General features: G+C 37.4%; 1 protein-coding gene across 1 annotated transcript; it reads left to right on the top strand.

The window, feature by feature from the left end:
* Positions 1-41681: 41681 nt before the first annotated feature.
* On the top strand, positions 41682-67124 carry LOC132181022 (tobamovirus multiplication protein 1). Its single transcript, XM_059594063.1, has 13 exons — positions 41682-42145; positions 45409-45459; positions 47048-47081; positions 48129-48215; positions 48325-48376; positions 51417-51594; positions 51718-51813; positions 52890-52950; positions 61964-62028; positions 62307-62381; positions 62464-62539; positions 65061-65227; positions 66643-67124. Exons 1-13 carry the CDS (start codon positions 42029-42031, stop codon positions 66664-66666), a joined length of 1083 nt encoding a protein of 360 aa, XP_059450046.1. The 5' UTR covers positions 41682-42028; the 3' UTR covers positions 66667-67124.
* The last annotated feature ends 4965 nt before the right edge of the window (positions 67125-72089 follow it).

Genomic DNA, 72089 nt, shown 5'->3' with positions numbered 1-72089 from the left:
GCATTTTGAACACATGATCTGATGAGTGAATCTGTTAGTTTGATTACTTATTGAGGACAGTTGAAAAATCACATGTTTGATCTGATCACACAAGCACATTAGCACATAATCTGTGAGGTATGACATGAGGCCTAATATGTGTGTTTTTGCATTTTGGATGAAATTGGATGACACCATGGCATATACTGTGATGAAAAAAAGAAGAAGAAAAAAGATGTGAAATAAATGATCATTGATGGCTTTTCACTGAGTAACTGGACCTCTTGCCTCAAAGCATTGAGTGTTCACGTCAAAAGGTGAAAAATGTTGATTTGATCAATGTCATGGTTAGTTGGTTTTGTAGCCTTTTTGACTCGAGTTAGTAGGTCCTTAGGAGTGTCTCTACACCTAATGCCCTAAAACCACCTGGTTTGGGAGTCATTGACTTAACACTCGCTACAAGGGTCAATTAGAAAGCTTAAGGGAATCAACATTGCACAACCTGACCAAAGAAAAAAAAAAAAAATGCTATTGTGTCATTCAAATAGGAATTTCAGTGAATTTTGAGATATAGAGACATTATACATTGGAAAGATTTGGAAGCCTCATAATTTTGTGCTAATTCACTTTACACTATTTTCAAACTTGTGATGATTTAGCATGTCCTTTGTAAGTAATTGCACTTTGAGATTCCAATTCATTGTGAAGATGCAGTTCATCTTTTTAAGCTTGCTAATGAATGAAAATCATGATCTTGAAGTAATGCTTTGCTTTTTGAAATATTATGAACTGTGCATGATGTTTGTAGGTAACATTTCTAGAAAATCCTCACGAGACTTCACTCGTCCTCTAGGGAATTACTAGAGGTTTAAAAGGCTTATTGCATATGCTAAATGCAATCGTACATCCCACGAAAGATGGATTTATTTTTTTGTTTTCTGTTTTTCCATTTTGTTTTTAGTTTTGTATTGCTAAGGGACTAGCAATATGTAATTTTGGGGGTGTGTTAAGTGCTAAAATATTAATATTTTGAGTCCTTAAATTGCATGTTTTATTCCTTTGGTTTTAGTTAATTAGGTCATTTAAATTCCTTTTTGTGTTTTCCACACTTTTGTAGGCTTTTGGTAGAAAAGGAAGTAAATCTAGAAGATTTGGGTTCAAAGAGAGAAGATGGGAAAAATGGGAGCCCTTGACACTGCGATCGATCATAGGTTCCCTGCGATCAAGTGCAGTACTAGAGAAGACATAGCACGAAGCAGGCCATGAGTGATCGAGCGCATAACAAAACAGGATCGATCGCAGACCTGCGATTGAGCGCACACGGGCTGTTGCGATTGATCGCACTTGTGCGCAGGAGACATATCAAGTGGCGCCTAGAGTGTTTTTCTTTCCATATTAGAGTTTTCCAGCTCCCAATTCTAATAGGTTTTGAAACCCTACGAAATTCCTAGGTTTACTAGTTTGTCAAGGACTTCTAAATCCTATAAATAGACCCTTAAGCCTCTAGAATAAGGAGGCTTTGTAAGGAGAAGAATCGGAGCTCTTCAAGTTCAAGTCTCGGGTTTATTCTTTTCTTTTCTTTTATGAAGATGTTTAACATCAATTTTATGTGTAGCTAAATTATTTAGTAGGGCTAAATTGAAGGCCTAGTTATGTTTTGTTAATATTCAATATTGGTGCCTTTGTGATGATCTTGTTATGATATCTAACTTGGTTAATACCTAGTTTCATGAATTCCTCATATGTGTGTGCCTGATCAACATGTGCATGTAGTATGGACTAGTTAGTTAAATCAATTTGGATGACCGAGTCCTGGGTTTAACATAAGTAACAAAAGAATTCACACCGCGATTCTTGGGTTAATCAATATGGGGAACCAGGAGTATACACCCATGCCCTAGGCCTCATGTGTTTGTCGATTTCCATAGAACATATGCTTTTCTAAAGAACAACTTAGTATATACCATGCTAAATCCTTTAGGAAAGAAAAGAGTTAGAGTATACACCCATGCCTAACTCGTTGCTTAGGAAAATCTATAGCTTAAGGAGTATACACCCATGCCCTTAGGTTGACAAACATTAGATAGACATAACTTGATCAAAATATTGGCATATTGATATATTAACTTAATATAATTAGTGGTGGATATCAAAGCGCTACCTTTTTATCATTATCAATTCAAATCTAATCTTTGTTTTATTTTACTTTGGGAATTTAATTTAGACAAGATTCTGCAGTCTTCGTGGGAATGACCCCATATTTGCACACTATACTACTATGTTGACCTCGTGCACTTGCGGGTAAAACATCCAATTATTTGCCTATTAATTTAGGTGGGTAATTGTGGAACAACAGAGCTATCTCCAATAGATTGGCCTCAACAATACTAAGAAAAACCACCTCCTCCAAAAAGGTCTGCCTTAGAAGAAGCGCATGCCAGCTTAAAAGAAATAATATCAGCTTCTCTTTGCCAAATGAAGGAAAGAAATCGATCATTTGAAAGGAGGAAGAACTCCCACATGCAATCATTTGAAAGGATGGAGGCTCATCCCAAGCAAATATTAGATATCCTTAAAGAAGAAGAGTGTCAAGGTCAGTTGGTAGCCAATCCTAATGAGCACTACATGGAGGAAGGGTGCACCTACTATCATGAGCAAGCTGTCACATTGAAGTGTGAAGAGGTGGATGAAAATCAAGTGGAAAAGGGAAAGTCGGAGCAAACCGAAGTTCCACAGAAGCCACATTAGGAAAAAGAAGAGAGCACTAAGATTTCTTCAACATTAGCTCTTATTCCTGAAACACCAAGAGGCCAGGAGAGAAGTTTGTTAGGGCTACCACATGAACAAATTGAGGACGTCAAGATAGAAAAGGTCCTTGAGTTTTCTTCCTACTTTATTCTAGTTTATGATTCCCCACCGGATGAGAAACTATTTGAGAAAACTCAAAGTGGTCCTCCCCGATCTATAAACATTTGGAATCACCCTGCAACAGAAAAGATTCATTCCCTTTGGTGCATGAGAAGGAAAGATTGGTGCTTCAAGTTGAAAGTGCCATAGTCTGGCTAAAGACGTTAAACTTAACGCTCATGGGAGGCACCCCACAACATATCCTTTTTATTTCCTTGTTTATTTGTTTTTATTTTATTTATTTTTAGTTCTTTTTTGTTTTCCATTGTTATTTATTTTTTTGTAGGGACAAGTGTGCTTCAATTCAAGTTTGGGGTTATGCTATGAGCCATGCTATTCCAGACAGTTTTGTCCATCTCCCGGATAAGATCTTTCCATGTTATACACATATTAGGGACAATGTGTAATTTAAGTTTGGGGGTATGGAAGACACTTTACAAAATTTGGGTTGATCTTAAAAATTGTGATTTGATTCTCATTGGTGAGTTTACAATTTTGAACACATGATTTGATGATAGGATTTTTCAATTTAGTTACTTGCTTTTGGCAATTGAGAATTCATATGTTTGATCTGATGTTATACAAGCACATTAGCACATAATTTGTGGGGTATGACATGAAAGTCTGATGTTTGTGTTTGTGTTTGTGTTTCTATGTCTTGGGTGAAACTGTATGACTTATTAGATGGATACTTTGGCATATATATATATATATATATGTGTGTGTGTGTGTGTGTGATTAAAAGAAAAAAAAAATCATTGATAAGCTTTTTACTAAGTAACTGGACCTCTTGCCTCAAAGCATTGAGTGTTCACGTCAAAAGGTGAAGAATTTTGATTTGGTTAAAGTCATAGTTAGTTGGTTTCGTAGTCTTTTTGACTCGAGTTAGTAAGTCCTTATGGGTGTTTTACACCTAATGCCCTAAAGCCACTTGGTTTGAGAGTCATTGGCCTAACACTCACTACATGGGTCAATTAGAAAGCTTAAGGGAACCAAACATTACATAGCCTGACCAAAAAGAAAGAAAGAAAGAAAAAAAACAAAAACAAAAAAGTTATGCCATAGATATTCATTCTAATAGGGATTTTAGTTGATTTTGATATATTGAGACAATGTACATTGGAAATAATTGGAAGCTTTATATTTGTGTGCTAGTTCACTTTACACTGTTTCAAACTTGTGATGCCCTAGCTTGTCTTTTATAAGTGATTAGACTTTAAAAATTCTGAATTCATTGTGAAGATGAAGTTTATCCTTTTAAGCTTGCTAATGAATAAAAATCATGATCTTGAGTAATACATTTATTCTGGATAACATGAACTTGTGCATAATGTTTGTGGGTAACATTTTTGGAAAACCCTCATGAGACTTCACTCATCCTCTAAGGAATTCCTAGGGGTTTAAAAGGCTTGTTGCATATACTAAATGCAATCGTACATCCCACGAAAAATAGATTTATCTTTTTGTTTTATGTTTTTCCATTTTGTTTTTAGTTTCATATTGCTAAGGCATTAGCAATATGTAAGTTTAGGGGTGTATTAAGTGCCAAAATATTCATATTTTATCCCTTAAACTTATATGTGTTAATTCCTTAGTATTGTTAGTTTGTGCTATTTTACTTCCTTTTTGTATTTTCTTTATTCTATAGGTTTTTGGAAGAAAAGGAAGCATTTCCAGAAAAGTTCCAAGCTCAAAAGGGAAAATTGGGAAGACCTAGAAGATATGATTAATCTTAACCAATCATAATATGATATGGTTAAGTTTAATCAAATAAAGAAAATGATTAAATCGGAATTTATCAAATAGGAGTCAAAATCGGATTGGATTCAAATTTGGATTCTGCACATGTCTCGGTATTTTGACCATAACTTTTAGGTCAAATATCCGATTGAGGTGATTCAAGTGGCATTCGAAAGATAACTCAAAATTATACAAATAATTTTTAAGTATAATTTTCCTAATTCGAACTTTCGCTATGCCAAAATCACCCCGCAAGATAGGAACGCAATTCTAGAGGAATCCTATTCCGATTTGGACTTAGGTTTTCTTTATCCTAATTGGACTAGGACTTAAACTTCCAAATTTCCTAGGATTACTAGGGCTTCTAGTACTCTCCTAAGCCCTATAAATAGACCTCTAAGCTCACAATTCAATACACAATTTCAAGGAGACAACTTTGGGTAGAGGAATTGGAGGCTACTTCTAGGAGCGGTTTTCGGTTCTTTCTTTCCCTTTTCTTTTTAGTTTTATTTTAACTATGTGTAACTAACTCTTAAGGAAGGCTAGATTGAAGCCCTAATTATGTTTATTTAATATTTCAATATTGGCGTCTTTATGATAATCATATTGTGTTGCTTAATTTGATTAATTCATGTTTTCTTGAATTCCTCATATGTGTATGATTGGCCATTATATGCATGTGGTATGGATTAGTTAATTAAATCAATTTGAATGACTGAGTCCTGGGTTTAATAAGAGTAACAAAAGAATTCGACATTGGGTTCTTGGGTCAATCAACATAGAAAACTGGGAGTATAAACCCATGCCCTAGGTTTCATGTGTTTGTCGATTTCCATAGATTTATGCTTTCTTAAAGAACAACTTAGAATACACCCATGCTAAATCCTTTAAGAAAGAAAAGAGTTAGAGAATACACTCATGCCTAATTCGTTGCTTAGGGAAATCAATAGCTTAAGGAGTAGACACTCATACCCTTAGGTTGGCAAACATTAAGTATTCATAATATGATTGGATCATTGGCATATTGTTATATTATCTAAGTATGATTAGTGGTGGATATCAAAGCCTACCTTTACTTTATCTTTGTATCTTTTTATTTCTTTTTCATAATATCAATTTAGTGACAACTTGATATTTTTAATCAATTATAAAAAAAATCAACAATCCTCGTGGGAATGATCTCGTACTTGCTGCACTATACTATCATTTGATCTTGTGCACTTGAGAGAAAAACATACTAAATATTATCTATTAATTTAGGTAGTATTTGGCACAACAGACAATGTCGATGAGAGGTAGACGTTGGGGCCGGAGTTGATCCAGGACACTCGTGACAAGGTACTCATCCTCAGGGAAAGGATGAGTGCAACTCAAAGTCAGCAGAAGAGTTATGCTATAATCGAAGACGGCCGTTGAAATTCGACGTGGGGGATCGTGTATTCCTCAAGATATCACCCATGAAGGAAGTGATGCAATTTGGAAAGAAGGGGAAACTCAGTCCTTGATTTATTGGACTGTTTGAGATCACCCAGAGGATCGGGAGATTGGCATATAGAGTCGCCTTACCCCTAGATTTGGTTGGAACGCATGACGTTTTCCACGTCTTGATGTTAAATACATCGCTAATCTCGACATGATTGTGGAGTACGAGCCACTAGGAATCCAGGAGGGATTGACCTATGTCGAAGAACTAGTGAAGATCATGGATAAGAAGGAGCAAGTGCTACAAACCAAGACAATTCCTATCGTTAAAATATTGTGGCATAACCATGGGAGTCAAGGAAGCATCCTAGGAGGCAGAGCAAGACATGCAGAGTCGCTATCCGCATTTGTTTGAATGATTGTATATGACTCTTTTCTTCAAAGATTATACGTGGATAGTATGGCTATTTCCGTTTTGGATAATGGAATAGTTGACTAACAAAGAGTTGCTTTTCTCTACAGGATTATGGCACCTATACCAATCGACCCGGACTGCATGTGGAATTATTCCTTCTGTGAGCTGATGGACTTAGGAGTTGAGATTGATGAGGATTGGTATAGCGTTGGCAACATTGAGTATGATGCGATTGATGATTTACAAGGTGATTTTTCGTAGTTGTTTGAGGACGACGTACTGCTAGTTAATGGATGGGAGATAGCTCAAAAACCTACTAAGCACGATACTGATGACTCTACGGATGAAATGTAACATTCTACTCCTCTTTTAAGTGCTTATCTTCTGGTATTGTGTCTAAAAATTTTGAGGACGAAATTTTTTTACGAAGGAGAGGATGTAGTGACTCAAATAATTAACTAAGCTTAGGTAGCTTAGTTAGGGGGATACTTTGGGCTTTGGGACACTAAGGACACTAGAAGGGTAATTTGGACTTTTGGACTAGACGTACGCTTCTGTTTATAGTGTGAACGTACGTGGGGGGACCACCATACGTACGCTCTGCAAATACTACACGGACGTATGTGGGACAACACGGACTTACGCTACTTTTTGGAATACCCTTTGGATAATAACTAGACGTACGAGACAGCCTTTGGACCGCTGTGGAAATAGTACTAGACGTACGCTAGGGTGGGTGAACGTCCGCTGCTTTTCTGGAAAGTTAGTAGAGCCCCTCAACTATAAATACCCCCTACCCCTTTAGTTTTTCACACCTCTCTCTCGCCCCCAGGCTACCAGAACCCTTTTGTGAGTGTTTTGTGAGATTGCGAGCGTTTGGTGCTAACGGAAGGGAAGTTCTTGAAGTTTCGCTTCAAGGAGGTAACGCTCTTAAGCCTAGCTCATTTTTACGTCGTTATGCTGCTTAAACATTGTCTTAGTTGTTGTTTGAGTTGTTAGTTCAGCTTTAGCTTTAGTTATGCTTTAAATCTTGTTAGAATGGCGTTGTCTTGACTTAGCATGATTTCGTTTGCTTAGAGATGTTTTTTTGAGTTAGGAGACCTTAGGAAGCCCTTTGATAGCCTTAGAATTTCTTTTTTGGAGAATAGAAGGACGAGTGGACAAAATGAGGTTCTCCTTGAAAACCTCGAAGCGGACGTACAGTCTCGTGATTGGACGTATGGTCCAAGATATCACAGAGGACATACGGTCCCAATCCCAAACGTGTGGTCCAGAGTGTGATAGGGAATTGTATTTTATTGAGCCGACCGATAGCTCCTATTTTCTTGTTTTAGAGTCGTTTTGGTAGAAATAGGACTAATAAAAAGTTTTTCACAGATTTGGAGAACCGGATCATTTGGAATACTCAGAGACGTTATACGACCCAGGTGAGTTTTAACTCACATAATGCTCATTGTTATTTTTCATGCACTGCATGACTACTTTGTGTACCAAAAACATGCATATTTGCAACTCTTACATTTATACTTGCTGCACATGAACTCTAGCATTTTGAGAAAAATGTTGTGCTGAATCTGTTAAGAAAGTGAGACTTATAAAAGCATGCATGCAAAATACAGACAAGATAATTTACATTGTGTGACATGCTACACCGGTATGTGTGGTATAATGGCCATGGGCTTACTATACATGTTAGCTTTATGGTCAAATGTATGAGTGTTATGTGGGCTTTGGATCCAATGGTTTCGTGACCTGATGCAGCCATTCCCAAATAGCTAGGTTACTATAAGACGGACATCATTACTGGTGGGGGCCACCCGATGTTAGACTCGGTCGTACAGCTAGTGTTATGTATGGTAGCGTACAATGGCTGGGGCATCGGCATTGTATTGCAGGTCCCTCGGGACAGCACCAACCCTAATGGGAAGGGGTAATATCTCGGGTAGACCATACTGTTGAACTATGACTGTCACTCTATATCATATATCTATACCACATTCTTGATAAAACTGTCATATGAAACTATTTCTTGCCTTATGGAAATGGAGTTCATTACTAAACTGGCATGGGCATTATTTGCGTTAATATTCACTAAGTCTTAGACTTACCCCCTTTTTTATTTATGTTTTCCCCCATCATTACGAATATCTGCGCGGTTTAGCTACCCTAGAAGAGGATGTCGTCGGAGCCAACTTGGGTGATAGCTTAGGACTTGATTCGGGTCATTTTTTAGGACATGAACCGGGTTTAGTTGAAGTCTCTGTGGAAGGATGGAGGAACTGCCCGTGATGATATGATCGAGATTTTAATCTTGTTAGCCTTATTTAAACTATCTAGGCTTTGATCTGTTGATCTTTTGTTGGAACAATGTCATGACATTATGTTATGGTTTGTAATCCTATTTTGATGACGGTCTAACGACTGGTACCGTTGATGGTTATCTTTATATTATGAGGATTTATATTTACTCTGGTACATGTTATGTGGATGTTAAATTTACTGCTCTTTATTTCCTATAGTTTTCCAAAGTCTTCTGTGGAGATTTTCTCATTTCGACGAGAAAGGTTAAAATCCCTGAGACTTATCTCGCGAGGGATAGGGCTGGGAGACAAACCATAGGGTCAATTACCAGTTAATTGATTTGCCCATCAGGGTCGTTACAGATAGGGTCGGGCAGTAGGGTTGTCAATTCATGGTGGCAAAGTGACAATGCGTTGTAGTTGATGGGGGGGAAAAAGGTAATTACCCCATAAAAAAATATATATAGCAAACTATGTTCCAACATTACTTTCAAATAATTTCTATAAGAATTTCGCAGTTGCATATGAGATTGAAAAAGATACTAATAAATAAATAGCAAATTATGTTCTTATACACTAGGTTGAGCTCGGTCGACCAAACATCAATTAAGCATCGACCAGATACTCTCGGGTACCCTTTATAAGGCATTTGGTAGATCACACTTCTCATTTGGTCAAACGAGGGGGTTGTGTAGTGTTTTCTACGCCTGAAAACAGCTAAAGACCACCCATTTTAATTAAACCATTATCTACACTACTCAATTCCAAAGATAGCCACCACATTGCTGACACATGGCTTTGTCAATCGAGGCTTAATCTCGTTCGATCAAGATGTCACATGATAACAATAAGACTCAAGATATTTTCAAACCTTCAAACTAGATAGTTGATTTTTATGTGCAAAATACTTAGAAAGCGTAACTCAGTTGACCAAGCATCGACTGAGACATCTACCGAGCACCCAAAAATAACTTTTCAAGTTTGGATTTACTGGTAGCTTTGACCTAGTAAATATTAGAATTCATAAATCTTCATGACATATTAATTTGTATAACTTTGAATAATCTTTCCAACTCCACCTAGATTGCCTTCATCTGATAGTTGAATCATGAGATATGGACATTTAATAGTGACTGGTCTGTGTTGTGCAAATTTATTTAACTCGCAAGTGCACAAATCGATTGTAGTTTAATGGATTGCAGGTGCGAGGTCGATCCCACAGAAAATTGTATTCTTGAACGAGCAATTTAAATCTAAACTAATTAAATCCTAACCTAGTTCCAAAAAGGTTTTGAATTTTGAATTTTTTGAAATTAAAAGACAAACATAAACTAATTAAAATAAACTAAGAGATAAAAGACTAAGGTTTGGGAATTCACACTCATCGAATCATAACAACATACTTCCATGTCTATCAATATTAATCTGAAGTTCTCACAATTAAAATCTTAGATATGTTTTACTATGCTTCATCAATTAATCAAAATCATTCCATGTATCCATTCATTGCACAAATCACAAAAGGAATCCAATATCAATTAAATCATCAGATGTATCCATAAATCACAAAAGATATCCACTTTTAATTGAAACACCAAATGTATCCAAAGAACAAATCACAAGGGATATCCTATTATTTAGGCAAATAAAATCAAGCAATCAATTATATGAAATTATCTTAAATCATCAAGTGTATCCTTGAATCACAACAAGATATCCGAGAATTATGCCACATATGGAAAAGAAGTAAAACAATTGAAATATTAAACCCAATAAAATTAGATAAATAAAGACTTACATGAAAGTATTGATGTTCTTTATCGGTGATGGTTTATCCCCAACTTTAGTTGGGAATTTAACTCCGCATAAAAATAAAACCCAAATCTAAAGAAAACCTAAACTAAAAAGAGAAAAACTGTAGAATTTTGCTCTCTAGAATTCTATATCTTTTCTTGAATGCAAAGAAGTCTATTTATAGGCTTAGGGAAGTCCTAGAAGCCCTATTAAACCTAGATAATTCAGAGGTCTATCTCCCAGTCAAAATAGAAGTCTGAAATCGGAATAGGATTCGTCCAAATTTGTCACCTTTTATTTCGGGGTGATTTTGGCATAGTAACCCTCCGAATTAGGAAAATCCTATTTCGAAATTAACTGTAGTGTTTTGAGTTAGCTTTCCAATGCCGCTTGAATCACTTCAATTCAATATTTGAGCGGAAAGTTATGGTCAAAATACTGAGACATGTGCAGAATCTGAATTTAAATCCAATCCGAAATCTTATCCCATCTGAAATTTAATCCAATTTGATCTTTAATCCGATTTAACCTTTTTCTTAGATTTGGTTAAACTTAACCACATCATCTAGGCCTTATCAAAGTATGCTTTCTTCCAAACTTTGCATTTTTTCCTTTAAAGTTGTAGTTTTTCTTCAACGACCTATAAAACACTAAAAACACAAAACATTAAATAACGACACAACTAAAGGATTAACTAATGTTAATAAAGGGGTTCAAATATGGAATATTTGGCACTTATCAGTCTGCTCATAAACCAACTTGCTTCATTAATTAAAGCTTATGATCCTCCCATACCACGCTCATTTATATCAAGGTATACCCTTCCATTCGTTACTTCCGATACTTGATTATTAAATTATCATTTCTATTTTTCTTCCTTTTTCTTTTTTCTTATGTGAGGTGATACATATTAGTATGGGTTGGAAATAGATCTCTTGTAAGACCTCGAAAAAAATTAACTGGTAATTGATTCTAGATCACTTTACAACCATTCCCATCTGAACGAAATGGAAACAAATGGACATTGAATTCTCTCAACAAAGTGTATGCTTTAGAAGAGTTACTTAAACAACAGACAAGATAGACATTAATCATATCACAATTGATAATCAATACAGCTAAACAAAAATATCAATCTATAACATATATATCATCAAGTATCTCGGTCAAACACTGGTCATCAAAACAAAATAGATAAATATTACAAAACCCAAGTCAAAGTGTCACTTAATCATCAAACATCAAGGTCTAGTCTTAAGAAGATAAAAAAAAGGTGAATTACCTTGATCATGTCGTGGTGCATATCACCATTTTCGTCTCACATTCTCTTCAGCCACTCAGGGCATAGCTCCTCAATGTCAATCCTCACTATATCTTCCAAAAGGACATATGGCCCCGAGGGTTTCGTCATCTTGTTGACTATCGATAAAACGACAAATGTTTAACAAGTGAAAAGATACAAGCGTAAGTCCACGACTTAGTGAGCACAATATACTTGTTATTTATGCTGTGAACTCAATTGATAAGTGCCAAATATTTCATATTTGGACCCCTTTATTTACATTAGTTAATCCTTTAGCTATGTCATTATTTAATGTTTTGTGTTAGTTTTGTGTTTTTAGTATTTTGTAGGTCATTGAAGAAAAACTACAGCTTTAAAGGAAAAAATGCAAAGTTTGGAAGAAAGCATACTTTGAGAAGACCTAGATGAGGTGATTAAGTTTAACCAAATCCAAGAAAAGGTTAAATCGGATTAAACATCAGATTGGATAAAATTTCGGATTGGATTCAAATTCAGATTCTGCACATGTCTCTGTATTTTAACCATAACTTTCCGCTCAAATATCTGATTGGAGTGATTCAAGTAGAAATGGAAAGCTAACTCAAAATTATACAATTTGTTGTGAAATAGGATTTTCCTAATTCAGACGGTTACTATGCCAAAATCACCCCGCAATTAAAGGAAACAAATCTGGACGAATCCTATTTAGATTTTAGACTTCTATTTTGACTGTGAGATAGACCTCCGAATTATCTAGGTTTAATAGGGCTTCTAGGACTTCCCTAGGCCTATAAATAAACTTCTTTGCATTCAAGAAAACAAAGAGAATTCCAAAGAGCAAAATTCTACAGTTTTTCTCTTTTAGGTTTAGGTTTTCTTTAGATTTAAGTTTTATTTTTATGTAGAGCTAAATTTCCAACTAAGGTTGGGGATGAAGCCTCACTAATGAAGAACAACAATACTTTCATGTAAGTCTTAATTTATCTGATTTTATTGGGTTTAATATTTCAATTATTTTACTTCTTTTCAATATGTAGAGTGATTCTTGGATATCTTTTGTGATTCAAGGATACATTTGATGATTTAAGATAATTTCACATCATTGATTGCTTGATTTTATTTGCCTAAATAATTGATATCCCTTGTGATTTGTTCTATAGATATATTTGATGTTTCAATTAAGATTGGATATCTTTTGTGATTTACAGATACATCTGATGATTTAATTGATATTGGATTCCTCTTGTGATTTGTGTAATGAATGGATACATGGGATGATTTTGATTAATTGTTTGAAGCAAAGTAAAACATATCTAAGATTTTAATTGTGAGAACTTCAGATTAATATTGATAAACATGGAAGTATGTTGTTATGATTCGGTAAGTGTAAATTCTCAAACCTTAGTATTTTATCTCTTAGTTTATTTTAACTAATTTATGTTTGTCTTTTAATTTTTAAAACCAAAATCAAAACCCTTTGGAACTAGATTAAAATTTAATTAGGTTAGATTTAAATTGCTCTTTCAAAAATACAATTTTCTGTGGGTTCGACTTCGCACTTACAATCGATTAATCTACAATCGATTCATGCACTGGCGAGTTAAATAAATTTGCACAACAAGTTTTTGGCGCCGTTGCCGGGGAATTGTTCAATTTTTTAAACCAATTTATTTCTAAATTAGTTTTATTCTTCTACTAGTTATAATTAGGATTTTATTTTTCTGCAATTTGTTTTGTTTTATTTGCAATTTGTTTTGTTTTATTCGTGTTATTAATAAAATAAAAAAATAAAAAAGATTTTTCTTGTTGTTTTTTGTTTCGTTTTTGCTTGTTTTATAGTTCTGCCGCAGTACCTTCCGCACACACTTGCTAGTGCGATCGATCGTAGCCCTGCTATGATCAAGCGCATCTAGGACCAAGACAGCAAGCTCAAGCACACCTGTGCTCCTTAACTGCCGCATCTTCACTCATGTGCGATCGAGCACACATCAGCGCGATCGAGCGCACTCACAGCAAAGGCAGCAACTGAAGTAGTTCCGTAGATTTAAGCCAAAGATTTATTTTGGTCCTTTTTGTGAGTTTTTCAGTTTTAGTTTTTATTTATTTTTTAATTGTGTTAGTTGTTGTGCAAATTTATTTAACTCGCAAGTGCACAAATCAATTATAGTTAATGGATTGCAAGGTTAATGGATTGCAAGTGCGAGGTCGATCCCACAGGGAATTGTTTTCTTGAAAGCAATTTTAAATCTAAATTAATTAAACCCTAATCTAGTTCCAAATTTTTTTAGAGATTTTTTTGTTTGAATGAAAAAGCAAAAGCATGAGCAATTTAAAGTGATTGAAATCTTATGACGAAGCACTAAGGTTTCGGGATTCGCACTCACAAATTCATAGCAACATAATTTCATGATTTATAATATCCCCCAAAATTCTCACATATAAATCTTAAGTTTGTTTTACTATTGCTTCAAAGAATTAATCAAAAGATCCCATGTATCCATTCATAACCATCACAAAAGAAATCTAATATTCGATCAAATCATTAACTGTATCCGTAAATCACAAGACAATATCCAATCTTTATCAAAACATCAATTGTATTCAGAGAATAAATCACAGGGGAAATCCAATTTTTAACAAAGAAAACCAAGCAATCAATTGTATTGAATAATCTTAAATCATCAAGTGTATCCTTGAATCACAAAAGATATCCAAGAGTTATTCAATCCAATTGATTAGAAGTAAAACAGTAGAGCAATTAAACCATTAAATTGGAAAATATTACATACATGAAACAAAGTTGCTAATTATAAGTGAGGCTTCATCTTCAACCTTAGTTGAAGGTTTAGCCTCTCATGTTATTGAAAGACAAAACAAAATTTATTGAATTCATAATGTAAGATTGAGTACTTACAAATAATAATCACAAAGTTGAGATCCAAAAGCTAGGAAAACCTTAAACTCTCTTCTTTCTCCTCTGCAATCTTGAAATTCGTAGCCTCCCTAACTAATCTGATAATTCCCTATTTATAGACCTAAAACCTAGGGTTTTACAAGTTGAAATCGGATAAAATTCGTCCAAGTTTGTACCCTTTAATTTCGGGACGATTTTCGAATAGTAAACGTCCGAATTAGAAAAATCATATTTCACAATGAATTGTATTATTTTGAGCTATCTTTCCAATGCAGCTTGAATCACCTTAATCGGATATGTGAACCGAAAGTTATGGTCAAAATATTAAGACATATACAGAATCTGAATTTGAATCCGATCCGAAATCTTATCCAATCTCATCTTTTATCCAATTTAATCTAATTTAACCTTTTTCTTGGATTTGGTTAGACTTAACCATATCATCTAGGCCTTCTCAAAGTATGCTTTCTTCCAAACTTTGCATTTTTCCCTTTAAAGCTGTAGTTTTTCTTTAATGACCTACAAAATACTAAAAGCACAAAACTAACACAAAATATTAAATAACAACACAGCTAAATGATTAACTAATGTAAATAAAGGGGTCCAAGTATGCAATATTTGGTACTTATCATTAATCGTTTTTTTATTTATTTAATTTAATTTTTTTTTTTTTAAAAAAAAAGGGTTAATGTATTATGTGGGAAATTTGCATCCTAATAGAGTGAGGGGGACGCATGAATTTTCATTTTAATGATTTTAATGTCTCTCCTTGTTATAGGACACTAGCTCCTACCAACTACTCTAAAACATTTTACCCACATAAACCATGTTCATATTGTTTCAATCCTTATCATGAGGAAAACAATTGTCCAGATCTGTGAGCTGAGCTCAACAACTTATGGTACAAATTAGATCAAATCAGAGCAGCTAGATCTAACTTTTCATTTGAACAAATGAACATCAGTTTCTCCAGTCCGGGGTTTTATTCAAATTTCAATTTCTGTAACCCAGACTAGAGCAACCAATCTGATTTCTCAGGATCAGCTCAGGCTACAGGAAATTATGCTCACCAATCTGAAGAATTGCACCATTCAGAATATCTGCAATTCGATCATCATGCTCAACCTCCTGTTTATCAATCTACCACTCAAGTGCCACAGCTTGCACCACAGTCATCACTGGAAGACATGATGAAAGCATTCATGCAATCGTTGGATAAGAACATACAAGATATGAAAAAGACTACCGTGAGCAATTCCCAAGACATACAAGAGCTAAAAGGTTTCACCAATCAAGTTGTACAGGAGATGAGGAATTCCAACATAGCTATCAACAGAGACATACAAGAACTTAAGCAGGCCATGACCAAGATAGAAGAAGAGCTTCAAAGTCAGCTAATGGCTGAAAGGCACTATGTGATTGATGACGATGATTCCAAAAATTCTTATCATGAGCATTCCCAAGTCACTATCACACTTGAGAGTGAGGAAATTGTGGATAACAAAGAGGAGGAAGAGAAAGAGGAGCAAGTTGAGCACCATGAGAATAGTGAGCCCCCAATGGATCCTAATCTGCCTAGTGACATGGAAGCGAGTACTGAAGCTCCTGCCTGCATCACTGTCCCTTTGAGACACATCAAGAGCCCAAAGCTTCATCGCCTGAATGTCTCAAAGAGCCATCTTATGTCAAGATACTCAAGAACTTGTGCACACAAGCACACAAATCTAGGAATCACTTTCCTAAGAAGATCCTTCAAAGTAAGAAATTCTTCATAAGATGGCGAAACATCCTTCTAGAGGGGTATGAAGTTTTGAAGAAGAAGTGGTGGAAGGGATTGGTTGGACATCCGCATGAAAGGGGGAAGCACTGTAAAGTTTTCTCCTCCAGTTTATTTTTTGCACACTTCACTCCACAAATTCTTTCTTTCCTTTTTCATTGCATTTCTTTTCTTTTCTTTTTTTATTATTTGTTTTTGTTTCTAACAGTAATTAATCTTTTGATGTTTGTTTCTATGAAAACATTGCTGTTAGTTTTGATGACATGCGTTTTGGTGTTTGAGTTTGGAGGATGCCTTGCCCCTTTTTCACACCTTGATGTTTCCGGTAATGTATTTCTATACTACACATTGAGGGCAATATGTAATTCAAGTTTGGGGGCATGGAAAAACACTTTGTCTATTTATTTTTGTTCTTATTTGTTTATTTTTATTTGTCATTTTGTGTTAAAAAAATTTGAAAAATAATAATAATAAAAAAAATTGTGCTATGTTGTCAAGTTTAAGTTAAACTGTAACTGTGATTTGCATTTCATTAGCTTGCTTAAAGGGTTGAACACATCATTATGTCATTAGGAATCTGAGTCCGTTGACTTATTTTTTGATAAAAGAAATTTCACTTGTTCTGAGATAAATTTTTATGAGCACATTAGCATGTTTTCTGTGAGGTATGATGTTTTCTCTTTGAGATTTGTTAGATGACCTATTGATGAATAACCATTGGCTTGCAAGATATAAAAAAAAATTAAAAAAAGAGAAGGAAAAAGAAAAGAAAGATCATGTTGAGTTTTCCGTTGAGTAACCGGACCTCTTGCCTTATTAAGCATTGAGTGTTCGGGTCAAAAGGTGTGAAGTTTAGTGTTGATTTATGCTATGGCTAGTCTGACTTCGTAGCCTTTTTGACTGAAGTTAATAAGCTCTTAGGGATGTTCTACATCTAGTGCCTTAAAGCCACCTAGCTTGGGAGTCATTGGCCTAACAATTGTTACATGGGTCAATTAGAAAGCTTAAGAGAGTTAGACATTGTAAAGCCTATAAAAAATAAATGCATATCTTGCCTTGGTTATTTCATTTGTTAGGGAGTCTTACAAATTTTTTTGGAACTTATCTTGAGTTTAAGCTGAAAGCTTCATGATTGTATGATAATTACACTTTACACTTTTCAGAACATATGAGGTCGAAGTTGTCCATTTGTGAGTGATTTGACTCTCGATTTCCCTTTGGCTGTAATGATGGTTTTTGTCTTTTTAAGTTTGCTCAGGAATAAAAATCATGGTTTACGTGAAACTTCTTTCTTGTTAACAACATAGAGCTTCAATGTTTGTGGTTATCATTTCTGTTAAGCCCTCACGAGATTTAACTCGTCCACTAGTGATGCCTAGCAGTTTAAAATGCTTGTTGCATATGCTAAATACAATCGTCTCTCCCACGAAAGAGGATTTATGTTTTGTTTTATTTTGTTTTGTTTTCATTTTATTTTTCGTTTTATTTTGCTAAGGGACTAGCAAAATGTAAGTTTGGGGGTGTTTGATAAGTGTCAAATATTTCATATTTGGACTCCTTTATTTACATTAGTTAATCCTTTAGCTGTGTCATTATTTAATATTTTGTGTTAGTTTTGTGTTTTTAATATTTTGTAGGTCATTGAAGAAAAACTACAGCTTTAAATGGAAAAATGCAAAGTTTAGAAGAAAGCATACTTTGAGAAGACCTAGATGAGGTGGTTACGTTTAACCAAATCCAAGAAAAGGTTAAATCGGATTAAAGATCAGATTGGATAAAATTTCGGATTAGATTCAAATTCAGATTTTGTACATGTCTCAGTATTTTGACCATAACTTTCCTCTCAAATATTGGATTGGAGTGATTCAAGTGGCATTGGAAAGCTAACTCAAAATACTACAATTTTCTGTTAAATAGGATTTTCCTAATTCAGACGTTTACTATGCCAAAATTTCTCCGCAATTAAATGACACAAATCTGGACGAATCCTATTCCGATTTCAGACTTCTATTTTACTAGGAGATAGACCTCCAAATTATCTATGTTTAATAGGGCCTCTAGGACTTTCCTAGGCCTATAAATAAACTTCTTTGCATTCAAAAAAAAAAAAAAAAGAGAATTACAAAGAGCAAAATTCTACAGTTTTTCTCTTTTTAGTTTAGGTTTTCTTTAGATTTAGGTTTTATTTTTATGTGGAGCTAAATTTCCAACTAAGGTTGGGGATGAAGCCTCACCAATGAAGAACATCAATACTTTCATGTAAATCTTAATTTATCTGATTTTATTGGGTTTAATATTTCAATTGTTTTACTTCTTTTCAATGTGTGGAGTGATTCTTGGATATCTGTTGTAATTGAAGGATACATTTGATGATTTAAGATAGTTTCACATAGTTGATTGCTTGATTTTATTTGCCTAAATAATTGGATATCCCTTGTGATTTGTTTTATGGATACATTTGGTGTTTCAATTAAGATTGGACATCTTTTGTGATTTACAGATACATCTGATGATTTAATTGATATAAGATTCCTCTTGTGATTTGTGCAATGAATGGATACATGGGATGGTTTTGATTGATTGTTTGAAGCAAAGTAAAACATATCCAAGATTTTAATTGTGAGAACTTCAGATTAATATTGATAAACATGGAAATATGTTGTTGTGATTCGGTGGAACTAGATTAGGATTTAATTAGTTTAGATTTAAATTGCTCTTTCAAAAATACAATTCTCTGTCGGTTCAACCTCACACTTGCAATCCATTAAACTACAATCGATTCGTGCACTTGCAAGTTAAATAAATTTGCACAACAGTTATTTGGCAAAAGGGTTATCAAGCCAAAAAAGTATTAGAGTAAGATTCTCAGTTTGACAATAATATCACATATCGATATAATATAGATATAATACATGATAATTAAGAGAAACATGTCATAGTTCAACTCTATATGGTCTATCTAAACCCTTAACCTTTTATTGGTTTGGCTTGGTGCTATCCCAAGGCTATTGTAGTACAATATCAGTGTCCTAGATATTGCCGCATACCGTCTTTGTTGATCCCGAATTTAAACTTTAGGTGATCCACACCACTAATGAAGTTGTAGTTATTACCCCATCCATTCATGGTGCACTGGTCACCTATAAAACCATTGCATTCAAGGCCAATCAATAAAAATAAATCTCTTTGAACATAGGGCCAACCCATATAATAGTAAGCCTATTGCCATTATCCCCCACATTATGGTATACTATGTCATACGATGCAATTATCCATATGTTGTTTCATGCATGCATTTACAAAACTTGTGTATTTCATCATTTCATTATTCATTGCTCATTTTCACAAAATATATTTCACATTTTTTTTTTTAACATATTTCATATGAGTTGTAAGAATGCACGTTTGATACATAGAATAATCATGTTATGAAGAACTTTTAAATAACAAGTATTCGTGTGGTTTTACTCACCTTGGTCATGTAAATCTTCTGAATGAATCTCCCAGTGCTAACCGCCCTCGAAACTTGTGAAATGATCTAATATCAGTCATCAATCTAGATGAAAATACCCTTAATCCCATACCAGGGGCAAAATGATCATTTTTTCAAGCCATCAATCATTTAGGTATCGTGTCAAACACTCATATTTGAATGTTTGACAACCCTTGTGAATGTTCGGCAGTTTAGCATAATCTCTCATTCTAACAAAAGGTCTTGACTTTGCCTACTCTAACACAATCTATAGCTCTATTATCAAACTTGAAACTGTCCTAACCACAAAAAACACATCCATGCACAAAATTGTACGTCCGTAATTATTAACTCACTAACCTGTTACTAATCTTATCATAAAACAACAAGAAACCATGAAGATCTACATTAAACCAATTAACATGTAAGGTAACCACAACAAAATCATTAACTACCACATGCTAAACATGGCCTAATTTATCAATACTCTCATAATATTCAACATATAAACTTAAATTACTAACAAAACATAAACTAATGCTACAACGCTAACAATAGAAGATAAACTCAGGAAAACATGCTTGAAAGGATAATAGGGACATGATTAGAGTTGATATTACCTCAAGAAAGAGCAACCTTAAGATTCTCCTTCATTTTCCTTCTACTATCTCTCTCTCTCTCCTATGGTTTTTGGATTGCAAGAGGGTGGAAATCTCCTAGGGTTTTTGGACTACAAGAGGGCGGAAATGGAGACAAAGGGGCTTAAGGTTCTTATTCTAGGAAAGTTAGAGGGATAAGAAGGGCTAAGGTATCCAACATTTTTTAAAAATCTTCTCCCATACTTCAAAAGTTCTTATTCAATTTTTGATCGTTCTAAGTTGATCATTAGAAGGAAACTTCTAATGTTCCCTGTCAATTGTTCTAATGAAACTTTAAACGTTCACTAGGGCAAAAAATTTCAAGTAAAAGTCGAAAGTTCTACCTCTCAAACTTGGAATCCATTCCAAACTTCGAATGTTCCCTATCACACTAAGATCATGGCTCTAGCTTCTTCAACCATTTGCTTGTTGTACCATTTATTCTCAGTGACTTTTTTCGTCCAGCTGTTTACAATCTGGTCCAATCTCCCCAGCACCTCCACCCATTTCAAAGCTTCCTCCAGAGACTCGTACAATCCACGAGCCTTCATAAACTTTTCTAATTCTTGTGTTTTAATTACATCCAATCTAGAAGGTCTAACAGTTGAAATGGGTTCCCATGGTTCACTAGAGTGGATTCGCTCTCGCTGGTTGGATGCCCATCGGTGAACTGAGATATCGGAGACCGTCAATCGCCGCATTATAACAATTGAGAGAGAGTGTGAAAAATTAAGATTGCAAATACGGTGAACTAAGATAGCAAATACTACCAATTGCTGCACTCTAAGAATTGAGAGAGAATTGAGTAAAGACCCATTTTTATATAGGAAAACGAAGTCGGTTGTTTTTGTTTATTGAAATTATCGGTACAATTTTGTTTCATGCGATGGTTAGGCGTCACAATGCCACTTGAATATCTGCCAGCTGTTGACTCACATCCGGAGGGTGGCCAGGAGCACTGGATCAGGAGGATGAAGCTCCATTCGTTGAGCGTTTCCCAATTGGTGGCTGTCGCTGATACTCGAAGATGCAATCCACTTGCATTAAAGAATCGGGAAATGAAAGGTCCCATGGGTGTAATGGTGTGGTGGCAATCAATGGGTACCTTAGCATGCTCGATCACCATGTAACAAGGGCCCCATAAGACAAATGCATCCCTTTGTTTGCTAAGCTAATGTCCGTCATGATGGTGTAGGCGAGGGATCTGAAGTCAATCGGCACTTTGGTCAGCATGCCTTATAGGCAAAGGGCTCTATCCAAACAATGGATGCAAGGCTATTAATCGAGAAGATCAGGTTGATGATGATCTAGTATATGTACCCTTTATTCTCGGTGACTTCTTTCATCAAATTGTTTACAATCTGGACCAATCTCCCTAGCACCTCCGCCTATTTCAAAGCTTCCTCTAGAGACTCGTACAATCCACAAGCCTTCATAAAATTTTCTAATTCATGGGTTTTAATTACATCCAATCTAGAATGCCTACTAGTCAAAATGGTTGCCATGGTCCACTCGGTGGATTCCCTCTCGCCAATGGATGACCATTAGTGAACTGAGATAGTGAAGACCATCAATTGCCGCACTCTAAGAATTTAGAGAGACTGTGAAAAATTAAGACTACAAATAAGGTGAACTGAGATAGTGAATACTGCCAATCACCGCACTCTAAGAATAGACAGAATGTGTGAAAAATTAAGACTGTGTCAAGAGTGGAGTAGAGACCCTTTTTTTATATAGGAAAACGAAGTCCGTTGGTTTTCTTTTTTGAAATTATTAGTGGAATTTTATTTCATGTAGTCTGCTCTTACTGAAATACAATGGTTAGGTATCCCAATGTGTCCAGAATATCTGCCAGCTATTAACTCACATTTGGAGGGTGGCCTACAGCACTAGATTGGGAGGATGAGGCTTCATTCGTCGAGCGTCTCCCAACTCGTGGCTGCTAGGCTTGTGGTGGATGAGGAGATGCTACTAGTACCCAAAGATGTGATCCACTCGCATTGAAGAATCGGGAAGTGAAAGATCCCTTGGGTGTGATGGTGTGGTGGCTATTAATAGGTACCTTGCTTGCTCGATCACCGTGTAGCAAGGGCCCTGTAAGCAAGGTGCGTTCCCTGGTCTACTAACCTAATGTCCTTTATGATGGTGCAGGCGAGGGATCCGAAGTCAATCAGCACTTTGGTTTGTAGGTCGTATTGGCAAAGGCCCTATCCAAACAATGGACGCAAGGCTGTTAACTGGGAAGATCTAGATGATGATGATCTAGTATATGTACCCTTTATTCTTGGTGACTTTTTTAATCCAACTGTTTACAATCTAGTCTAATTTCCCTAGCACCTCCACCCAATTCAAAGCTTCCTCCGGAGACTCGTACAATCCACTAGCCTTCACAAACTTTTATAATTCTTGCATTTTAATTACATCCAGTCCAGGAGGCCTCGTAGTTGAAATGGGTTCCCATGATCCAGTGGGTGGATTCGCCCTCGCAGGTTGGGTGCCCACTAATGCAATTAGATAGTGAAGACCATCAATCGCCGCACTTTAAGAATTGAGAGAAAGTGAAAAATTAAGACTGCGTTGAGAGTGGAGTGGAGTAGAGACCCTTTTTTATATAGGAAAACAAAGTCAGTTGTTTTTGTGAATTGAAATTATTGGTACAATGTTGTTTTGTGCACTTTGCTACCCCTTAAATGCGGTGGTTAGGCGTCTCAATGCCATCTGAATATCTGCCAACTGCTAACTCTGGAGGGTGGCTAGGAACACTGGATCAAGAGGATGAAGATCCATCCATCAAGCGTCTCTCAACTGATGGCTACTGGGCTTGTGGTGGATGAGGAGCTACTGCTGGTACCCAAAGATCTAATCCACTCGCATTGAAAAATTGGAAAGTGAAAGGTCCGTTGGGTGCAATGGTGTGGCGGCAATCAATGGCTACCTTGGCATGCTCGATCGCCGTGTAACAATGTCCCCGTAAGGTAGGTGTGTCCCCTAGTCTTATGACCTAATTCCTCTATGATGGTGTAGGCGACGGATCTAAAGTCAATCGGCACCCTATTTAGCATGGCATATAGGCAGAGAGCCATGTCTAGACAATGGACAAAAGGCTGAGAACCAAGTAGATCTAGCTGGTGATGATCCAGTATATGTACTCTTTCTTCACGGTGACTTTTTTCATCCAACTCTTTACAATCTGGTCCAATTTTGCCAGCACCTCCAACTATTTCGAAGCTTCCTCCGGAGACTCGAATAATCCACGAGCCTTCATAAACTTTTATAATTCTTGCATTTTAATTACATCCAGTCTAGAAGGCCTAGTTGTTGAAATGGGTTCCCATGGTCCACTGGGTGGATTCACCCTCGCAGTTGGGCGCCTACCGGTGCACTTAGATAGTGAAGACCGTAAATCTCTGCACTCTAAGAATTGAGAGAGAGTGTGAAAAATTAAGACTGCAAATACAGTGAATTGAAATAGCGAATACTGCCACTTGCGCACTCTATGAATTGAAAGAGATTGTGAAAAATTAAATTGCGTCATGAGTGTTGTAGAGACCCTTTTCTATATAGGAAAACAAAGTCGGTTGTTTTTGTTTTTTGAAATTGCCGATACAATTTTGTTTAACGCAATCCGCTACTTGAAATGTAATGGTTAGATGTCCCAATGTCGCTTAAATATTTGCCAGCTACTGACTCACATTCGGGGGGTGGCTAAGAGCACTGGATCGGGAGGATGAAGCTCCATCCATCGAGCGTCTCTCAACTGGTGGCTGCTGGGCTTGTGGTGGATGAGGAGCTGCGGTTGATACCCGAAGATGCGATCCACTCGCATTGAAGAATTGGGAGGTGAAAGGTCCCTTGGGTGCGATGGTGTAATGGCAATGAATGGGTACCTTGGCATGCTTAATCATCGTTTAACAACAGCCCCGTAAGCCAGGTGCGTTCCTTGGTCTGCTAAACTAATGTCCTTCATGATGGTGTAGGCCAGGGATCCGTAGTCAATCGGCACCCTTGTCAGCATGATGTATAGGCAGAGGGCCCTGCCTAGAAAATGGACGCAATGTTGTTAACCGGTAGGAAGTTGCTGATGATTATCCAGTATATGTACCCATTATTCTCGGTGACTTTTTTCATCCAACTGTTTACAATCTGATCCAACTTCCCCAGCATCTCCTGTAGTGACCCAAATAATTAACTAAGCTTAGGTAGCTTAGTTAGAGGGTTAATTTGTGCTTTGGATCACTAGGGATAGCTAGAAGGGCATTTTTGAAATTTTGGACTTTCGGACCAGACATACGCCTGGGAACCACCGAACATACACTCTTGTCTTTAAGTGAGAACGTACGCTGGGGACCACCGTACATATGTTGACAATAGTATGGGATGTATGCATGGGGACCACTAGACGTACTTTGGCAATAATACGCTATACTCTACAAATAGTACACAGACGTACACCCCAATATTATTGGACGTACGCTACTTTTTGGGTTAATCCCTGTATAATACCTGGACGTATGCTATGACCTTTGGACCCCTGGGTAAGTAGTACCGGACGTACGCCCCAATAGTACTAGAGGTTCGCTACTCTTTAAAATAGTTGGTAACGCTCTCTACTTTTTCTCACCTATAAATACCCGACCTACCCTCAACGTTTAAGCTTCATTCTTGCCCCCGGGCTCTCTGAAAATCCTCTGTGTGAGTGTGTTCTTGTGAGTTTTGTGAGTCTTGAAGAATGATAGGTGATTCTTGGAGGTTTTTGGCTTCAATGAGGTAATTTTCTAAGCTTAGCTTGTTCCTTATTCGTTATGTTGTTTAAGTATTTTTCATAGTTAGCTTAGTTGAGAGTTTGGAGCTTCTAGTTATGTTGTTGCCCTTAATCTTAGTTTAAGCATGGGTTAGCATTTAATTCTTGTTGGGCATATATCTTTTTCCATTTAAGCATTTTTTTTTTAGATAGGAGGTCCTAGGAATCCCTTTGGTAGCTTTAGAACCAGTTTGGGAGGATAGAAGGATGGTTGAAGCAAATAAGGGTCTACATGAACCTTATGGGCGGACGTACGGCCACGAGACCGGACGTATGAGCCTTCTGGATGGACGTACGGCCACGGACTCGAACGTACGGTCAGAAGTGTTCCAAGAAACACCACCTTGGCCAGTTGTCCGATAACCTCTGCTTTCATGTTCTAGGTTCGTTTTAGTTGGATTTAAAACTAGTGACAGGTCTTTTCTCAGTATTTGAGGTTATGGAGCCTGAAAGAAATTTTTATGTAGGAGCCTTACGACTCGGGTGAGTACAAACACACATGGGTGCTTGTTGTTACTTTTCCCGCATTGCACGTTTATTTTATGTATATTTATTCATATTTTACAACACTCATGAAATATATTTTAGAACTACTGTGAACTCTCTTTTGCAAAAATGTATGTTGATTAACAAGATAATGATGAGACTTGTAAGACTATGCATGTAAAGGACTGATAAGATTAATTGCGTTGTATGACATGGTACATTAGTACATGCGGGATAACGGCCATAGGCTTACTATACAGGTTAACTTTATGGTCAAATGTGTGTGTGTGTGGGCTTTAGATCCAATGGTTTCATCACTGGACGCAGTCATTCCCTAATGGATGGTCACTACATGACATACATCATTAGTGGTGTGGGCCACCCAAGGTCAGACTCGGTCGTGCCACTAATGTTATGGATGGTAGCATATAATATCCGGGGCACTGGTGTTGTATTAAAAGTTCCTCGGGACAGCGCCAACCCTACTGAGAAGGAGTAATATCTTGGGTAAACTATACAGTTGAACTATTACTGTTACTCAAGATTATAAGCATATATTATATGTATATCACATCCATGATAAACTGTCATCTCATAATATTGCATGTGCTTTATAAATAATTGAGTTCACTATTTAATGACGGGTACATCATGTGCATTTATACTTACTAAGTCGTCAAACTTACACTTGTATTATTTCCCTTTTTTCTCCATATGTACAATTATGCAGTTATAGATAGTTTAGCAAAGATGGATACCGTGAAGCATCCAATTTGTGTGGAGGATTCAACCCGAGAGATGCTTGAGGACTTTTTGCAAACTAGGCAGGTGCTCATGGTAATTAGTACTTTTGGGTGATGATGTAGACTTAAAAGTTTGATGTATGCTTGCATATTAAGTATAGCATGAATCCCTTGTAAAGATGACTTGTGTAGTGTGCTTTTAGCTACTTTGATGTTCCTTAGTAGATGCTTTGGTTGTAATGATTATGTTTACACAACTTTAATACTTTCCACTGCTTAGTATCCTCTCTTTTTTAGGAGCAGGGGTGCCTAAGTCTTGTCCCACGAGGGATAAGGCTATGAGATGAACTGTGGAGTTAATTGATGTGCAAATTATCTACCTAAATTAATAGGTAAATAATTGTATGTTTTACCTACAAGTGCACGAGGTCAACATAGTAATATATGGTGCAAGTACAGGATCATTCCCACAAGGATTGCTGAATTTATGTTAAAAAATAAATTCTTTAAGTAAAACAAAGATTGATTGGTTAAGTGATGATAATAAAGGGTAGGGCTTTGATATCCACCACTAATTTTATTTAGCTAATACAACAATATGCCAATGCTTTGATCATGTTATGCATATCTAATGTTTGTCAACCTAAGGGCAAGACGTATACTCCTAAGGCTATAGATTTCCCTAAGCAACGAGTTAGGCATGGCGTATACTCTAACTCTTTTCTTTTCTAAGGGATTTAACATGGTGTATACTAAGTTGTTCCTTAGGAAAGCATATGTTCTATGGAAATTGACAAACACACGAGGCCTAGGGCATGGCATATACTCCCGGTTCCCTATGTTGATTAACCCAAGAATCGCGGTGTAGATTCTTTTGTTACTTATGTTAAACCTAGGACTCAGCTATCCTAATTGATTTAACTAACTAGTCCATACCACATGCATATGTTGATTTGGCACATACATATGAGGAATTGATGTGCAAATTATCTACCAAAATTAATAGATAAATAATTGTACGTTTTAACTCGCAAGTGCACAAGATCAAAACAATAGTATAGTAGGCAAATACGAGATCATTCCCACGAGGATTGGTAAATTATGTTTAAAAGTAAATTCCTATTTAATTAAAAGATAAAATTCAATTGTCACGATTGAATTCAATAAAATAAAAGATAAACAAAAACTAAAAAGGATTAGGGTTTTGATATCCACCACTAATTATATTAAGCTAATATATCAATATGCCAATGCTTTGATCAAGTTATGTCTATCTAATGTTTGTCAATCTAAGGGCATGGTGTATACTCCTTAAGCTATAGATTTTCCTAAGCAACAAGTTAGGCATGGTGTATACTCTAACTCTTTTCTTCCCTAAAGGATTTAGCATGGTATATACTAAGTTGTTCTTCAGAAAAGCATATGTTCTATGGAAATCGACAAACACACGAGGCCTAGGGCATGGTGTATACTCCCGGTTCCCAATGTTGATTAACCCAAGAATCCGGCGTGGATATCTCTTGTTACTTATGTTAAACCCAGGACTCGGTCATCCAAATTGATTTAACTAACTAGTCCATACCACATGCATATGTTGATCAGGCACACACATATGAGGAATTCATGCAAGCAGGTATTAATCAAGTTAAATAGTACAACAAAATCATCACAAGGCGCCAATATTGAAATATTAATTTAACTTAACTAGGGCTTCAATCTAGCCCTACTAAGTAAACTAGCTACACATAGAGTTGATGTTAAAACTCTTCATAAAATAAAATAAAAGAAAGGAAAGAATAAACCCGAGACTTAACTTGAGAGCTCCTATTCTTCTCCCTTCTCCAAGCCTGTCTATTCTAAAGGCTTAGGAGTCTATTTATAGGCTTTAGAAGTCCTTGGAAAAGTAGTGTTACCCTAGGGATTTCGTAGGGTTTCAATCCTATTACAATTTGGAGTTTGAAAAACCCTAATATGGAAATAAGGACATTATAGCCGCCACTTGGGATGCCTTCTGCGCACGGGTGCGCTCGATTGCAGCCTGTGTGCGCTCGATCACAGGTCTGCGATCGATCCTTCTTTTGGCCTGGCTCATGCAGTATCTTTTATGGTATTGCGCTCGATCGCAGGTACCCTGCGATTGATCGCAGTACCAAGGAGCTCCAATTTTTTCATCTTCTCTTTTTGAGCCTAAATCACCCAGTTTTATTTCACTTTCTTCCAAAAGCCTCTAAAAACATCAAAAACACAAAAAACGAATTAAAATGGCCTAATTAACTACAACCAAAGGATTAAAACATGTAAGATAAGGGCTGAAAATATGAATATTTTACCACTTATCAGGAATTAATGCAAGTATGCATTAATCAAGTTAAATTGCACAACAAGATCATCACAAGGGCGCCAATATTAAAATATTAACTAAACATAATTAGGGCTTCAATCTAGCCCTACTAATTAAATTAGCTACTCATAAAATTGATGTTAAACATCTTCATAAAGAAAAGAAAAGAAAAGAAAAGAATAAACCCGAGACTTGAACTTCAAGAGCTCCTCTTCTTCTCCTTACAAAGTCTATCTATTCTAGAGGCTTAAGGGTCTATTTATAGGTTTTAGAAGTCCTTGACAAAGTAGTAAACCTAGGGATTTCGTAGGGTTTTGAAACCTATTAGAATTGGGAGTTGGAAAATCCTAATATGGAAAGAGGGACATTCTGGCCGCCACTTGATGTGTCTCCTACGCACGGGTGCGATCGATCGCAACCCGTGTGCGCTCGATCGTAGGTCTGCGATCGATCCTTCTTTTGTCCTACACTCGATCGCTCCTGGCCTCATTTGTGCTTGATCTTCTTGGGTACTGCGCTCGATCGCAGGTACCCTGTGATCGATCGCAGTGTCAGGGAGCTCCAATTTTCTCCATCTTCTCTCTTTGAGCCCAAATCATCTAAATTTACTTCATTTTCTTCCAAAAGCCTGCAAAAGCATGAAAAACACAAAAAGAAATTAAAATAGCCTAATTAACTAAAACCAAAGGATTAAAACATGCAAGTTAAGGGCTGAAAATATGAATATTTTAGTGCTTATCATTAATTACCAGTTAATTAATTTTCAGAGCTTTACACTTGCACTCGGTTCAAAGCTTTCTCCGAAGACTTGTACAATCCACAAGCCTTCATAAACTTTTATAATTCTTGCATTTTAATTACATCCAGTCCAAAAGGCCTAGCACTTGAAATGGGTTCCCAGGGTCCACAGGGTTCATTCGCCCTCACCGGTTGGATGCCCATCGGTGAACTAAGATTGCGAAGACCGTCAATTGCCGCACTCTAATAATTGAGAGAGAGTGTGAAAAATTTAGACTGCGTCGTGAGTGGATTAGAGACCATTTTTTATATAGGAAAACATCTATTGTTTTTGTTTTTTGAAATTATAGGTAAAATTTTGTTTCAAGCAGTCCGCTCCTCCTGAAATTCGGTGGTTGGGTGTCCTAATGCAGCCTGAATATCTGCCAGCTGTTGACTCACAACTGGAGGGTGGCGAGGAGTACTGGATCGGAAGGATGAAGATCCATCCGTTGAGCATCTCCTAGCTGGTGGCTGCCGGGCTTGTGGTGGATGAAGAGCTGCTCCTAGTACCCAAAGATGAGATCATCTCATTGAAGAAACGGTAAGTGAAAGGTCCCTTGGTTGCGATGGTGTGGTGGTAATCAATGGGTACCTTGGCATGCTTGATCACCATGTAACAAGGGCCCCACAAGGCAGGTGCGTCCCCTGGTCTACTGACCTAATGTCCTTCGTGATTGTGTAGGTGAGGGATTCGAAGTCAATCGGCACCCTGATTAGCACGTCATATAGGCAGAGGGCTGTTGTGCCAAATACCACCTAAATTAATAGACAATATTTGGTACATTTTACTCGCAAGTACACAAGATCAAAATGATAATATAGTAGGCAAATACGAGATCATTCCCACGAGGATTGGTAAATTATGCTTAGAAGTAATTTCCTATTTAATTAACGGGTTTAAAACAATTATCACAGATTGAATTAAACTAAAGAAATAAAATAAAAGAAATACTAAAACTAAAAAAGATTAGGGTTTTGAAATCGACCACTAACCATACTCAAATAAGGTTAACAATATGCCAATATTCCAATTATCTTTAGATATCCAATGTTTGTCAACCTAAGGGCATGGTATCTACTCCTTAAGTTATTAATTTCCCTAAACAACGAACTAGGCATTATATCTACTCTAGTTCTTTTCTTCCCCTCAGGGCTTAGCATGGTATCTACTAAGTTGTTCTCTAAGGAAGCATAGATCTATGGAAATCGACAACCACACAAGGCCTAGGGCATGGTATCTACTCTCTGTTCCCCATGTTGATTAGCCTAAGAACCTGATAGGGTTCTTTTGTCACTTTATTAAGCCCAGGACTCGGCCATCCAAATTGACTTAAATAACATAAATCCTAACATATGCATATGATAATGAGGCACACATATATGAAGAATTCAAGTAAATAGAAATTAATCAAGTTCAACATCCAAAAGATAATTGTAGCAGAAGTGCCAATATTGTAATCTTACAGAGACATGATTAGGGCTTCAAACTAGCCCTAATTAAATTACTAACTACATAACGAATATAAATGGGAAGAGAAGAAAAACCTAAACTCCTCTTGATTTAGCCTTCAGTTCTTCTGCAAAGCTTGTGTTTATTTCTCCACACTTTTTTCCTAGAAGCTTAGAGGTATATTTATAGGCTTAGGAAAACATAGAAGCCCTAGAAAACATAATAAAAATGAAGGTTTATTTCCTAGTACAAGTAGGACTTTGAAAACCAAGTTTGGGTTGAAAAAGGAGTATTGGCCGCATCTGATTTTTCTCCAGTGCACGAGTGTGCTCGATCCTAGGTGCGATGCCCTCGAGCTCAAGCCTGCGCTCAATCCTTGCCCATGTGCGCTCGAGCGCTGATGCGCACAAGCCTTCTTCTTGTGCATGCACGCTGCTGCGCTCGCTCCTTGTTCTCTGGTGCTCAAGCTCTCGAGCCTAGGTGTATGTGTGCTTGAGCTCATATCTGCGTTCGAGCCTAGTCTTCATGTGCACAATCTCAGCCTCCAGATTTTCCCGAAAATGCCCTTTAAGTTCAAAATTTTCAGAAATGCTTCATTTTCTTCAAAAACCTATCAAAGGAAACAAAACATCAAATAATAACAAAACTAAGAGCCAAACATATGTAAATTAAGGGGCGAAAATATGACTATTTTAGCACCTATCAAGGGCCCTGTCTGGACAATGGACGCAAGGCTATTAACCGGGAAGATCTGGCTGATGATGATCCAGTATATATACCCTTTATACTCAGTGACTTTTTTCATCCACATGTTTACAATCCGGTCCAATTTCCCTAGCACCTCTTCCCATTACAAAGCTTCCTCTAGAGACTCGTACAATCCACGAGCCTTCATAAACTTTTATTATTCTTGCGTTTTAATTACATCCAGTCTAAAAAGCCTAGCAATTGAAATGGGTTCCCATGGTCCACTGGGTGGATTCGCCCTTGTCAATTGGATGCCCATCGCTGAACTAAGATAGTGAAGACCGTCAATCGCCGAGAGCGAAGTAGAGACCCTTTTTTATATAGGAAAACAAAGTTTGTTGTTTTTGTTTTTGTTTTTTGAAATTATCTGTAAAAAAAAATTTTGTCCAGTTCGCTCCTCTTGAAATGTGGTTGTTATATGTCCCAATGGTGCTTGAATATCTGCTAGTTGCTGACTCATATCCGGAGGTTGGCCAGGAGCATTGGACCAGGAGGATGGAGCACCATCTGTTGAGCATTTCCTAGCTAGTGGCTATTGGGCTTGTGGTGGATGAGGAGCTGCTGTTCGTACCCGATGATGCGATCTACTCGCATTGAAAAATCGATAAGTGAAAGGTCCCTTGGGTACGATGGTGTGGTGGTAATCAATGGGTACCTTGCAATGCTCGATCACCGTGTAAGGGCCCCGTAAGGCAGGTGCATCCCCTAGTCTGTTGACTTAATGTCCTTCGTGATGGTGTAGGCGAGGGATATGAAGTCAATCAGCATCCTAGTCGGCACGGAGTATAAGCAGAGGGCCCTATCCAGACAATGAACCCAAGGCTGTTAACAGGGAAGATCTGGCTGATGATAATCCAGTATATGTACCATTTATTCTTGGTGACTTTTTTTATCTTGTTGTTTACAATCTGGTCCAATTTCCCTAGCACCTCGGCTCATTTCAAAGCTTCCTTTGGAGACTCGTACAATCCATGAGCCTTCATAAAATTTGATAATCCTTGTGTTTTAATTACATCCTGTCCTAAAGGCCTAGCAGTTGAAATGGGTTCCCATGGTCCACTGGGTGGATTCGCCCTCAACAGTTGGACGCCCATCAGTGAATTGAGATAGGGAAGACCGTCAATCGCCGCACTCTAAGAATTGAGAGAGTATGAAAAATTAAGACTGGAAATACGGTAAACTAAGATAGCAAATACCGCCAATCACCACACTCTAAGAATTGAGAGAGAGTGTAAAAAATTTAGACTGCGTCAAGAGTGGAGTAAAGACCCTTTTTTATTTAAGAATACGAAGTCGGTTGTTTTTTCTTTTTCTTTTTTGAAATTATCAGTACAATTTTGTTTCGTGCAGATGCGCCTCTCCCGAAATACGGTGGTTAGGCATCCCAATGCCGCCTGAATATCTGTTAGCTGCTAACTCACATCCGGGGGGTGGCTAAAAGCATTGGGTCAAGAAGATGAAGCTTCATCTGTCGAGCATCTCCCAGTTGGTGGCTGCTGGGCTTATGGTGGATGAGGAGTTGCTGTTGGTACTTGAAGATGCAATCCACTCGTATTGAAAAATCGATAAGTGAAACATCTCTTGGGTACAATGGTGTGGTGGTAATTAATGGGTACCTTGGCATGGTCAATCACCGTGTAACAAGGGCCTTGTAAGGCAGGTGCGTCCCTTGGTCTACTGACCTAATGTCCTTTATGATGGTGTAGGCGAGGGATACAGAGTCAATCGGCACCCTGGTCAGCACAGAGTATAGGTAGAGGGCCCTTTCCAGACAACAGATACAAGGCTGTTAACCTGGAAGATCTGGTTGATGATGATCCAGTATATGTACGATTTATTCTCAATGACTTTTTTCATCCAGCTGTTTACAATCTGGTCCAATTTCCTCAACACCTTCGCCCATTTCAAAGCTTCCTCATGAGACTCGTACAATCCACGAGCCTTTGTAAACTTTTATAATTCTTGTGTTTTAATTACATCTAGTCCAGAAGGCCTAGTAGTTGAAGTGGGTTCCCATGGCCCACTAGGTGAATTCACCCTCACTAGTTGGACGCCCATCAGCGAATTGAGATTGCGAAGATCGTTAGTCACCGCACTCTAAGAATTGAGAGTATGTGAAAAATTAAGATTGCAACTTTGGTGAACTGAGATAACGAATACCGAAAATCACCGCATGCTAAGAATTAAGAGAGTGTTAAAAATTTAGACTGCGTCGAGAGTGGAGTAAAGACCATTTTTCATATAAGAATATGATGTCGATTGTTTTTTTTTTTTTTTTTTGAAATTATCGGTTCAATTTTGTTTTATGTAGTCCACCCCTTCTAAACTGTGGTGGTTAAGCATCTCAACGCCTGAATATCTGCCAACTACTAACTCAAATCTGGAGGGTGGCCAGGAGCTCTAGATTGGGAGGATGAAGCTCCATCCGTCATGCTTCTCCCAACTGGTTGCTGTCGAGTTTGTGGTGGATGAGGACCTGCTGCTGGTAACCGAAGATTCGATTCACTCGCATTGAAGAATCGGGAAGCGAAAGGTCCCTGGGGTGCAATGTTGTGGTGACAATCATTGGGTACATTGGCATGCTCGATCATTGTGTAACAAGGGCCTCGTAAGGTAGGTGCATCCCCTAGACTACTGACCTAATGTCCTTCATGATGGTGTAGTCGAGGGATCCGAAGTCAATCGGCACCCTGGTCAACACGACGTATTGGCAGAGGGCCCTGTCCAGACAATGGACGCAAGGCTGTTTAACTAGGAAGATCTGGCTGATGATGATCTAGTATATATACCCTTTACTGTCGATGACTTTTTTCATCTACTTATTTATAATTTGGTCCGATCTCCACAGCATCTCCGCCTGTTCCAAAGCTTAGCCCAGAGACTCGTACAATCCACGAGCCTTCATAAACTTTTATAATTATTTTGTTTTAATTACATCTAGTCCAGAAGGCCTTGCAGTTAAAATGGATTCCCATGGTCCACTGGGTGGATTCGCCCTCTCCTGTTGGACACCCATCGATGAACTAAGATAGTGAAGACCGTCAATCGTCGCATTTTAAGAATTGAGAGAGAGTGTGAAAAATTAAGACTTTAAATATGGTGACCTAAGATAGCAAATACTACCAATAGCCGCACTCTAAGAATTGAGAGAGTGTGAAAAATTTAGACTGTGTCGAAAGTGGAGTAGAGACCCTTTTTTATATAGGAAAATGAAGTCTGTTGTTTTCGTTTTTTAAAATTATCAATACATTTCGTTTTGTGCAGTCTGTTCCTCGTGAAATGCGGTCGTTAGGCGTCCAAATGCTGCCTGAATATATGCCAGCTACTGACTCACGTCCGGAGGGTGGCTAGGAGCACTAGATCAGGAGGATGAAGCTCCATCTGTCAAGCGTCTCTCAGCTGGTGGCCACTAGGCTTGTGGTGGATGAGTAGCTGTGGCTGTTACTCGAAGATGTGATCCATTTGCATTAAAGATCCGGAACTGAAGGGTTCCTTGGGTGTGATGGTGTAGTGGCAATCAATGGGTACCTTCGCATGCTCAATCACCGTGTAACAAGGGCCTCGTAAGGCAAGTGCGTCCCTTGATCTGTTGACCTTATGTCCTTCATGATGGTGTAGGCGAGGGATTCGAAGTCAATCGGTGCCCTGGTTACCACGGTGTATAGGCAGAGGGCCCTGTCCAAACAATGGACGCAAGTTTGTTAATCAGGAAGATCTAGCTGATGATGATCTAGTATATGGGGTGGGCATCGTCCGTGAGGTCACCCGAGGCAAATCCTCCCTCTTCCTCCAGCTCAATCGTGTGGGGCCTCCCCTCTGCAATGCACTCCACCAATAGGGTGTGAGGAGGCTCGGTGTCAGGAGTGTATGGGTACTCGGAGTCCATCACCCATGGAGTATTGACAATGCTGTTGATCAGATCTGGGGTCACCTTTATAGGCGTCTCCCACACCCATGTCTAGAAGGTGTTGCGGCTCTTGCAATGGATGTTCACATAGAATTCCCGCACCAATATCTCCACCGCCACCCGGTGATTTGTGAGCATAAGTTCTGGGCCCTAAAATTGGAACAACACTCGAATGATTGGGGTTTGGTTGGTGACATCGTCCATTAGGACCCCCCTCACAACAATAATGCCCTGCCCATGGTACCAAAAAAATCAGAAGTTAAATAGTCGTGCTCCACCAATCACCTATTTCACGTTGTTTCTTGGTCCCGCCAAATCTACTTTCTATATTACTCATAACATCATCAGGGCAGAGAATAGTAGGCATTTCTCCCTTACATTTTTTATTTTGCCCAGTCTTACAAGCTGCTACGTCACCCCTAGAAAATTTTTCCTCTCATGCCTCTTACACCCTCTAACCCCATCCCTTAAGTCAGCCATAACCTCCTTGCCTTCGAACCTATCATACCCATGAATACCATTGGGGTATTGGTAGAAATCAAAACCAGCTGTTAAGTGCCAAAATATTCATATTTTAGCCCTTAACTTATATTTGTTAGTCCTTTAGTTTTGATTAATTTATGTCATTTTAGTTCTTTTATGTATTTTATTTATTTTTATAAACTTTGGAAGAAAATGAAGCAATTTTGGAAGTTTCGGGCTTAAAGAGCTATTTTGGGAGAAGTTGGAGGCTCTGGTAGTGCGATCGATCGCAGTGGAGCAGCGATCGAGCACACTACAGGCGAAGACCAAGACGAGCACAAGGCATGCGCACAAGCAGTAGCCTCGATCGCACTTATGATGAAGCGCCCAGCACAGATGATTGATCACAGTCCTGTGATCGATCGCACACGGGCTGTGATCAAGCGCACCTATACGTGAGGAGCAAGTCAGCTACCAACCTTTTTATGGAAATTGTTGATTTTAGGGTTTTGAAGCTTTGTGTGAACTAGGGCTCAAACCCTACGTTTTTTAGGGTTTTTAGAGTATTTCTAAAGCTTATAAATAGACCCTTAAACTTTTAGAATAGACACACAATTTCCAAGGAGAAGAATTGAAGCTCTTCAAGTTCAAGTTTCGGGTTTATTCTTTTCCTTTCTATTTTATTTTATGAAGATGTTTAACATCAAACTCATGTGTAACTAATTCACTTAGTAGGGCTAGATTGAAGCCCTAATTATGTTTATTTAATATTTCAATATTGGCGCTTTTGTGATGATCATGTTGTGATATTTAACTTCATTAATTCCTGTTTTCATGAATTCCTCATATGTGTTTGCCTAATCAACATATGCATGTGGTATAGACTAGTTAGTTCAATCAATTTGGATGACCGAGTCCTGGGTTTAATAAAAGTAACAAAAGAAATTCACACTAGGTTCTTGAGTTAATCAACATGGGGAACTAGGAGTATACACCCATACCCTAGGCTTCATGTGTTTGTCGATTTTCATAGAATCTTGCTTTCTTAAAGAAAAACTTAGTATATACCCATGCTAAATCCTTTAAAAAAGAAAAGAGTTAGAGTATGCACACATACCTAACTCGTTGCTTAGGGAAATCTATACCTTAAGGAGTATACACCTATGACCTTAAGTTGACAAGCATTAGATATACATAACATGATCAAAGTATTAGCATACTGTTATATTATTTAAGTATGATTAGTGGTGGATATTAAAGCCCTACCTTTTTATTATTATCAACTCAAATATCAACTTTGGTTTTGTTTTACTTACTGAATTTATTTGAAGCAAAATTTAGCAATCCTTGTGGGAATGATCTTGTACTTGCACCATATACTACAATATTGATTTTGTGCACCTGCTAGTAAATGTACAATTATTTGCCTATTAATTTAGGTAGATATTTGCACAACACCAGCCTTATTCTCCCACATAGGGACCAGATAATATCTTCAGCCATTGCACAATCCTCATCCACCAACTGTAAAGTCCCCAATTCGGTCCCACCACCTTTGTCCTTCACTACCATGCAGCCTATGCTCCCAAGTGGAATATGGGTACTAGGATGGTCCCCCATACCATTGTCAGACCCCTTGTCTTGAAAAGCTGAAAATCCACTACCCTTCATAGTGCAAGGATCCTCCCCTTCCGTATTGCCACCAAAGAGCTCACCCTAGATGCCCACGTCATCATCTTCTTGCAATGGCTCAGTACCATCTTCCCACATTTAGAGCAACTCTCATGTGCCAAATTAGAAGAGATGAGCAGCTCCTTTGTCGTATTTGAGATGTAATAGAAAGTAGAAAGACAAGAACATCTAAGAGTTATGATGAACCAAGATCTAATATTGGAGATGATGTGGATGCTGTTCAGAGGATTGCCAAGAGAGAAAATGACATTAACATCCTTAAGATTGAGACTGAGTTATTCATTAAGAGATCACATATAGAGATGTTTGTAACTGTTAGGTTTTAGGTTGGCCTAATTCAATGATTTGTCTTGTATTGTTGTTGTTGTTGTTATCCTTCTTTGAGTGTTTAAAACATTGGGTAATAGTGTTTAGATTCTTAGAGCTTGGTTGAAGAAGCCTTTGTTTTCCCATCAAAACGAGACATGTAACGGGGAGTTACAGTTTTAAAGTCAGAAGCTGCATCAAGATGGAACATGTAATGGGAGTTACTGTTTTCTCGTAAGGAATCCCGTCAGAACAGGATATGTAACGAGACCATAGCCGAATTTTCTCGTCAAAGGCTACATTAAGATGAGACAAGTGACGGAAAGGAGACATTTGTTCTTCACATTAGGACGAGATTGCTTCCTCGTTAAGATGTGGGTCTTGTTTTAGATCTACGAATCTGGCCTTCACGTCATAACGAGAAAGTGTTCCGTTAAGACGTGATGACGAAAATATTTCACCATAAAATGATTTATGTCACTATTCATTCTTTAGACTTCGGAAATATTTTTTGTGAGCTCCTTTCACTAAAGTCTCAATTTTTCTCCTTAGGAGCTGTGTCTCGGTGGTGTCGTTTTATTCAAGAGGAGACGTGTTATAGCTTGGGGTGGCCCTTTTCCCTTGATTGGCATGTTGCCTTTGGTGGGTTGACTTGTTTGTTCGTCTACTTAAAGAGTGCTACTTGGATGCTTGGTGAAAGAAGTTTGTCGAAGGATCGGTAAGGAAAGTCACTGCTTGAAGATGATCACGATGGAGACAAGTTGGGAAGCTTGTTGTTCTTACTAAGTTTAGAGGTCCTCAAAGGAATGAGTATCGTCTATTCTGTAACTATGAATATTCATTTAGTGATTTCCTGGTTTGGTTGCCCTAGAGTGGTTTTTACCTTGAGGTGCTCAAGGATTTTCCAGTTCGTAAACAATTCTTCTATTGTGGTTGTGTTGTTCTATTTATTTTCACTATGCATCTTTTGTGTTTGATGAAGTGGCTTAGTTTCTTATTTTGAAATATTTGGTTGCTAGAGGTAGAATACGATCCTAGTAAACTTTCAGTAACCATTAAAGAGTTAGACTTTGGATTGACTTTATCAAGCGAGTGAGAAATAAAGAAATCAACTGTCGAAACTTGGAATAGTGTTGTTCTCTTTTATTGGTGTTTTGTTATAAACTATTTGAAACATTGTAAGGATTTATTTGAGTCATGTTCTTTTTTTATGGGCCCAATAATTTAAAGTGTTGTGATGATACTTTTGACAAATTATATATCCTTATTTTAATGGTGTTATTATTATTATTATTGTATATTCATCATTTTTTTTTTCTTTTTTTTTTTTTTTAACATAGTGAACAATAGTGATTATATCACTCAAGAGATATGGTGAAAGAGAAAATGAAAGTAATATCTATATTCTAGCAATTGCAGTAGTAGCTATTGTTATATAAAGCATATATCTACATTGTACTTATAAAAAGTCTACTAGGCATGTCGTTTTGTTTTTATTTATATTATGTACTGGAAATTTATTAAGACACCAGCTATTGAAATATCGAGTAATATTAGGGATTATATTTTTATCATCTTTTTATCCTCCTAAAGTTGATGTGGCTTTCAAAATTACCATTTGATCAAAATTTAGTATGATTCATTTAAAATTTAATGGTAATTTTAAAAGTCACATCAGCTTTATGATAATAAAAAGAAGATAAAAAGATAATCCCTAATATTATTCTTGCATACCATGAAGCACTAATATTATTAAATGTTATTTAAAGGCCCTATTGAAATAACTTTTTATTATTGACGGTATTTGAAATCGTTAATCATCTTCATCATCATCTTAGTCTAACCATGTATTACAAATAATGTTTCAAGGCACCAAAAATGCAAAATATTGAACATCAACTACATAATTCAAGTTAAAAAAAAAACCTATGACATTAAACCATTAAAAAAAAAAAAATTCAAATTAACCATTTTGATATAAAAATTAAAAAAAAAAAAACTAATAATATTATTAAGTGTTATTTGAAGGCCATATTGAAATAACTTTTTTTTTTTTTTTTGACATGTCTGCACAAGAGAGGAAAATAGATTTGAACTAGTGACCTCCGCTTTATTAGACAGAGCCTCAGCCGATTGAACTATCTATTGAGGACTTCAAACATGTTGTTAGTATCAGCTAAACAACTTTTCAGTAGTGTAATTTTTTTTAGCTAAAACTTCTATATAAACAAGAGTTTTATTTCTGGACGCAATTCCAAATAAAGGTAAGCCAGGAGGGACCATACGAAACCAACCGACAGTGGAAGTTTTGGCAAACATTTGAGGTCACAAAGAGTCAAAAAAAAGAAGAGGATGTGGCCCAAAACAAAATCGCATCTTAGAAATATAGGTGGAATTGATGTTTGTGGACCAACAGAAGCTGACGTCATAATCTTTTGTATTTATCACACGTACGACGTACAAGAATCAGGGATACGTGGGGCCCCCTTTTTCACTAACGCCGCGTCTCCCCAATGAAATGACATAATTCGGGTGCCAATGAATGGTGTTTCGGTTCGGGACTTGTTAGATATTTCCCTTCAATCAAAAGGAAACGTAGAATTATTGCGTAAATCATCATTAGAATTTGGATTAAAAAAAAATCTCTTTTTGTTATTTAATTCTTATTGCTTCTACTGAATATCTCAACCCATGTGTTACCTTGACATGACATGATTTGGATTTATTATATGCAGGTGTGCCATAGGTTTCATGACAACATTTTTATATTGATTTTACAATCAACATCTTCTAAAGATTTTTTTTTTTTTTTTTTTTTAATTTTCTTTAGTTCAAAGAAATATCCAAATCGGCCATGTACACATTAAGTTTGAATCTTGCAATAAAAATTTCTACTGCCGTATGTACCTCAAAACGTGTAGGTGATCGTTGTGAGGCTGAGATAGACTATAACTCCTTAGCATACGATTCCCATCATCTTGTGCTACTATAGAATAGGTGAGTTTTGTAAGGCTAGGCTAAGTTATCTGTCATTTGTGGTTCTCACCATCATGTCCTATTATAGAATAGATATTGTTTTTGTCTCATACTATTATAGAATAGTTTCACTTGCTTGGGGTTCTCACCGTTCTAAATTTTATTATAGAATAACTACTGTTTTTATTTAAATTATTTGTCTGAGTAAGGTATTTTTATTGGGTTATTGAGAGCATGAGAGTTTTATTAAAAAAGTAAAAAAAAATAAAATTTGGAAACACAGCGTATGAGTTGATGTTATTATATAATTATTATTGTATTAGAACCCGCTTGACAGGTACCTGCGAAGATTTTTCGGGATTCAGCGAACCACTGGCGGAGGAGCCAACCAGTATAGCACACCACCAAAACCCATCCTTGTCGAGTTGTTTATATATATATATATATATAATTCCACATAATAATAAAGAAGCCACCAATGCGTCAATGGCCGAAGTCTTTGTTAATCGTTATATGCTAGAGCCGATACCCCAAGACGCACACATTTCATAAATCCAACAATCATCAGTTTCCTGTCTTGTCCGACCACAAAACGAGTCAAAGCACGACCAACTCTCGCGCTCTCTCTCTCTGAGTTCCTGAGATAGCAAGTCAGAGAGGTGGGTCTCTCAGTTGCTGTGCATTTGGCAAGAATAAGATGGTTTTGTTGGAATCAATAGCAGAAACCAAAGGTTGCTTTCCTACGAACTTGCTAATTCTCAATATTGCTCTGGCTTCCATCAACGGCTTTCTTGCTACCATTGCATTTTCTCAGGTGTGTTTTTCACGTACCCTTTTCTTTGTAATCTCTATTCTTTGTGTGCTTTTTTAGCTGTATTAGGCTCTTGATCAAAATGGGGTTATAATTCGTGTGCGTGTATCTGTCCTGATTTTGAATATATTGAATTAAGTTATTATATAGAAGCTGTTCTTCTATGTTCGGTTTCTGAGAAATAAGAAGAAGAGATTGTTTTACGAGGATTTTCTTTGAGGTTTGGAGTGGTGAAGCACTTCCAATTTCTTTGATTCTATCTTGTGGGGGAATTAAATGGAGCATTAGACTATTGCCTTGTTGGAAAGAATGACATGAGTAGAACAGGGTATCTCCTCTCTATTGAAAACTGAGAACCGAACAGCGGGTTAGTGGTCTAATGGGAATTTTGGGTACTGGTAGACGACTTGATTCTCCAAGATTTGTGTGAATGGTTAACAGTTCTGCTATCAAAATATTGAGATTGGACTTGAAACCATTATGCTTTCCAACAACTACGGAGCAAAGGTGATGTTAACTCACTATTTATGCAAAAGCTTAAATAGGAAGAGATGAATTTAATAATTTAATTTAGATTCAAACACTCTCCTTCATGCATGAGTTCAAACTCCCCTTTAATAAGTGGTGAAACCTAACACTTGGAATATTTTAATTGAAATTGGAGGTGAATGATAGAGACAAGGTTTGAATTCAAGACTTTTGCTATGATATTATGTTAAATCACCCATTGGTGTTGTTATGGTGAGCTAATGGAGGTGTCTTCAACCCTTCACTAACAACTCTCTCATACTCCGATCCTTTCTTTTCTTTTTACCATTTTTCCCAATGAAGAATCCATGTTGCATAATTTGTAGCGTTTGGTACAATTGTGCATTTGTTAAAAGATATCGTGAATGCATTAGAACTTTGGAGTCTTTGATTATATGGCTCATGGCATTATGCTGTTGACACGCTTGTTATACTTCCATAAATGACTAGAGAGATTCCTTTACACACGCAATGCTATGGTTTACACTGTTTTGATTGTTAAAATTTGAACCTAATACTGATATTGACCCATCCCAGCCCTTTACCACCTGAGTGATGTCTAGGGTCAAATATATGTAGTTTGTCTTTGAAGGAGATGCAGCAGAGGTCATTCATGCTATCAACTATCTCAATATCAAACTAGCTAGGAGTTTCCCTTTGATTTCTGATATTACTAGTTTCACTTGTTTTGTTAGGCAAGAGACTTTCAATTGGGTGAGTAAAAGTGCTAATACTTTGGCAATTGTGTTAGATAAATCGCCATTCAGATACCAGTCCTTTAGGAGAACTTTTACCAGAGCAGTACTCTTATTAGACTTGCATAAAGTTTCAATATGTATATGCGATTAAGTTCCATAGATCACGCCAGTCATCATCAAAAGGGGTTCGAACTTGGGATTTGATGACCATAACAATTTTGTTTAAAAAAGTTGTATCCACATCCGTGCTTAAATCTTTTCTAGAGAGTATTATGAATGTACTGAATGCTTGAAACTCATGTTTTGTTGATGTTAAGTACACTTGTATCTCCATAGGTAAGTCTACTTGCTTTTCTCTTGTTGACATGGCATGCATTATGACAAATTTTGCAGTTGGAACTCATGTATGTTAAGCACAATTGAATATTCCTTTTTTCTACTTTCGCTGCATAATTATCTAATTGACATTTGTTTTTATACTGGCCAAATGTTTACCGCATACTGGATCTGTATCCTAACAGCACTTCATTGGTATTTGTTTCATCGATCTTTTGAGACGTTGTATGGGTTTGCACATTTAACATGGAAATTTTCTTGTCTCATGCTTGTTTCCTTTTTCTTTTTCTTCTTAAGATATATATTTTCTTCTTAGACAAGAAAATTAGAGAAGCTGCAAAGAGATTTCTTATGGGGTGGTATCAATGAGGAGTCTAAGTTCCATTTAGTAAAATGGTCTGTACTTTGCTCTCCTATGCAAGATGGCGGCTTGGGAATTCGGAATTTGCGTCTTTTTAATCAAGCTTTATTGTGAAAATGGTTTTGGCGTTATGCTACGGAGAGGGAAGCATATTGGAGGGTGGTTGTAGAAGTAAAATATGGGAGCATGAATGGCAGTTGGTGTACTAAGGTGGTAGAGGGTCCTTTTGGTGTTGGAGTGTGGAAACATATTAGGAGAGGGTGGGGAACTTTTTCGAGATCTATTAGATTTGAAGTAGGAGATGGTTCTCAAATTAGGTTTTAGCATGATACTTGTTGTGGGGATCAGTCTCTGAAGGTAGTATTCCCTGAATTATTTCGTATTGCGAGAAATAAGGAGGCATGGATTGGGGATAATAGGTGATGGCTTTTTATGGAAAATTGTATGAGTTCCGACGACAGCTAGGGGGGGTGGATTGCGTTTGGTGGACTCCTTCAAAGAGAAAGATTTTTGAGGTGCGGTCTTTTTTTCGTGTGCTTTCTTATTCAGGGATGGACATGTTGGGGGTCTCTTCTTTCCCATAGAGGAGTATATGGAGAGTTAAAGTTCCTTTGAGAGTGAGTTTCTTTGTGTGGACGGCTACTCTTGGAAAGATTCTGACTATGGATAATTTACGTAAGAGAGGATTGATAGTGGTGGATTGGTGTAGTATGTGTAAGCGGAGCGGTAAGTCTATCAATCATCTCCTCCTTCATTGTGAAGTGGCTCGAGCCTTATGGAGTGTGTTATTTACTCTCTTTGATGTCACTTGGGTCATGCAAGGAAGGGTAGTAGATTTGTTAGCATGTTGGAAAGGTCAAAGAGGTAATCGTTCAGTAAAGGAGGTGCGGAGAATAGCTACATTGTGTCTAATGTGGACTATTTGGAGAGAGAGGAATGCATGTTGTTTTGAAGATCAAGAAAAGACGATGGAGGAGTTCAAAAATATGTTTATCAAGATGTTTTTCCATTGGGCGGGAGCTTTAAATATTCCTCAATTCTCTACTATGCCTCAATTTGTGTACTTTTGTTCTTCTTTTCGCCTTTAATGGGGCTATTCTTTGTATACATCTTGTGTAGTAGGGTTGCGCCCCTTTGCACTTTTCAATTAATCACTTATTTATCAAAAAATTATTGTTATTATTATTAGCATCTTTAGTATTCTTGTTATTGTTATTATTTTCACTGGTATTATACTATAGATACCATTTCCTCTGTTAAAATAGTAACTAAGCACTTCATAACCAGTTTTTTATTTAATGTTTTCCTTTGTTGTCTGTCTTGTGAACACTTTGTTTTGCCAGTTAATCAGGATTCATATGCGGAATCAACAAAATGGATGGACACGCCAAAAAGTAAGTGATGCCTTCTGTCACTTCTCAGACTTTGTTATTAGTTCAAAAAATAAAAAAGAACCTTGACGTATAATAAAGTGTAACAGTTTTAGTGTATCGTAAGTGTTTAGAAGTATAAAGTTGGTCTGTTGTTAATTGCAATTACAATTTCCACTTCCTGCAGTACACAGGAGGAACTCTGTGGGCAGGTAGTTGAAGTGTGGGGTAGGGTGGGGAAAGTGGTGATAAATTAAAGTGAGGTTGGGGTCTGTTGATGAGCAGTAGAAGGGGTTGGGAGGCAATAATGTGTAGTGCATAGAGATGCAATAATGAGTAGTTAAATGTGGTGGTCCAGGTAAAATATATGCTAGAATGCAAGTATAGGAGATTTAGGTCGTTTATTTTTTTCTTCTTAATTTATTATATTGTATTAAAAATCATGGTGTCATTGGTTAGATGGGATGGATGTTTTCAGAAATTGAAAGTTTGAGGTGGGGCTTGGGTGCCGTCTACACTTGGAAAAGAATTTGGCAAGTGAAAATTTCCCAGAAGTGCCTTTTTATCTCTGTCAGTAGCTCTGGGTAAGATCTTAATGGCAGATAAGCTAAGAAAGCATGGAAAGATTTTATTAGATTTTTTTTCTTCTTGTAAATGCAGTGGGGAGATAATTGGTCATCTTCTACTTCATTGCCCTATTGCCATGGAGCTTTGGTCTTTTATCTTCCCCTTGTTTAGGATTTTGTGGGTTATGCCAAAGACGGTGGTAGTGTCAACATATTAGAAAGATCCTACTTGTTTTACTATTTACATTGCCTGTACTCTTTATGGTAATTTATAGAGTTCAATTTTGAGTATTTTACTGGTTAATGAGTAATTTATTGTTCAGATTTTTATTATTTTAGTAGGACACATCTGGCAGCATAGTCCTCCCCCCCCCTCCCTCTCTCAACATGATTTCATTTTTAAAAAAAAGGTTAGAGACTTTTGGGTTAGATTGGAATTTTGTTATTTCTTTATACTAACAATTGTCTCTTAGCGTTTGTGAGGTTTGGGCTTTTGATGCCTTGTGAGTGTTGGGTTGGTGGGCATTTTGGGTTGGTTGGGTTCTGGGTGCTCTTGCTGTTTTCTGGGTTTTGAGCTTGTGAGAGCCCTTGTGTATACTACCCGTGTACCTAGAAGCACATTATGCTTTTTCAATAAAGTTTAGGAGGATTTTGTAGAGTTTCTTTCTTTATTTTTGCATTAGATTTTATTTTATGACATTTTATGTTTTCGAGTTATATTATTTGAAAACTAGTATTATATGCTTGCCACAATGATGAATTGATTTTTTCATTTTTTTTTTTTTTGTTGCTTTTTTGGTTTTCTATTGTTTCTTTTGCTCTCATATGTTGGTACTATTTTGTATATATCAATTATTATTATTATTATTATTATTATTGTTGTTGTTATTGTTGTTGTTGTTGTTGTTAGTATCATCATCATCATCGTCATCATTATCATGATATATTGTCAATACTGTTGTTATAATTCTGATCATTTTATATGAATTATATACATTTTCACTATTTAGAAATACTCTTTTACCATAGTGAATGTTACTTTGCAGGTACTCCATCTCATGATTGGCTCTTCCAACTTGGGTAAGGCTGAGGTTATGGTTCACATCATGATAATTTGCCTTATGTAGTGTTTTATCATAATGAAAACCATGGTTCTAAACTCTTGCGCAGTTAAATTGCATAATATTAGAAATGTTCTGGAATTGTAGAAATGTTTCAAAACATATTCTTGAATAGATTAATCAGATGTGAAGCCTCATTTTTCAAACAAAGCATCGATCATTTTAAAAGTAGAAGTAAATTGTGGCAATTAAGTATCATGCTTAAATTCTCCACTCTAATATGGTCCAACTTTTGATGCTCATGCTTGAATTTTGGACTTGATTTTTGCTTTTTTCTCCAGTTGGTAGCCTTTCTTGTATACTTTCTATGTACTTGGGTTGTGCCTCTTTGCACTTTCTATTAAGATTGATTTACATATAAAAAAAATGGTATCAAAACAAATATAGAGCCTGTTTGGAATTGTGTTGGGAAATAAAGATTTTGTCTATAAAAAAAGCATGAAGAGCTTTTTAGAATAAGCCTCATTTTTAAGCTTCCCCCAAAACGCAGTTTTAGGCTAATTTTTTTTTTTTTTTTTTTGAGCAAAAAAGTAAAAAAAAAACAGATTTTTAAGTTTTTTACCAAACGACCCATTTTTGCTTGGCCTAGCTTTTTTATGTATTAAGAACACCTTTTAAGCTTCTTAACACAATAGCAAATAGGCTCTTTGTAACACCATGTGGTATTGGGGTATTACAGTGCAATTAAAGCGTTGATGAGGATGCTAGGGATTTGAGTGAAAGAGATTGTTATATCCCGAATTGTGTGCATGGATATGTTTAAGTCTTACATTGAGTGTGTAGATTGCAAATGGGTTTGTGCTAAGTCCCTCATTATTGTGTACAAGGTGGAATTGAACTATATAAATGATTTTAGGAGCTTTGAATGCTAAACTCGTAATACTGCTGGAGCACTTTTTTATTAGAGGCCACAAAATATTGCCTGAATAAATTATGTGCGCATGTTTTTTTCGGCCAAATATAATGTACATGGTTAAGTCTTGGGATTTGATTTCTCTTTTGGCAGGTTATTTTGTATACTTTGTATCTACACTTGTTGCTACTTGTGAGGGCTGGCTTTGCTGGTCTAATGTATGCGGGTTTATACTCATGGGTATGTGTCCCTTAGTCATGATAAATTGATATATAGCTTCAATATCTGTTTCAAAGTCTCCCTGTTGAGGGTCTACCAATGGTTCTGATTAATGAAAATATTGCTGCAGCCTACCCCAAAATTTTATTTCTTGCCGCATTTCTCCTTCTCCTATCTTTCTGGTAAGGTTTATTATATTTTTAGTAACATATTCTTACTTTCCTTATATTATTGACATTAATTATATATTGATGTGCTTATCAAGATATATGGTATTATTTAGTATCATGCATGGCTTTTAGCTATAATCTGATTCTTGTCATAATTTTTTTTTTTTTTTTTTTTGGATTTGGCATCGGGTATCCGGAGCTTCACTCCGACTAATCCCGAGGGTGCATAGGCCCTCAGCAAGGAGTTTTCCGTAACTGCACTTCAGTTAATTCAAGGGGTGTACCCCTAGTCCGTTGGCCCCAAGAAGCAGTTTGCACTTAGTGGGTTTCGACCCTAAGACCTTGAGAAGCATACTCAAAGTCCCCGGCTGTCCAACCATTGAGCCAACCCCTTGGGGTTTTATTGTCATAATTAAACGCTGGTACAAAAATGAAATGTGATTTGAGAAAAGAAAATGGAATGAAGAAATTTTTGGGGATGTAGGAAAGTAGAAAAAGGCTTTATTGGAGGGATGTCATTGGGGAAGGGAGAGTGTTGGTTGAGGAGGAAAAGGTGAGGAAGGAGAATTTTGCTAGGAAGTTGGAGAGGTTGCTTCTCTGTGAGGAAGTGAGCTGTAGACAGAAATCTTGAGCTCTTCGATTGAGATAAAGCCCTAGGGCTGTTGGGTTTTCTTTGGGTTTTTTTTCAAACATGTTGGGAGATTCTGAAAAAGGATAAAATGGTAGTTTTTGGAGAATTTCATAGTAAAGGGCGTTTTGAGAAAAGTATTAATGCTAATTTCATCTCTCTTACCAAAGAAAGTTGGTGCGATGGATATTAATGATTTTCATCCTATCAGACTAGTGGGTGTTGTATACAAAATAATTTTTAAGGTGCTAGTAAACAAATTGAAACAAGTGTTGGAGAAGATCATATCAAATTCACAGAATGCATTTATTAAGGGGAGACATTTTGGATTCGGTTTTGATTGCAAAATTGAGTGTATTGATAGTTGACTCAAATCAGGTATACCAGGTTTATTATGCACCACAGAAATCATTGTTAATGGCTAGACGTCGCCGGTAAGCACCACAGAAACCATCGACTAACATGAGAACTACTGAGAGGAACACCACAAAAGCACCAAAACCATTATAGAACACCAAAAACAAACAAAATCATTTTTTTTTTTTTTTTTTCGGGAGAATTTTTTTTTTTTTTCTCGATCTCCAAGAACAACTTTAGAGCTTCATCAAGGCACTGCCCGTGTGGGAACTATGCCCACACAGGCGGTGCTGCCACCAGAAGGAGACTCACCAATAGTAGGCTTGAGGTTCAACCAAAAAAAAAGAGCGGAAAACTATTACAAACAATGGGACCAAAGATCTAAACCTTAAGCCTCTGATACCATACAAAAAAGGTGGAGGCACGTTACTCTCTTCTTAGTAAGTAGTCTACCACACATCTTATTATTATATAGGGTTAGAGAAATATTACAATGACCAAAATACTTCCAAACCCTAATAACTCTTCTAAGAATTAGTTAGATGTCAAGAATGCTTTTCTTCATGGTAATCTATTTTAGGAAGTTTATATGGAGCAACCATATAGGTTTGTTGCATTGGGGGAGTATCAGGATGGTTTCTACAAACTGAACAAGGCCTTATATGGTCTCAAGCAATAACTGAGATCATGGTTTGGGACGTTCTTTGAGGATGTAATGGATTTTGGACTCCATATCTGTTAGACATATTACTCCTTTATTTCACTTATGCATTAATGTTGGATATATCCTACATATTATGTGGATGGCATTGTGATCATTGGAGATGATTTTAGAGGCATCATCAGGTCGAAACAATTTCTACAGCAATGTTTTTATTACCAAAGATCTTGGTTGGATACTTCTTGAGGGTTGAACTTGCAAGATCTTAGATAGGTAACAATTTATCTCAGAGGAAATATGTGGTTGACATTCTTGAGGAAACAGGGTTACTTGGTTCTCGACCTGTTGATACCCTAATGGATCCACACTAAAAACTATTGAGAGATGAAGGAGAATTATTCCCAGATCCTAGTAATTGTCTGGTTGGAAAACTCAATTATCTTATCATCACAAGGCTTCATATGTAGTTAGTATGGTGAGCCAATTCTTAGAGGCTTTGAGACAACATTGGGATGCTGCTATTCGTATAATTTTGTATCTAAAGAAAACCCTTAGTTGTGGCATACTGTATAGAAAGAATGGACATCTCAGGGTCGAAGGTTCACTAGTGCAGATTGGACAGGATCACCTTTAGACAGAAGGTCCACTACAGGATATTGTACATTCATGGGAGGAAACCTAGTCACATGGAAAAATAACAAACAAAGTGTGGTAGCCTAATCCAGTGCGAAAGCAGAATATAGCTAGCGAGTTGACTTGGCTACAACATTTTCTCTAGGAGATCAACTTCCCAACACTTACTCATATCCCATTTGGCTGTGATAACCAAGCCGCTCTACACAATGCCTCCAACCTTGTCTCCATGAGAGCAACAAGCACATTGAGGTGGGCTGTTATTTTGTCTGAGACAAAGTAATGAGTGGAGACATATACACACCGTTCGTAAAGTTTGAGGATTAGCTTGTTGACACGTTCACAAAGTCGTTATATAGGAATTAGTTAGAATTCATCTGTTCCAAGCTTGGCTTATATGATATATATGTTCTAGCTCGAGGGTGAGTATTAGAATACTATCATTTGTATGCTACCATTTGTATTCCTTCTAGAAAGTAGGTTGTAGAAGCTCCAGGTGAGGTGTCCCCCTCCAATTGTCATCTTCTGTCATTTTCCCTACATATGTGTATTTTCTCTCCTATAAGCATGAAATAAATGGAATGAAGGCAGACGATTCTCTCCGTCATTTTCTACTTTTTTCTTATTTTGTTACAAACAGGTAAAATGAAAATCAAATACATAATGGTGCATATTATTAATTTTATTGATCCAATCTGCATAGTTCGGAGTGTTATACTTAGCATGCCATAGTTGAATTTATAAGCTATTCATATACCACGGTGATTTTACAGGATCGACCTTTGCCATCAGGCAAATGATGAAGAGGATGATGATGGTGAAACTAGTATTCAACAGGCCTTGTTGGAAAAGTTGAAGAGTAAACGTAGGTCATCAAACACAGATGGTCATTGGAGATGTTGCTCATTCCACTGCATTCATGTTGGAAGCAGGCAAAAATTTGTGATTATGGTATGAGAAACAGATCATGGGTTTATTATCTTTTTTTTGGGTATATTAGTTGCTTGTTTATTACAGAATATTTTTGTAACCTTTTCTGGATTAATCTAATTTTGGGGTTTGTTTTCCAACTAGGTTGTTGTGCTTTTTTTTTTCTTAATGATGTCATTTGCTGTCATTATCTGGATTGGTGCGGGCAAGAATCCTATCAATTCTGCAGTGGTTGCTCGGGTATGTATTATTTAGCTGCTTATCATGTGAAATGTTGCCTTAGAATTCATCCCTTAGCAAACCGGTTGTTACAGACTATATATATCTTTTTAGTTAAATTTGAATGTCTTATATTTATGGTAATTACTTAAGCTCGTTTGTGACATCTAATTAAGCAATAAGGTGTTAATGAATTTGAAGCAAATGTAATTTAGCCAAAACCTGGTATTTTCTTCTTACTTATAAAGAACTGGACCAACAGCTTGCATGATTTTGTTACCAACAATGATTGGATTTAAAGATTCAGTTGTAACATTAGCTTTGGGATAAGTTGTGTGGCATCCTATTCTTAAGGTTTAACGTAATTGGGTTATCAACTAATTTGAACGGCTCCATGCACTATCAATGTCTTTTAATCATGAAATTATGTATTTTTTCTGGTACTTCATTTTCAAAAAAGACAAAATGAATATATTTCTTGGTCAAAGTATTGGTGAACATCTATAATATGCAGTAGCACACTTTATCATGCACTATTTTGTGAAAAAATTCATCACTGTGCTTTTGTTTCCCTGAATACTGTAGAATAGCTATAAACATCTTTCCTTTACTGCTAGCGTTTTACTTGGTCAGCTGTTCATTATCTGTTTCAGATAACATCTGTATATGTGAGAAACTGAGGTGATTCTCTCTCTTCTCATGGGGTATTGTTAATTGAATCTTTTAGGAATTAGTGAACCCTCAGTGTTTTACTGTGTATGTATATGTTTTTGTCAATCTATGTATCAGCTATGGATCAAAGAGTATACATTAAGTTGTTAGCCCTTACTTAAGATAAGCACATTGTTATTTCTTGATTTGTGTGTTTGACTATATATCCTTTTGCCTGCTCTAGCTTGTGCTAGGACATATTCGTTGTTGCATTATTTTCTCTGCATAATAGGTCATACTTAACATTGGCACTATGTCTGGCACAAAAAGAAAAGCTTTTGCTCTTTATGAGTTGTTAGTTAAATAATTTTTGTAAAACCTTTTGATGAATGTATTCTTCTGCTTTGGCTAGTTACTATTGGACAATAACTTGAATTATTGGGCAGGTATACGAAGATTTTCTTTCTGTAGCATTCCTTTCTCTGGGAGTAGCATTAGGTTGCTATGGTGAGTAAGTTTCATTTTAGAGCTTTTTTTTTTTCCTTAATTCACTTTGCTCTGCATGGTGCTGGTGATTAAATGACTTGCTATTTGGAACATCCTGGGGATGCTTAAATCTTTTAATCTAGGGCATTAATATATTCATTTGTCTGAGTGCCTAATTTCAACTTTACTTTTCCCCCTTCTTTTCTTAAGCAGCACAACATTGAGTTCAAATCATGGCCTAAAAGTGTATAATAATTGTTATATGTTGAACCATCTTTGTTTTGATTTTGGCCTGGTTCTTGTTTGTTAATCCTACTTTTGTCTTCTATTATGGCAATTGTAGTTTGCATGGACGGTTTGGATAGAAAAAGTGGAGACATGTTACTGTTGTTGTTGTTCTTATTGTTACGTAGCCTACCACACATCTTATTATATAGGTTTAGAGAAATATAACAATGACCAAAGTGCCCACAAACCCTAATGACTCTAAACTCTAATAACTCTTCTAACACTTCTCCTATATAAGCTCATATGGGAAGAAACAAGCAAACGAAAACTACCTAGAAAAACATACTCTTAACACTCCCTCTCAAGCTGGAACACAGCTTGGAGCACACAAGAAAGAAATTTGCTTAAAATTAAAAATAACAAGAAAATTCGCTAAAAGCTTTAACGCTAGTCGAAAATTCACCGAAAAACTGCAATAGGTGGTTGGATCACGCCGCAAAACATCAAGGCCGATATGATTTGCTGGAAAACATGAAGGACCACTCGAAACCTGCCGCAAAACACCAAGGCCGGTCGGACCTCACCGCAAAACACCTAGAGTCGATCAGATCGCTGCAAAAGACCAAGGCTGGTCGAATCTCATCGCAGAAGACGAAGGACTGTAGAATCTTGCCGGAAAACAGCAACAATCGATCGGAAACCACCGCAAAACACCAAGGCCAATCGGATCTCACCACAAAACACCAAGGCCGGTCGGATCTCGCTGCAAAACACCAAGGCTGGTTGGATTTCGACAACCAACAACGGATAACCAAATAGTTGATCGGATCTCACTGCAAAACACCAAGGCTGGTCGGATCTCATCTCAAAATACCAAGGTTGGTAGAATCTCACCAGAAAACACCAATAACTAGTTGGGAACCACTGCAAAACACCAAGGTTGGTCAGATCTCTCTGCAAAACACCAAAGGCCGTCAGATCTTGACATCCACCAACAATCATGTTTCCCGTGATTAACCAACAACAACAACTTGAACAAGAACTTTTAAACACTACTCTAGTACTCCCCTTGAGCAACATACCCGATGGGAGCTTCATATAGCCCAAACCAACACAAATCGGCCTAAAACACCATTGAACCTGCCTAGAAACCAAGTGAACCAAATAAACCACAATTGAAATAGCATGAAACTCACTGAACTGGTCAAGAAAGGCACTGAACCGGACAAAACCCTACTGAATCAGCTCTAAAAATGTTGAACCGGTCTCAGAACCCTATGAATCGGAATAAAGATGCTAAACCAGTCTTGAACAACACTAAACCGTAGAAGACGGTGCTGAACTGCCTGAAAAACAACATAATCTGGAAAGAACTGGACAATAATCAAGGAGAAACTGTCTGATCTGGACTGAACCTGTCAAAAACCAACTAAATGGATGTGAAACCATTGAACCAGCCGAGAACAAGCAAACTAGCCAAGCACCACTCCAGCTATCCTTATCCATGATAGAGAACAACCAAGCAAGCAGAACCAAACAAGGGTCAAGCTGGCGACAACCAGACTTCGTTGAAAATGCCCACAACTCACCGGAGATACCTTAGAACACCACAGAAGTTGCCGGAGAACTCAAAAGCCACTGAAAAAGACCACAGCAGCCTTTGGAAACAACTAAAACCACCAAAAGTGGCCACTAGTTGCCGGTAAACACCATAGAGAATGCCAGAGACCAAGAAAACTGCTAAGAAATATCACAAAAAACCAAACTTCGCCACCAAAAGCAAACCAAATCTTTTCGTTTTTTTATTTTTGTTCACACTGGAGATTTTCCCAGTCACGAGGTAGAGCCCTTTTAGTGCTTCATCAAGGCACTACCAATAAAGAAGACTCATCAAGATGTGAAGGGATTAGAGAGGAAAACCAAAAATAGAGAGGAAAACTAATACTACAAACAAAGGGACCAATGATCTAAACCCTAAGGCACTGATACCATGTTTAGTTTTCATGAACGGTTTAGACAACAAATGTTGAGGCACATTACTGTTGTTGTTCTTCTTATTGTTACATGGCCTACCACACATCTTATTATATAGGTTTAGAGAAATATAACAATGACCAAAATACCCACAAACCCTAATGACTCTAAATCCTAATAACTCTTCTAACAATGGAAAAATATGACATGGCGTTGGGGATGCGAAATGGCCATTTAGGTGAAATTTGATTGGACTGCCCGAGAAGCTATAGCGGCATTTGCTTGACACTTTTTACAGATCACATACTTCTGTTTATTATAGGATAATCTGGGGTTGCCTAAAGCATTAATCGCATAGCTATCTGTATTTCAAGTTAGCTGATCTTAACGTGGTGCACTACAACTTTAGAATGCTAATTTCAGCAATCTTTGAAATCTATTATATCTGTATTTTATCTTTCCAGTTTGTAGAATTTCGATTTATTAATGGTGTTGTTTTATTCCTTTTTACTGTTAATATCCATGTTCTAGTGTGTTTTCAAGAGACTAAGGTGGATTATATTTCTAACAATTTTGTGAAAAGTTTGTGGGGATGCCCTTACGCGGAGTGGTGCTATGTCCCTTCGAGAGGGGCTTCGGGTGGTATTTTGGTTCTGTGGGATAGAAGAGTAGTCACGAAGGTTGAGGTGGCTTTGGGCAGTTTTGTGGCGGCTTGCTCTTTTAGAAACGTTGATGATGGTTTTGTTTGGGCTTTTGCGGGGGTGTATGGCCCTAATAGAGATAACATCAGGCGTCTTCTTTGGGAGGAACTGGCGGGCCTTATGAGCTGGTGGGATATGCCTTGGTGTATTGGAGGGGATTTTAATGCTACTCTTTATCCTAGTGAGAGATCGGGGGGGGCTTATTCTCGGTCCGCAATGAGGGAATTTGCAGATTTTATAATGGAGCAGGGCCTTATGGATTTCCCATTAGCTGGGGGGGGTCTCTACTTGGTCTAACAATCACTCTTGGTCACAGCTAGATCGTTTCTTAGTCTCTCCAAAATGGGAAGCTCGTTACCCAAGTATGCGACAAAAGAGGATGCTTCGTGTGTGTTCGGATCACGCTCCTATTATTCTTGATTGTAATTGTTTCTTGGGAGGCAAGAGACCCTTCAAGTTCGAGAATATGTGGCTTAAAGCTGAGGGTTTTGTGGACAAAGTTAGGAGGTGGTGGGAGTCTTACCATTTCCAGGGCACTCCGAGTTTTATTCTGGCTAAAAAGATGAAAGCTCTCAAAGGAGACATTAAGAGTTGGAATGTTCAGGATTTTGGAGATGTGGGAGGGTGCATTAAAGCCCGCATGGATGATATAAAGGATCTTGATAGGGTGGAAGAGGAGAGAGGATTATCCGTAGAAGAAATGGAGAGAAAGAGGTTGCTAGCTAGAGAGTTGGAGACTTACCTTTTACATGAGGAAATCAGTTGGAGGCAGAAATCTAGGATCCGTTGGTTGAAGGAGGGAGATAAGTGCACGAAATTTTTCCATCAGATTGCTAATACAAATAGAAGACAAAATTCTATTGAGTCTCTGATTGTGGGTGGTTCTACTACTTCAGATCAAGAGGTCATTAGCAACCATGTTACCAATTTTTATGAGTCTCTTTTTTCAGAGAGTCTCAACTGGAGACCGAGGTTGGATGATCTTGATTTTGATATGTTGTCTATTGGTGAGGCTTCTAAGTTGGAAGATCCTTTTGAGGAAAGGGAGGTGTGGGAGGTGGTTAGAGGTATGGATAGGGACAAGGCTCCAGGCCCGGATGGCTTTTCTATGGCCTTTTTCTAGGATTGCTGGGATGTGATTAAGGAGGACATTATGGCGGTTTTTGCGGAGTTCCATGAGTGAGGCTATTTTGAAAAAAGCCTTAATGCCACGTTTATCTCTCTTATTCCGAAGACACATGGAGCTTCCGATATTAAGGATTTTCCTCCGATTAGCCTTGTGGGAGGGACTTATAAGATTGTTGCTAAGGTATTAGCCAACAGAATGAAGAGTGTGATGGATAGGGTCATTTCGAAACCTCAGAACGCTTTTGTTAAAGGCAGGCAAATCCTAGATTCAGTTCTCATCGCCAATGAATGTTTGGATAGCCGGTTAAGATCAGGGGAACCTGGCTTGTTGTGCAAGCTGGATATGGAAAAGGCGTATGATCATTTGAATTGGAAGTTTCTTCTTTACTTACTGAGAAGGTGCGGTTTTGGAGAGAAATGGTGTTCATGGATTGAACATTGCATCTCGTCTGTGCGTTTCTCGGTTCTGATCAATGGATCCTCTTCCGGTTTCTTTGATAGTTCGCGAGGAGTGAGGCAAGGAGATCCTCTTTCTCCCTTCTTGTTTGTTATAGCTATGGAGGCGTTCAGTAGGTTGATCAATGCCTCAGTTAACAGGGGTCTCATCTCTGGTTTCTCAGTGGGAAGTAGGGAGTCGGATCGGGTTATCGTCTCTCACCTTCTTTTCGCTGATGACACTTTGGTTTTTTGTGGGGCAGATCCGAATCAAATAAGAAACATTGGTGCTTTGCTTGTTTGCTTCGAAGCCGTTTCTGGGTTAAAGGTGAATCTGGCTAAATCTGTTTTAGTTCCTGTTGGTAGTATGGATAATGTGAGCTCTATGGCGGGCATCCTGGGTTGCGGTTCAGCTTCTACGCCTTTGAAGTACTTGGGCCTCCCGCTGGGGGCTCCGTTCAGGGTCAAGGCTAGTTGGGAGGACATGCTGGAGAAGTACGCTAGAAGACTGGCCCCATGGAAACGCTTGTATTTGTCTAAGGGGGGAAGGATTACTCTCATCAAAAGCACCCTATCCAATCTCCCTACTTATTTTTTGTCGCTGTTTCCTATCCCTGCATCCATGGCAAAGCGTATGCGTATGGAGAAGATTCAACGTGATTTCTTATGGGGTGGGATTAATGATGAGTTTAAGTTCCATTTGGTTAGTTGGAACAAGGTTTGTTCTCCGATCTCTGAGGGAGGTTTAGGGATCCGAAATTTGCGTGTGATGAATCAAGCTTTGTTGGGGAAATGGTTGTGGAGATTTGCTCATGAGAAAGAGGCTTGGTGGAGGAAGATCTTGGTGGCTAAGCATGGTGCGGTTTGGGGCGGTTGGCGTTCTAGGGATCCTAGTGGTCCACATGGGGTGGGGCTATGGAAGCATATATGCAAGGGGTGGAGGTCACTTCGAGGTCACTTCAGATTTGTCCCTGGTCTTGGGTCCAACATCAGGTTTTGGGAGGACATCTGGTGTGGTGACATGTCTCTCAAGGATGCTTTTCCTGGACTCTTCAATATTGCCACCAATAAGGATGCATCTATTGCGGATAACAGGGAGTGTCTAAATGGCTCTGTGCAGTGGAACGTGTCCTTCATTTGCAGGGTTCATGATTGGGAAGTGGAGGTCTTGGCCTCTTTCTACACGCTCTTGTATGCGCATTCGAGGAGTGGAGTAGGGGAGGATAGGATGTGGTGGATCTCTTCTCGTAAAGGAACTTTTGAGGTAAGATCTTATTACAAGATCCTTGCTTCTACAAATCCCATCCCTTTCCCATGGAAAAGCATTTGGCGCACTAAGGTTCCTTCAAGAGTGGCTTTCTTTGTTTGGACGGCCGTGCTTGGGAAAACTCTAACATTGGATAATGTTCGGAAGAGAGGTATTGTAGTAGTTAATCGTTGTTGCATGTGTGAATTGGATGGGGAGTCAGTAGATCATCTCTTTCTTCATTGTGGGGTTGCGCGTATCTTGTGGAATGCCGTGTTCTCTCGGTTTGGTTTGTGTTGGGTGATGCCTGGTTGTGTTAGGGAGTTGTATGCTTCTTGGTGGGTGGGTGGCAAGTCTCGCAGTGCTGTTGTGTGGAAGATGGTTCCTCTTTGCCTCATGTGGTGCATCTGGAGTGAGAGAAATGCTAGATGTTTCGAGGACTCATTTAGGAATATAGAGGACATTGTACACTTTTTCTTGTACACTCTTTTCACTTGGACTGCTGGATGGCTAGCGCCTATAGTGATTAGCTTCCCTGACTTTCTTTTTATGTTTTCTTCTTATTTTTCTTCCTCTTAATCGCTCTCTTGTATACTCCCTGTGTACTAGGGTTGCGCCCCTCTGCGCTCTTTAATTCATCTTTTTACTTATCAAAAAAAAAAAAAATATCCATGTTCATATAAATTCCAGTTAGGCAATCTTAACAAGACTACCCTCAACTTGTAGCGGCACAATGTAATTGGTGTGCATGGACCTGTTCCTATATAGTAGTGATATTATGTTTCAAGTGGGTAATTTGGTATGCTTGTCTAAGATTAGGAATAAAAGATCAAATTTTTTTCTCTACCTTTTTGTTGATAAATAAACATTTTTCTTGGAAGCTTTAGTTGATAGGAAGTTGGAAACTTAATTTATATTGTAACATTTGTCCTCATGTGTGGCCTAAGACTCCCCTTCAATGAGTGAAAGCTAACACTCCATTTTTATTTTTTTTTTCCAATTAAATGAGAGGGATAGAGACTGTTAGCAGAGTTATTAGGGTTAGTAAGTCATTAGGGTTTGGGGGTAGTTTGGTCATTATGATATTTCCCTAATCCTATATATTAGGATGCTTGTATTAAGTTAAATATAAGCTGAATAATATAGGGGCCTCCTTTTCTCCCTCTAATCTTCTTACTACAAATCTATTAACATGGTATCATAGCCTTAGGGTTTAGATCGTTGTTCTTTTGTTTGTAGTCTTAGTTTTCCACAGTTTTTTGTTTTGTTTTGTTGAGTGTTCTTCTGGTGGTAGCACCACCCATGTGGGCTTAGAGCCCACACGGATAGTGTCTGGAAAGATGTTGTCTGTGGTTGAGTTTGTAAAGTGAAAAAAAAGTATGCCACTTTCACGCTGGTTTTTGTGGTGTTTCTTACTAGTTTTCCAAGTTTCTGGTATTTTCTGTGATGTTTGGTGTCGTTTGTGGTGGTTGGTGTAAGGTGGCCAGCATGTTGTAGTGGCCATCGAAAAAAAAAAAATTCTGCAAGTTCCAGTGAGACTCCGGTGAAGCTCCGGCGAAGGTTCTTGTTTTCTTTTTCAGCAGTATTTTGACTTGGTTTTGGTGTCTCCGGCATGTTTTGTCTGTATTCTGTGAGTTCAGGCGGGACTCGTTGGTTGATCACGTGAAATGTGAGCATTGTTAGTTGTCGAGATCCGACTAGCCTTGGTGTTTTGCGGTGGTTTCCGACCGGTTGTTGTTGTCCAACGAGATTCTACCAACCTTGGTGTTTTGGCGGTGAGATCCGACCGGCGTTGGTGTTTTGCGGTGAGATCCGACCGGTCTTGGTGTTTTGTAGTGAGATCCGATAAACCGTTGGTGTTTTGCGGCAAGATCCGACTAGCCTTGGTGTTTTGCGATGGGTTCCGACTGGTCCTTGTGTTTTCCGGCGAGATCCTATCGGCCTTTGGGTTTTTGGGCGAGATCCGACTGCTTGTTGTAGTTTCCAACGAGTTTTCGACCAGCATTGAAGTTTTAGCAAATTTTCTTGTTATTTTTATGGGTCTTTGTATTGTGTGCTCCAAGTTGTTCCAGCTTGAAGGGGAGTGTTATGTTTTTATATGTGTTTTTCGTTTGCTTGTTTCTTTCAAGCTGGATTTATATGATTTATATGATCCAGCTTGAGGGGGAGTGTTAGAAGAGTTATTAGGGTTAGTAAGTCATTAGGGTTTGGTGGTAGTTTGGTCATTATGATATTTCTCTAATCTTATATATTAGGATGCTTGTATTAGGTTAAAGATAAGCTGAATAATATAGCAACCTCCTTTTCTCCCTCTAATCTTCTTACTACAAATCTATTAACGGAGACGATACAGGAAACGAATGTATACCACTTCTCTCAAAAGTAAAGGGGAGGTTGAAGGAAAGATTATAGAGGCTATGGTAAAATGACATGTTTACCATGGATTTGAGAGTGTATCTCTAGATAGGGTTGAATGGTTTAAGGATTCACACAGTCAACCTTATGTTGTTAGGATTTTGGCTTTGTTGCACCAATATGTCCAACTAACATGCTTTTTGTTCGCATTTTCTCTGTTTATAGGATTTTTGGTTGTGCATCTTAGACAAATTGAGAAACTTTGTATATGCATGTATAGTTACATTTACACGTGCCAAAAAGTAGAACTTTGCATATTGGAATGAACTTTTCCAATATGCCGAGTGGATTTGGAATTAAATTATGAAATGTCTAGACGATAAAGAACTTTAAAACCATAACTATTCCTTGCTCTTAATTATCAAAAGTATTCTCTGCTACTCAGAGGTAACACGAAAAGTAATATCATGTCCTTGAGGATTTTTTGTTCTTTTTTAATTTTAATTTTATGTGTTTGTGTTTGTGTTTGTGTTTGTGTTTGTTTTTCCTCTTCAAGCAGCTTCTTTCCATGTTTTTCATATTTTCCCCCTCATCCTAGAATCATCGAAGTAATTCAAAATTTTTAAATCATAAGTTGTCCAAAAAACTTAAGCCGGCAAGAAAATGTGAATTTAATCATTTAGTTAATTTTCTAATACTCTTCCTTACGAGCGAGCTTAAACTTTTTATCATGTAAGGCCGAACATGTGAACTATTTAACTTAAATGCGTGGTAAATTATGGCATCAATATTCAAACTCAAGAATACTGTGTTGGTACAAAAGCTTAAACTGATTAAAAAATTAAAAAAATAAATAAATAATAATAATAATAATAATAATAATAATAATTTGATTAATATTCTAACAAAAAAATTCTATATGTTCTAACTTTGTTCTTCTATCAATCTTCTTTTATTTATATATCAGGTCTTATGCTCTTCTTTAAATTGAAGAAAGTACGGTCTGAGAAAGCTTCATCAGAGATGTGGAAGGTATTCTACTAATAACTCTTTATAATTATTATTATTTCATTGTTAATACTTATTATTAGGTGTATTATATATAACATATTTATTATTATCATTACCTTATTTTAGTTATAGAATATTTTCTCAAAAACTTCATATTGCGCTTACTTATTGGACTTCTGAATACTCAACTGCCTCTTTTAAAGTTTAAAGTATGTTTGTAGATCCTTTCGTATAAAATGGCAGTTCTGTTTTGTATTGAATAAGTTTTAAAGTCTGAGAAAATTTGCTACCGCATGCAGGTTGCTGGTTTAGCAGTTGTCTCTGTTTTATGTTTTGCGGCAAGTACTTCAGTTGCTCTTCTGACAGATATTCCTGTAAGACAGATTGGCTACAGATCTTGCTACTGAGTTTATCACTTGCACTATCATTCTTACCTCACTTCAAATTTTATTGCAGCTTTTTTACCACTGGCATCTGAAGAAAATAAATGGAGTAAAAGCACTTGTTCTTCTGATTTTGTACTACTTTATAGGTATTTTCATCCTCTTTTTGTGGATCAAGCTGACTGTTGAATATTTGATCATTATACACAAGTGGCTATTATCATTTGTGATATTTTGGCAGCATAATTTTATCCCTTGTGCACCTAAAATTTTACATTAGCCTTTGCTTTGTAAGTTTAATGACCTCAATTCAGTGCCGAACAGAATTGGATCTTCTGACCTCTATTAAAATTATCAGCTTAAGTTTTCCTTTTTCTTTTCCTTGTGTGCGTGTGGTTTCTGTTATACATACGTATTGTTTCCCTTGAACATTTTGGAATCCACACAATTCATAATAGTTGAACTTATAGATAGTGCCAGTGAGCTCATTAATTTATTTGTCGCTGAATACAGGGAAAAAAATAAAAATAAATAAATTCCTGGACTTGATCCTTATCATTTGGCTATGTTTTTTCTTAGAATTTTGCCAACCAAAATTCTTCTTGTGTGGGAGATCTGTTGTCCATTATGTGATAAGCTACTATTATTGTTTATTTAATAAGTAATCGAATTTCATTAAAAAGTGCACGGGCGAAACCCAAGTACACATGATATATACATGAGAAACACCTAACCAGAAAAAGAAAAAAGAGCAAGAAAATCATGATAACCTGAAGTATGAAAGTAAATCACAGGTAGTTACTTATAAAAATAAAAAATAAATAAATAAATAAAAAATGAAAGTAATCACAGGCTACCGCCAAGTGGTACATGGTATTAAAGAAAAAAGCCTTTAAATCGACCACCGTCCTCTCACGATCTTCAAAGCTACAGTTATTTATTTCTCTTCAAGTACACCACATTATGCAAGAGCGAATTATCTCCCACAATGTTGTACTATAAGAACAACCAAACTGACATCTTCAATAGGCAAAGAGATCTACCACTCGTCTAGGCATGACCCAAGCTAACCCAAAAAGACTGAACATGGACCATAAGGCACTAGCAACCTCACAATGGAGTAAAATGTGATCACAGGTTCGCCATTATTCTTACACATACAACACCAATCTGCCACTATGATATGTTGCTTCCCTAGATTATCTGTAGTGAGAATCTTCCTTAACACGGCCGACCAAGCAAAGAATGCACTCTCAAGGGAACCTTATTTTGCCAAATACTCTTACAAGTGAAAAGAGTGTTATCATGAGGAGATAGGATTTTATAGAATGATCTAACATTGAACAACCTTCTCTTGGAAGGGGCTTAGCAGAGGTTATCTTCACCTGCTCGCCTCAATCTGAAGGAGTACAACAAATTGAATAACAAAGTAAAGAGGTGTACCTCCCAGTCATGAACCGCTCTGATAATAATGTTCTACTGATGAGAGTCTCTACAAAAGCATCTTTACTGTGAGGAAATATTGAATAACTCAGGGAAAGTTACCTTAAGGAATCGATTTCCACACTACACGTCATGCCAAAATCTAATCTTGGTAGGCTAGCCTTGTTTTGACGGAGCATTTGATAGTGGCGTTCCATATTGGGGTCCCTAAAGTTGGGAAATTGTTAACTAGTGACATGTGAAATGGATAATAGCAAAACTTGAAGTCAACTACTTGTAGGTTTTCAAGTTTTAAGTGAAAGGAGAGCAGAAAAGATTTAGATTTCATAGTGGAAAGACCAAGTAACATTGCCTTCGAACAAAGTCTAGCTTGTGGGTATTCTCCTCTCAAATTCCCCTGAAGTTGGAGGACTGATAGTTATGATGCCTATCTTGTTTATAATGTCATTTGACTAAGCCTTTAAAACTCTGGTGATAAGAATTTTATCAAGTTGAAGCTTGGATTTTTTAAATGCAAGGGTGATAAAAATTTGGTCGATTTTGAGCATCATATCCATAGTTAGCACATCAATTATACCCAGAAGTTGCAGGTTTTCAAGGTCATGGCCGTTATTGCCAGTATCATCAATTTCGTCATTATATTGCCAGTATCATCAATTTCATCATTATCATATATATATATATATATATATGAGAAAACCCTGAGGATTGGCATTAGGGAATTTGTTCAGAAGTATTGCAACACAAGGAGCACAATAGTTCTCTAGGTACTTAACCAAATAGGATAGTGCAGTTCCTATAGAAGACATGGCTAAGCTGAGCAAAAAGGGTTCTTATTCAGATAAAAAATGAAAACGTTTAGCCTCGCACAATATTTGTCTGATATTGAGCAAATTGAACTCATTATTCATTCATGCACTTGCAACGTACTCATATGAAGTGAGGATATGCTTTTATGAGCCTGTAAACCAATTGGATGAACACTGGTTTGTAGCATTCTGGTGAACAAAGCAATTGTTTTACTTTTGAATGTGATTTAACTTCAAATTGGTGTTTCTGTTAGTAGGAAGTTTTTTCTTAATGTGAATATGTAGTTATGTGTTTGTGTATCTTTTGTGGATGGTACGGTAGTTTCTATTTGTTGCTCTAGATTCACTGCTCTTTGAGTTTTTTGGATCGGAATTTCTTTCAAGAATGGTAATTAGATCATGAGGTGTTTCTTGTTAGGTTCTTGTGTGCCCTCGGCTTTTGTGTTATGGATCATGAGAGAATTGCCACCACCAATTAAAGTTCACGAACAAGAACAATCAAGAGCAGTAACTTTTATCAGCGTTGAAGCTGCGGGCCCACAGCATCCTCAGCGTTGGGCTACTGCAACAAGTTCAAAGAACCAGGTTTCTCTACTGCCCAATTGTTCTTTTGGACTATAATTATTTATTTGAGTTGTTCCCAAACTTGACCTTCAGGATGTGTTTCATTTGCTGAAAATGTATTGGAATTTCTGAACCTTTTTCTTTTCCAACTAGTAAAGATTCCCCAGAAAGTTCTGTTTACATTCGTTACTCAAAATATGGTCTGGTCAAACAATATATTTCAATGAATATCCTCTATAGATTGTTTTGCTGCTCAATTATGAGATACTTGATGAGAGAACATTTACAATTTTCATGTTTTTATATTGAAAATTAGCTTAATAGTTCTATTTGTACTGCCAATGAGCTTTAGCTCCAATGGTACTTCCTCCCTTTGTAGCAAGGTGGAGGGTGAGGTTGTGGGTTCAAGTCCTACTGGGTAAATGTATAACTTAACATTAAAAAAAAAAAAAAAAAAGGTTCTATTTGTACGTATTCTTTCCATCTAGGTTGATGATCAAAGCTCAGAATCTTATTCGCAGTAGATTTTGAGCCCACGGGAATGTACAGTCCCCTTGTCCAGTACATAGCAGACAACTATAGGGACTTTGCTTCCATTCATATTTGCCTTATGGTCATACTGATAAATCCCTAGGCCAGCCAACCAAGGGTTCATTAGTGGGATTCAAATTAGGTTGATGCTTTCTTATTCATAGGGACTTTGCTTCCATTCATATTTGCTTTGTGGTCATTTCTACACATGTTAGCTTTACGGATTGTAAAAACTGAAGGTTCTATAAAAATTGAATTAAAAAAAAATTCCAAAATCACTCTTTCTATCCAGATTAATTTAATTTTTGTTTTGTTTTTTAGATTTATGGTAAAAATGAACCTTCACCTCTTACCCCACTTTTAGATGCTATTCCGATGCCACTATGCAAGATGTTTCTGTTATACATAAACTGACTTGTTAGGAGGGCAGCAGTATGGTTACCTGGTGCATATTCTTGTGGGACAGTATTATACAACATACTCCACTACACTGGAGAAATTCTTTAGGCATTTCAGGCCAACTGAATGCAACACATTCCTATCTTTACACTGTCTGAACTCCTTTTGTCCCATTACTCACATATTGTAGATTTGGAAGGACTGCACGCCGTTCCAATCGCTTTATACTTGGAAAATACCATGGGATAGTTTACCTGTTTCTAACTTTTCTGAATTTTGTTCTTTTTTTACACTTTAGGGGTTATCTTTATATATTTCACATGTACTAAGGTTGCGCCCCACTGTTCTTTGAATGAATTTGTTGACCCAGTATTAGATACAGACTAGTGATATTTTGGTCCGCGTATTTGTTGATTAGATATATGGCAGAAATGGCAACAGAGCTATATTCTTCACTTGTCAGTATTTTTTTGGTTATAGTCACTATAATGTGTATTACCATGCAGGCATCGAGAGCAAGTCCCATATGAGTAAATCTTATGGTAGTGGAATTCAGAAAGCATGGTGCATTGCTTCTGCCAGGTCTATAAAAGAAATGTTGGAAACTCAAACGGTGCATTCCAAATTTATGAAGTAGGTGGCTCAGCCTTCCTTACAAGCACTCAAATGGTATAGATGATACCTGTGGCTTGCCACTGTTTTACCAGATTCGGTGCAATGTACATAGTTGCTTGTGGAGGTTGGTGTAGGGGGGAAAAAGTTCACTTTTCCAAATGGAAGCTTAAATTATTACCCATCATATTGTAGATCATCCTATGATGATTGGTAGATACACCCACGTTATCTTGGATACGACTCAAGTAAATGATTTGTATTAGGTTAATGGTATAGAAGACAATACAGATAGGACATGTAAAGTTGTTGCAATGTTTCCTTATCTTGTGTTTGGATGAGGGATTTTGAGGTAAAATTTTACTTTCAGTTCTAACTTAGAAATTCTAATGTTGATTTCCCTTCTTGAGCTTAACAAATTTTAACTTGGGATTGTCAAATATCCGAATTCCAAGTTCAAATTGCGTTATCGAGAGACTGTATTGTAGAGTTTGGGATATATACATTTTTGGATCCTATGGCTTGAGGTTATAACAAATTGCTGTGAGTTTTTGAAAGTGATTAGTTACTTCCTGAGGGTAATAAGTCATTACTGATAAAATCTTTTCTTTTCTTTTCTTTTTTTTTTTTTATTTTTTTTTAATTTTTTTTATTTTTTTAATTCTGTTGGTAAAATCTGTTATTATGTCATATTGGCACCCAATAGAGTGACATGTCACTTACAATAAATCATATGCAATTCGGCCTACAATATTTAAAAATTGGCAATGTATCTCAATAAAGTATAAAAAATTTTCAATGTGACACATCCATCAATAATTTTCGTTTTTTCTAACGGAATTATTGAAAAGAAATAACTACCCTTGTATTTAAAAATAAAAAAAAATTAACAGCAGAAAAAAAGAAATAATAAAAAACTAGGGGTGACAGGTAGGCCATTTAAGGGGGTAGGTGGCCACCCCCTTGGCCATTAGGGGGTAGCTGAGTCACTTCTAATTTTATTATTATTATTATTATTTTAAGGGTTAAATACCTTATTACCCCCCTAGAGTTTAAACTCCTTTTTTTTTTTTTTTTTAGAGTTTCATTTTTATCACAGTAGGCACATGTGCTTTTCATAAAGACGGAGATGGTACCTCCGTTAAAATTTCATCTAAAATTTAATTGAACGCCATGTCAGCATCAATCAAAAATCGACACCCCTAAACCAGCCAGATGGGGTGGCCACTTCAAACACAAATAGTTTGAAGTGACGTACTTGATAAGCGAGATCACACCATTTCACCAACAATATTTTCACGTCTGCGAGGTTGTACTTTAAAATGGTTTGGCCCATCCTTGCCGCCACTGTCGCAAGAGTGTCGTCGCTCTGAATCATGAGCTTTTTCTTTAACTTGTGCCTCAAAAGCTTCTGCTTCTCGCCCATGTCTTTGAAAGCGTCTTTTTTTATTTCAGTCATATCCGATCTACGCATGATGTAGAAGTAATTCTGCATCAATTAAAAAATAGGGTATTAAAACGCTGATTGTTTTACAAAATTTAATATACAAATGCTACATATCATAAATTAAGAACATCTAATCTACACTTACCATCAATGACTCAAATATATCTTCCTTATATTGTTCTGGTACATCCTTCTAGTTGTCGGATAGCCTGATAAAAGACCCGGCCTTGCAAATCTTGCCCATCATCCGTCTAAATTTTTTGCCGCTTTGTCCTACGGGCTGCCACGCGTCATTATACTCCACGACGACCATTTTTCCATCGGGAATATCCCACAATTTGTGCGAGTCATTTACGGTCAAAACTTCAAAGTTACCCTCGCTATCTGCAATGATGAAGTATATATTAACACACAAATAATTAAACATATATTATTTGAATTTATGTACTAATTAACTACATGTATCATCATGCGTAAATATGTACATATTTATGGTTCGGAATAGCATACATACATACCTATCGTGCGAACCTGGTCGATAGCCAGTACTAGCCAAGCAGGGTCATCGTGCTGCTCATTGTGCGCGTCACCTGTCCCATCATCCATGTCTTCGGTGGCCTGTGTCTCACTACCATCCACAGGTGCGCCACTGTATGGCTGTTGATCGAAAAAGTTGTGCGGCAATATACCCTTCTGGGTCAATGTGGGTGGCGGGGATGGCAAACGCATGGAGGCCTCAAGGTCACGAGGACTAGGCTCATATCGATACCCAAACTGGGTAAGGCCTGTCTGACGGGATTGCTCCGTGAGTATTTGGGCTATTTCAGCCGAAGTGCCGGGAATGTCGAAGACATAATCGTCTCTAGTAGGTATCTGCCCTTCCACATGCTCCAGAAGTATCAGTTGATACCCTAATTACTGCTAGAGAAGCATAGCAGCTTCTTGCGACTCACTGTCCGTAAGGCCATGACGCAATCTCGACCCAGAAGATTGTGCCCTCTGATACCCCGATTGCTGCTGGAGTAGCATAGCAGCTTCTTGCGACTCACTGTAGGTGAGGCCATGGTGTGATCTCGACCTAGAAGAAGCTCCCTTCCGTCCTCTTGACTTCCCCTGAGTACTCATATTAATCTATGAAATACAGCACGCACCCAGTTAGTTATGTGTCTAGTGTAAGAAATATTCACTGCTTAATTATATGAAGAAAAGTTGACAATCAATGCACAAATAAATAACAATAAACCAATAAATGTATAATATTTAATTCATATGGAATGACATATGCATCGATTGGTGCGAAGCCGAGTCGAACATATTGGATGTCATCGTGCGGATCGTACATCTGATTATTGTTTAAAGTTAGTGGCTTACTCTCGTGATAGTTGGCTTGATCATCATCAGGCGCTTAACCCCGACCAACGTCGTATACGTTTCTAGGTTTAGTCCTCACAGCGCAAGCCCAATCTAGGTTCCTTTCATCTTTGACGTAAAAAACTTGTTCCACTTGGGAAACTAGTACATACGGCTCATCACTAATCAACTCCCTCTTATGGACAAGGTTTTTGAAGTTGACAAGCGTTATGCCATACTCGTCCACCTTGTATCCCTTGTCCCTTGTGGTGTCCGCCCAATCACACTTGAACATAACATACTTTGTCCTGTCGTAATACTTCACCTCAAGTATTTGAGTTACCTTCCCGTAGTATGTTTCGCCAGCAATAGTCGGCACGCACACGCCACTATTCTGAGACCTCTTTCCCACATCATGTGCAACAGTGCGAAAGAACTTGCCGTTGACCACATAGCTGTTATATTGGAGTGCTGAGACCATTGGCCCTCTACAATGCATTAATAGTTTGTCACCCATATCCTTCCTGCGTTGATCGTCTGAATAATCGACGTACGTGTCATATACAATGACGAAGTGTAGTTAGTGCAATGAGGAAACATTATTGTTTATAAGGTGTGGATGACATTAGCCTTACGTAGTCACGGTACTAATCGCAGAATTGCTCAAAATGTTGGGTTTCCAACTGAGCGTCCGTCGTTCGCCCCCTATTTGTAGTTTGTCTTATCGAATCCTTGTGCATCCTACATTTTGAAATAAAATCAATTAAATTTAATTCACAACTAACGCTGTTGCAGGATATGAGCATGCATATTTTCATTACACAATACTCACGTCCACAAGTGGAGGAAGTCATCTGAGTTAAACAAAATGTAACGGTGAATCTGTGTCAACGTGAGTCGGTCAAGGACGACTCGGGTTCCAGCCCCTTTAGGCCCATCCGGGTTTCGTTGCGGCCTAATGTGAAATGTCGGTGCATTCTCTAAATACATCGAACAGAATGTTACCAACTTGGTTGCTATGTAGCCCTCCGCAATGCAGCCCTCAAGAGCCGCTTTATTGCGCATACTAGATTTGAACCCCCCAAGACTCCTACATATTAAAACTAGTCAATTATCACATCTAATAATTGTTTTTTAAATAAATAAATGGCAAAAAAAATTTAGTTTTAATTTTTTACGGGAAATGTTATCTCTTTGCCGGATACATCCACTTATACTGTACCGGTCCACCGAGTCAGTATTCACAGACATGATGCACCACAACATTAACCATCCTAGTGAAAAAACATATAGATGCCAGCCTCAAGTCGAGCCATATCCTCTTAGGTCAACGTCGTTGAACATATGCCCCTGAAGAATACAAACATCTCAACTAGCGGTCTAACCACGTTACCGGGCAATGATCTACTCAATGCAATCAGAAGAAGCTGTTGCATCAATACGTGACTGTCATGACTCTTCAAACCCGATATCGTCCGGTCCTTAAGTTTTACACATCGAAAAATGTTCGAGGTATATCCATCTGACACCCTTATATTTCGAAGCACTTTTAAGAAACTAGTTTTATCCTCCTTCGATATCGTGTTGCAAGCATGAGGCATATAGGTTTTCCCATCATTACTTGTGAAAGGATGAAGTGCTTGTCTCAAACCTATTTCTTGCAAGTCTTTACAGGCACGAAGGTTGTCCTTCGTTTTTCCTTTAATGTTGAGTATTGTGCCAATTATATTGTCCATCACATTTTTCTCTATGTGCATGACATCAAGGTTGTGCCGCAATAAATTATCTTTTCAGTACGGCAACCGAAAGAAAATACTTTTTTTCTTCCACAATACATTATCAGTCATTTTCCTCTTTACATGTGAATTATCAATGTTAACTGACTTACCGGCGCTCTCATCCCCAAATACCATCCCTTCTAACTGTTTTAGGATTTCATCTCCATCTGGCACATCAGGGGCACATTCTATTTCTTGGTTACCGTCAAATGGACTTTTATTCCGCCTTAACCAATGATCCATTGGCAAGTATCGCCTATGCCCCATAAAGAAAAACTTACTTCCGTGTTTTAACCGTCTAGACCTTGTTGCATGCATATAACAAGGACATGCCTTTCCACCTCTTGTAGGCCACCCAGACAAGTCCGCGTATACCAGAAAGTCATTAATTGTCCACATTAGTTGCGCTCGAAGCATGAAATTCTTTTTCAGGGAGACATCAAATGTTTGTACCCCCACACTCCATAGTTGCTGTAATTCCTCAATTAATGGTTGCATGTAGACATCTATATCCATTCCAGGTGAACTTGGGCCTGGAATAATCAGGGATAATATGAAAGACTTTTGTTTCATGCACATCCAAGGAGGCAGGTTGTACGGTACAAGCATTACAGGCCAAGTACTGTGGGATGAGCTCATGTTCCCAAAAGGATTAAATTCATCCGAGGTTAGGCCAAGTCTTAAGTTCCTACTGTCCGCTGAAAACTCCGAATATAAATTGTTGAATGACTTCCATGCTTCGCCGTCAGCTGGATGCCTCAATACG

Source organism: Corylus avellana, chromosome ca5 (assembly GCF_901000735.1).
Source record: "Corylus avellana chromosome ca5, CavTom2PMs-1.0".
Taxonomy (NCBI): Eukaryota; Viridiplantae; Streptophyta; class Magnoliopsida; order Fagales; family Betulaceae; genus Corylus; species Corylus avellana.
This window is presented reverse-complemented; position numbering and strand designations above follow the sequence as displayed.

Bases quoted from the DNA above. Each gene is read 5' to 3' on its own strand.
- LOC132181022 (XM_059594063.1), top strand. From the start codon at position 42,029: ATGGTTTTGTTGGAATCAATAGCAGAAACCAAAGGTTGCTTTCCTACG. The intron at 42,146-45,408 runs GTGTGTTTTTCA...TTGTTTTGCCAG, and splicing joins CTACCATTGCATTTTCTCAG to TTAATCAGGATTCATATGCG. The intron at 47,082-48,128 runs GTAAGGCTGAGG...CTCTTTTGGCAG, and splicing joins GATTGGCTCTTCCAACTTGG to GTTATTTTGTATACTTTGTA.